Source organism: Hibiscus syriacus, unplaced genomic scaffold (genome assembly GCF_006381635.1).
Source record: "Hibiscus syriacus cultivar Baekdansim isolate YM2019G1 unplaced genomic scaffold, ASM638163v2 tig00000477_pilon, whole genome shotgun sequence".
In the NCBI taxonomy this organism is placed as follows: Eukaryota; Viridiplantae; Streptophyta; class Magnoliopsida; order Malvales; family Malvaceae; genus Hibiscus; species Hibiscus syriacus.
In genome coordinates this window covers 4,561,821-4,633,909 of record NW_024061790.1, presented here as the reverse complement: position 1 = coordinate 4,633,909, position 72,089 = coordinate 4,561,821, and the positions used below count along the sequence as shown (strand labels likewise).

The following is a 72,089-nucleotide window of genomic DNA, read 5'->3' as shown; positions in this document are numbered from 1 at the left end:
TGTAATTATGTTGCATTTATCTCATGCATAGAGCCTAAGAATATTCAAGAAGAATTAGATGATGACAATTGGATAATGGTTATGCAAGAAGAGTTAAATCAATTTGAGAGAAGTAAAGTATAGACATTAGTTAAAAGGCCTAGTAATAAATCTACTATAGGTACTAGATGGGTATTTAGGAATAAGCTTAATGAAAGTGGTAATATAGTGAGCAACAAGGCTAGACTTGTTGCTCAAGGCTATACTCAAGAAGAAGGAACAAATTTTGATGAGACATACGTTCCCGTAGCTAGGATGGAAGCAGTTAGAATGTTATTAGCATTTGCATGTTTCAATGAATTTAAATTATATCAAATGGATTTTAAAAGAGCATTTTTAAATGGTTTTATAAAAGAAGAAGTGTATGTGTAACAACCTCCTGGTTTTAAAGATTCAAAATTTCCAAATCATGTTTTTAAATTGACAAAAGCACTTTATGGTTTAAATTAAGCTCCTAGAGCTTGGTATGAAAGATTGTCAAATTTTTTAATTGTAAAAGGTTTTTCAAAAGGGAAGGTTGACACTACATTATTTTTAAAGAGAAAAGGTAAAAATTTATTAGTAGTTCAAATTTATGTTGATGATATAATATTTGGTTCTACTAATGATGCTCTTTTCCAAGATTTTTCTAAGCTAACGCAGAGTGAATTAGAGATGAGCATGATGGGGGAGCTCTCATATTTCTTGGGACTCCAAATCAAGCAAAGAAATGATGACATCTTTATTAATCAAGCAAAGTATGTCAAGGATATGCTCAAAAAGTTTGGATTGGAAAATGGGAAACCTCATACCACTCAAATGAGCTCATCTACAAAGCTTGACAAAGATGAATGAGGTAAATGTGTAGATGTTAAACTTTATAGGTCTATGATTGGCTGTTTGCTTTATCTAACAGCAAGTAGATCGGACATAATGTTTAGTGTTTGCTTATGTGCTAGATTTCAATCATGTCCTAAAGAATCACATCTAAAAGCCATTAAGAGAATCTTTAGATACCTTGAGGACAATCCTAGTTTAGGACTTTGATATCCTAGAGACTTTAGCTTTAGCTTGCATGCCTTCTCTGATGCGGATTATGGAGGATGCAAAATAGATAGGAAAAGCACCTCCGATACTTTCCAAATCCTAAGAAATATGTTGATTTCATGGTTTTCAAAGAAACAAAATTATGTTACATTATCTATCACTGAAGCGGAATACATTTCAGTCGGTAGTTGTTGTGCACAAGTTTTATGGATGAAACAACTTTTAGATTATGGAATTAAAGTTAGTACCATACCTATCAAGTGTGACAATACTAGTGCTATTTGTCTCACTAAAAATCTCATCCGACACTCTAGAACTAAGCACATTGAAATTAGACATCATTTTATTAGAGATCATGTCACTAAAGGAGATGTAGTTCTAGAATATGTTGATACTTTGCATCAATTAGCGGATATTTTTACAAAACCTTTAGATAAAGAAATATTTTGGACACTTAGGAGAGAATTAGGTTTAACCAACCTACCTTGACTTAGTGTTAAAAATAATTTTAGCACTTTTAAAATAGAATTGAAAAAATGCTTATAAAAATAATATTTTTGATTGCATTCTTTGCTAATAGTTAGGGAGAGTTTATGATTCTTTAGTGAAAATTAATTATATGTTCAAATAAAATTTAAGGATAGATTTGATTGATTGAACATTGTTAATTTTTGATCTATGAGTTGCCAATACCACTAGAGCTTATTAATTTAGCATTCTAATTGTTTAAAAATATTTTTGACATTTTTGTGCTAAGTGCATCGATACACTATGAAAGTTTACCGATGCATTCCTTGAATATGCATCGAAACATTATGACGGTGCACCGATACATTCCTTGAATGTGCATCGATACACTATGCAGTGTATCGATGCACTCGTCGGGTTTTAGGTTTATAATCCCTAAAATTTCATTTTTTTTATCAAAACCCAAACACTCTCGTCGTTCTCTGCAAATCACTCCTAATCTCTCTCTTTGCTTCAAAACAACGAAATCAAGTCGGAATCCATACATTTCTCAATGCTTGATCCTGTTACATTCAATAAATTCATGCAAACAACATCCATTCTAACTCAATCCGAATTTTCAAGGTAATATTTCAAAAACCTCTATTTTATTGATTTTTGAACTTAGGACTAGTTTTGATTAGTTCTAGGTTGAACTAAATATCGGGCATTGATTATATGATGTTTCTAAACTGGATTCTACAACAAATTTTATCAAAAATACATAATTTTTCAAATTCTTTCAAAAATTTCGAAATAAAAAAATTGTTTTGATTTAATTGTTGTTTTTGATTTAATTATGTTGTTTTCGTGAAAACTATATGTATCATAATTTTTAAAACATTGTTTTCAAAATTATAGTTTTCAAGATTTTTTCCATTAGGATTCAGTTTAGAGAATCTTGAATATTGAGTACTCTTATTGAGTTTTGGGATTGATTGTATTGCATACATGTGTTTCAAATTTGCAGGTAACCTTACCCATTCCGACCTTTAATAATGTCTAAATGTGCTAGGTCTTCCTCTAGTCGGTCTTCAAACCAACCTCAAAACTGACCTCCTATTCCTCCACCCAATCCAAATCCAAACGACCCGAATATGACTATTCTAAACTTATGCTTCAATGAGCCTGGTCATAGACAAGATCTCTACCATAGGTATCATAATTTGTTTGAGTCATACAAAATCCGGGAAGAACGTATCCCCTCAATTCAAACCATGGGTGATATGAAATTTGAATATCTTCCTACCCTTCGATCGTGGAAATTTGATAAACTCTTTCACCTCAAACCTATTGTTTATCAACAACTAGTCTGCATTTTCTATTTCAATGCGGTTTGTGTCCAAAACAAAGCTCGTGCCGAAACCATAGGAATTCGATCCTATATTCTAGGTCAATTCGTTTACATTGACTCTGACACAATCGCTACCCATTTTGGACTAGATAATATAGGTTTAGATAATGAAAAAGAGACTGTGGTAACACCTTATAAAGGTAAGGCTAATGTAAGTACCTTAAGAACTCATCACGAGCGATTCCTTCACTTGATCATCTCTTGGTGGTTTAAACCATCCGGAGGTAGGTACTCCTCCCTTAGAGTCTTAGATTTATGGTGGATACATTGTATCCAACATAAAAATAAAATAAATTTGCAATAGATCATTTTTGGTGAATTAGTAGATACCGTAAACATTGTCCCATCCAAAAATGTCGAAACTTTAGTTTACGGTTGTCTCCTTATTAATATGTTTCTCGACCCATTGAGAAAACACCGGGAGCTAGTTCTTCACGAGCTCCTCTGGCACCGACAACGGATGATGATCCAGAGCTTTAAGATCTTATGCGCGATATTGACGAACACGTACCCGAGGATGAGCCGGCACAGTAATAGGATCAAATGACTCCATACTTTCAATCATTTTTGGAGTCATTTGATATGAGGTTTGCATCCATAGAGTCCCATTTAACCGCTATGGGGGCTCAAAAATTGGAAATTCAACGGGAGATGCGCGCAAACAATGAAGCTATGGATGATTAAACCTTACCTTGCTATGGATGATTAAATGCGTTTACACTCGAGATGAGAGCACATTATCTTTCTCCTCCCGATCCTCCTATGGATGATTAAACCTTACCTTGCTTAGTTTTCTTGGATTGAACTTAGGATTTATATTTTCGATTGTTAAAACATTTTGATGTTTTTGAATTTGATATGGATGTTTGGATGTTTGAACTTAAATGCTTATATTTATATATTTGGTTTGGTTGATTTTTTTAATTTGAATTTAATGTTTTATTAGTTTTTGCATCATATACATTTTGAATAAATATGACCTATTACCATTACACATTGTTTATGAATTTTGATTTTTGGAACTAATGGCTAACCTTTCTCTTGATTGTGATCTTAGCAGCTTAAGCTTTAAATTTAAAATCAATTGGCTATATTATTAAAAAATCTTGTTTAAAAACGTTTATAGAGTCTTTTTGATTTAACAAAAAGGGGGAGAATATAGTAAGGGGGGATAATTTTCAAAACTGATTTCAAAAATGATTTTCAAAGAAAATCTTAAAATTTCTTAAATGTTTTGTTATATCAAAAAAGGGGGAGATTGTTGAAAACATTTTGATGTTTCGATATAAAAAATTAAGTGTTATTGAATTTTAAGATTCTATAATCATTTTAAAAGTATATTTAAAAGTATATTCGATTAAATTATTCGAATATCAAAATATTACTCCAAGTTTTTCAAAGATCAAATTCAATCCTTACTAAAGTGTAAAAATGTGCTTTAAACTTAAAATATTTTTGAAACAATCTTTACAAAGTATTTCAAACTAAAATCGAGCCAAAAATCAAGTTTATAAAGGGATGTACCGATGCACTCCTTGATGTATCGATGCATACCCTAATTCGAATGCATTTTGTGTACCGAGCACACCCATGCATCGATGCACTCCTGATTTTATTGAAACATCGAATGCATTTTATGTACCGATGTACAGACCATGTATCAATACACTCCTGACTCTTTTAAAACATCGAATGTAATTAGTGTACCAATGCACCCCAAGTGTACCGATGCACTAGGTCAACCAACGGTCGAAATATTTAAATTTTACACATAGTGTACCGATGCACCCAAGCTCCCACCAGATTTTTAAATGATAATTACTCAATAAAGACTCTATTGACTTCACCAATGATCCACAACGTTCAGAAGTGATTCAAGGTATATTTAAACAAGCTTAGGAGCCATTGATCAACAATAATTAAGAAGAAAAGTGAGAGAATCAAGGAGAAAGCCTTGAACTTATCGTTTGAGCATTTTCAAGCCTATTTTTCATTCAATATTCATTTTAATTTCAAGAACACCCTTTGTACTCAATTGTATTATTTTTTAGTGTTCTTTCTTTGTTCTAGAAATGTGCAAACATCTTGCCTTGTGAGGTTTTTCTGTAAGTTTGCAAAATTTGTATTCTTCTCTTTGGGAGAGAGTGTTCTCAAGAATTTGGGGTATAATTCTTGAGGGAGTTGTAAGGTTATTCTTTGTCCTCAAAAGAAAGAACAAATTAGTGAATTTTTTGGAAAATTATTAGTGTGGATAGCTAAGGTGGTAGATGTAGACTTTGGTTGAGAAAGTCAAACCACTCTAAATTGATGTGCAATTATTTTCAATTTTCTGAAAAAGCTTCCACCAAAATTTTAATTGCCAATTCACCCCCTCTTGGTTATTTAATCGATCGATTAAATCAACAAATAATTTCCTCAAATAATACTTCTTCATTTAAGAACTTGCAAACAAGTCCCTAAAGTTTTGGAACATTTTGAATTCCACCATCTAACCATTAAAATGAATTCTTTTAGAATTCTTCTCAACATTTCCAATTTATTCAAAATGGTCTCTTACCATTTAACTTCAATTCAAATCATCCAAAAATATACTCAAGATTTAAACATTACTCTTCGTCTTCTAATCCATTTCAACTTAAATTCTAAAATTTCCATATTCAGACAACTTGCACTACCTTTAAAGAATCAATATTTTGTATTGATATACACACTGGAATTTAATTTCGTGTCTTCCGTTAAAAACTAGAATCGCATATAAATCTATCCATATAAATAAATCCTTCTAATTATTTTTGTATAATTTATGTCGAATTTTCAAAGTTGACCGACAGAATCTGTTTTGTGCAGAATCTGCTGCCCGATTTTCTGACGTTTCCTCAGTTAAAAATTCATATCTTTTTGTATACACCTTGAAATTGATCCCCGTTTGTTTTAAACAAAACTAGATTGATATAATAACACAAATATATAAAAATAACCTCCAAATCATTTTTATATAATTTCTGGTGAATTTTCAAACTCATTGCCAGATTTAAAATCTAAACTGTTTTCATTAACTTCATCCTTAGGTTCTTCATCAATTCTTACAACAATTTCTTTAAAATCACTTAACTTTTCATAACCCCTAAAACACAAGAAATCTTCATTCCCTTCATAAACTCAAGATGAACTTGAACATAAACCCTAGTGATATTCATGTCAAAACGTAGCGAATTGAACGTAGAACATTTTTCCTAACTACACCGAAGTCTAATTCTCAAGAAAATAGCTTCAAAAATGAAAATAAATTTTTTTTACCTTGAAGAATCTAAGTTTCGGTGGAGAGCATGCTACTGAGATAAAATGTTCAGCTTTCTTGAGTGTTCTAATTATAATTATCTTAACACTTGGCATAAACATAATAAAATGAAATTTTTTATTCAATTTGATAGGAAATTCCATTTTTTCCATTAATGAAACTTAAAAATTACCAATTACCATTGTCATCTTTTCCAGTTAAATATTCCTTGGTCAAATATGAATCAACTTGACTTTGACTTTCGAAATTGACCATGCAATTTTCAAAATTTGCATTTAGTCACTAAAATTCCACTGTTTCAATCAAATCTGAAAAATTGCACAATTCTGAGGCAAATCTCTCTGATCTAAAATATTAAAATAATATTTACAACCATTTACTAACACCCTTAATTTTTTTGTAAAGTTCTGATTCGATCCGAATATTCGATTTCAATACCGAACTTTACTACTTTACAGCTTTTAACACAAATCTCGTACCAAAAATCTGATTCCCTCTAAAATCTCTATTTTAATTCAAACTTTTCATTTACAGGCTAAAATATATAACTTTTAAATATTACAATACCACTCCTTAAACTTTTGAAAGTTTATACTTTAGCTACTAAACTTTCAAAACTTATATTTTAGTCACTAGTTAAAATTTGGGGTATTACAATCCCTCCCCCCTTAAAAAATTTGTCCTCAAATTTTCTTTGCGTATCTACATACCTGAATTAAATAGATGAGGAAACTTTTTCTTCATGTATTCTTCTCGTTCCCTAGTTGCTTCCTCAACTTTATGGTTCCGCCAAAGAACTTTTACTAATGGAATCGTATTATTTCTCAGTTCTTTGACTCCATGTGCTAAAATCTTTACTGGTTCCTCTTCATATGATAAATCCGGTTGAATCTCAATTTCCTCCGGTGTAATCACATGTGAAGGATCTGATTGATACCTTCAAAGCATCGATACATGAAATACATTATAGATCTTATCCATCTCTGGAGGTAACGCCAGCTGATAAGCTACTGGTCCAACTCTCTTTATAATTTCATATGGTCAGATAAATATTGGACTCAATTTTCCTTTACGCCCGAATCTCAGAATCTTTTTCCAAGGTGACACTTTAAGAAATACTTTATCACCTTCTTGATATTCAATCTCTTTTCTTTTTAAATCAGCATAAGATTTCATTCTATCAACAACTATCTTGAGATTATCTTGAATTACTTTTACTTTATCTTCCACCTCCTTAATCAGATATGGACCAATTACATCTCCATATTTTAATTCATACCAATTCAGTGGCGTTCGACATTTCCTTCTATACAATGCTTCAAAAGGAGCCATTTTGATACTTGATAGATAACTGTTGTTATAAGCGAATTATGCTAAAGGTAAGTACCTTTCCCATGATCCTTTGAAATCAATAACAAACGCCCTTAGCATGTCTTCAAGTATCTGAATAGTTCACTCAGACTGACCATCTGTCTGAGGATGATAAGTTGTGCTGAAACTTAATCAAGTTCCCAATGCCTCATTAAAAGACTTCCAAAATCTTGAAGTGAATCTTGGATCTCTGTCTGAAACTATAGAAATGGGTACTCCATGAAGTTGTACTATTTCTCTGATATATAACTCAGCATACTTGTTCATAGAATAATCTTCTCGAACTGGAATAAAGTGTGATGTCTTTGTTAATCTATCCACTATCACCCAGATCAAATCTTTCTTATTGGGTGTCAAAGGTAAACATGTTACAAAATCCATGGTAACTCGTTCCCATTTCCACTAAAGAATGGAGATAAGTTGAAACAACCCTGAAGGCACTTGGTGTTCTTCTTTTACCTGCTGACAAGTTAGACATTTAGAAACAAACTCAGTGATATCTCTTTTCATACCTGTCCACCAATATCGACTCTTTAAATCTTGATACATTTTATTTCCTCTTAGATGCATAGTCAAAGGACTATAATGAGCTTCGATAAGAAGATCTTTCTTCAGTTCTTCATCATCTGGTATGCAAATTTGATTCCGATAATACAAATATCCATCAGACTTAATTTTAAAATCTGTCATTTCTTCTTTCTTTGCTTGCTCCATTCTATCTAGAAACTTTTTATCTTTATTCTAAAGATCATTGATTCGATCTAATAGGGTGGGACTCATTCTTAATACTGCAATTAATGCACCATCTTCTTTTATTGATAGTCGTGCATCTAACACTTTCATAGCATCAAAGGTGTTTTGGCTAAGTGAGTCAGCTACCACATTAGCATTCCCAGGATGATAATCAATAATCACGTCATAGTCTTTGACAAGCTCAATCCATCTCATTTTTCTTAGATTTAATTCTTTGAGTGAGCAGATATTTCAAACTCTTATGATATGTATCAATGTAGCATCGCTCACCATATAAACAGTGACGCCATATCTTCAGAGCAAACACTACAGTTGCTAGCTCCAAATCATGTGTCGGAAAATTCCGTTCATGCACCTTTAACTGCCTTGAAACATAGGCTACCACTTTATCTTCTTATATTAAAACACATCCCAAACCATTATGGGACGCATCACTATAGATTACATAATCATTTCCTGACTCTTTTTGTACTAATACCGGTGCCTTTGTCAAAATCTTTTTAAGCGTCTAAAACTTTCTTGACACTTTTTAGTCCAGAAGAATGGTACATATTTCCGCAGTAGCTTGGTAAGTGGAGATGCAATTATTGAAAAATTCTTCACAAATCTTCGATAATATCCAGCTAATCCCAAGAAATTTTAGACTTCAGAGATATTTTTCGGAGGTTTCCAATCCACTATCGCTTGCACTTTCTTGGGATCAAGTCTAATTCCTTCTGCTGAAATCACGTATCCTAGAAAGGCGAACTATGACAGCCAAAATTCACATTTTAACAATTTAGCATATAATTTTTTATCTCGCAACATATGTAGAACGATACGGAGATGTGCGTCATGCTCCTCCTTAGTCTTAGAATACACCAAAATATCATCAATGAACACAACCACAAATTGATCCAAATACGACTGAAATACTCGATTCATCAAATCCATAAATGTTGTTGGAGCATTGGTTAATCCAAATGGCATCACAACAAACTCATAATGACCACATCGGGTTCTGAAAGCTGTCTTGGGAATATCTTCATCCTTTATCTTTAGTTGATAATACCCTGACCGAAGATCAATCTTCGAAAATACTGAAGCACCCTTAGGCTGATCAAACAGATCATCTATCCTTTGAAGAGGGTATTTATTCTTCACTGTCACCTTATTCAGTTATGATAATCTATACATAATCACATCGAGCCATCTTTATTTTTAACAAAAAGTACCGGTGCTCGCCACGGAGATACATTAGGTCTAATAAAACCTCGATCTAGTAGTTCTTGTAATTGCGCCTTTAATTCTCTTGAGTTCCATTCGAGCCATCCTGTATAGAGCCATTGAAATAGGAGATTTATCCAGGAAAACTTCAATTTTAAACTCCATTTCCCGATTAGGAGGTAATCTAGGTAATTCATCAGGAAATACATATGGAAATTCTCGAACTGTCGAAATATCCTCCAATCAAATTTCAGATGTCCGAGTGTCAATTGCATTTGCTAAGAAAGTTGTGCAACCTTTTTCTATCATTTTCGTGGTCGTCACTGCTGATATCACATTAGGCAAAGATCTCGCTTTTTCTCCAATTACTATTATCTCGTTACCCTCAACATCTTTTATAAATAATCGCTTCATGCGATAATCCACCCAACCATAATGTCGAGATAACCAATCTATGCCCAATATAATCTCAAATTCATCAAACGGTAACTCCAAAAGATTCACCGGGAATACCCTTGAATCTTTATCAGACAATTTCTACTAATCCGTGTAACTCTAGCACTATGACCCAATGGACTTATAGCTATCATATCACTATTGATAGATTCTAACAGAATAATCTTATTTTTAACTAATTCCGAACTAACATAGGAATACGTAGAACCTGGATCAATCAAAATAAATATAGGCTCATCATAAAGATAGAAAGTACCTGCTATGATCTCTGGGTCATCACATTAGTCTTTATGTTATAAATTCTCACTGGAGCACGAACATCGGACTGGGAGGCTGTGTCTGAATATCACCTCCCTCTACCTCTTCCTCGACCACCTCTCTGAGGTATTGCCACTGATCTCTCTATCTGAACAGATCTCTCTCCTGTCATCGGGCAGTCACTGATATAATGACCAGGGTCTCCACAACGAAAATAAACTCCTGATCCTGCTCTATATTCACCATAATGATACTTCCCACATATCAGACATAATGGGTGTTGTCCCTGACACTGAGCTGATCTTCCAGCTCCTGTAGCCATTTTTTATACTTGACGCCCTTTTTCCTTAGCCTCGAATCCTCTACGACTAGATGCACCAACTTCTGATTTACTCTGATACTGATATCCTGAACCTCGACCTCTTTTAGATTGAGATGAGGATGATGCTCCTGATCTTTTAGACTGTCATCTATGCTCTATCAAAAAAATTCTCATTTTGTGCAATTTCTAAATCTTTTGCTTTGTTCACCACTTCTTGAAAAGTGGTTAAGTTCGCAGCCAACAGAAGTTCCCTAAGTCTGGGACAAAGACCTCGAATAAATTTCTGACATATATCTCTCTCGGTGAGAACCATCTCCGAGGCATAACGAGCAAGTTTATTAAACCCACATTCATACTCGTACACAAATTTACCACCCTGAATCAGATTAAAGAAATCTTGCTTCATATGGGTAATAAACTACTCACTGATATATTTCTTCTGAAAGACCTCTAAGAAAAATTACCACGTGATCTGATCTGGAGGAACACGTGTTGTCACATTCATCCACCATATACGAGCCTAGCCTCGTAGCAGTGAAACTACTCCATCCAATCTTTCATCCTCAGAACAATGAAGACTGTCCAACATTATTTTCACATTATTTAGCCACATATCTGCCACTATTGGGCCTTCATTTGCTTCACCTTTATATTTTGCAGCTCCTAAACTTTTTAATTCATTCGGAACTGATATTCTTGGAACTGGAGGGGGAGGTGGAGGCGTAGGAATGTGAGGTGCCGCAGCTAGCTAATATCTTGCCAATATGGCCTCAAGAGTTGCAAGAAAATCCCCTGATCTAAAGATTGCATCCCCTGCTGTGCCTGTGCTCCCTGCTGCTGAGGTTCATGCGCAACCTCATTACTACTTCCACTATCGGTTCCCTCAGGAACCTTCTCCTGTTCGGTAGCTCTTCTAGATCCCTCTGAATTCGACATCTAACCACAAACATATAATATTATGTTAGTAAGGTGCAACATCCAAAATAAATCATCAGACCATACCAGATCAATAATTTCGACATCCTAGTGGCATGTACATATTTCTGATATAATATAGGCTTGGTTTAGGCTAAGAATCGGCTAAACATGTAGCTCTGATACCAATAAATGTAACACCTTTAACCCGTATATGTCTCGATATACGAATCAAATATGTCATAACAACTTAAAAACATTTACTGAACTGAAATTCCCTAAAAATTTATTTCCTTTGAAAACACTCTTATTCTAACTTCTAAAAATACATCTTGAAGTATATCTCAACTATAATTTATTTCTTTGTCTCAGAAAAATAAATTAATTTTCTAAATCAGTAATTTTATTAAACCATGTATGTTCATGAAATCTTTTAAAAAACATAATAACATAATATATTCTTTTCATGCATATATATTGATAAAACTAAACTAAGTAAAATAAACTAAAATAGTTTTAGTTTACTATTACAAATTATTTAACATAACTACGATAAATAGAAATTATTGACATAATTATACATGTCACTATAAGCCAAAAGAAATATCAAAGATGTCTTAATGATACTGATGATATGTATGTCTTTCCAAAATGATGCTCCGATAGCTCCTTACTGATCATACTTATCCTTATTAGAACCTATGCATGAAAATCATCAAGCGCTAAGTATAACTTAGTGAGGCAGTAATTACCTAAGGTGAGAAAAATCTAAAAATATCATAAACATAAATAAAATAATTCAACTTAAAACATTAAACTAGCAAACCAACTTATCAAAGTCGATTTCTTCACTGAGGCCTGAAATTTCGTTTTAAATTATGAACTCATGAAAATTCTAATAAATCATATCTGATAAAATAAGCATATCATGCTTTTTGTCAACTAGAATCATTCACAACTTGCATATTCATTTTCATAGCCCACTTCATATTTATGAGAACATAAGATATGTGAGTAAGGTGCACACTATGCACAACATGGTATGATAACATTGATACACGAATGTACCAAAGTTGATATGATAACATTGATACACGAATGTACCAAAGTTGATATGATAACATTGATACACGAATGTACCAAAGCTGATAATGGATAAATACTCAACTAATGGCATGCCAAGTGTACCAACCGTTCTCACTATTACACACAATAGGATGACGTATCATAATAATTTCATCATAAAAATATCATGCTTGGGTAGTTCATACCCTAAATCATTCATAAAGCTGATATAGAATATTATAAAAAATATTATTTATAAACTTTAAAAATCATGCTGTAAACTGAAATGAGGTTGACTTATCGCAAGCCATCCTTGATCAAAATAATTAAATAAATAACCGCACTCACCTTTGCCTTACTATAGATCTTGTATATAATAATCCTAGTCACGAGCTTTGTCCTTCCTTTCGAATTGTTCAGATTGCTAGATTTAACGTAATCTGACAATACCAAAATTTAACACAAAAATTGTTTGAACTACATATTAGTATCGTATTAATATAAGCTCATTTTAACATTTTGTTGAAAACATTTTGATGTTTTGATATAACAAATTAAGTGTTATTGAATTTTAAGATTTTATAATCATTTTTAAAAGTATATTTGATTAAAATATTGAATATCAAAATATTACTCCAAGTTTTTCAAAGGCAATTTCAATCCTTACTAAAGTGTAAAATTGTGTTTTAAACATAAATTATTATTGAAACAATTTTACAAAGTATTTTGAACCAAAATTGAGTCAAAAATCAATTTTATAAAGGGATGTACCGATGTACTATTTGATGTATCGATGCACACGCTATTTTGAATGCATTTTGTGTACTGATGCATAGCCATGCATCGATGCACTCTTGAATTTATTGAAACATCAAATGCATTTTGTGTACTGATACACAAACCATGCATCGATGCACTCCTGGCTCTTTTGAAACATCTAATGTAATTAGTGTACTGATGCACCCAAAGTGTACCGATGCACTAAGTCTTATAACGGTCGAAATATTTGAATTTTACACATAGTATATCGATACACCTTGATGATGTACCGATGCACCCACGCTCCCAACCAGATTTTTAAATGATAATTACAAAATAACGGCTCTATTGACTTAACCAATGATCCCCAACGTTCAGAAGTGATTCAAGGTATATTTAAACAAGCTTAGAAGCCTTTGATCAACAACAATTAACAAAAGTAGCTAGAGAATCAAAGAGAAATCATCAAACCTCAAGGTTGAGCATTTCAAGCCAAATTTTCGTTCAATATTCATTTTCCTTTCAAGAACACTTATTGTGCTCGATTGTATTCATTTTTTAGTGTTCTTTCTTTGTTCTAGAATTGTGCAAACATATTGTCCTGTGAGGTTTTTCTATAAGTTTGTGAAATTTGTATTATTCTCTTTGGGAGAGAGTGTTCTCAAGAATTTGGGGAATAATTCTTGAGGGATTTGTAAGGTTACTCTTTGTCCTCAAAAGAAAGATAAATTAGTGAATTTGGGAAAATCCTTAGCTTGGATAGCTAAGGTAGTGAACATAGACTTGGTTGAGAAGTTGAACCACTTTAAATTGATGTGCAAACTTTTTCAATTTTCTACAAAAGCTTCAACCAAAATTTTTATTGCCAATTCACCTCCTCTTGGCTATTTCGTCGATCGATTAACTCAATACTTGGTATCAGAGCCTCACTCATTTGAATGTTTAATTGCCTCTTGAGTCGATTCGAGAAGATTTATATTGATATTCAAGTCATCAATGGCCTCCACTTCAAACGTCAAATTTGGTCTTGATTCAATGCCCGTCAACAAACCTCTTTTCTTCAGTGGAGCTAATTATGCTTATTGAAAGAATAGAATGAGATACTTCATTCAAGAAAGTGACATGGGAGCATGGAATATCATAGAAGATAGATACATCATACCTTCCACTCCTTTAAGATCGTGAAGTGAAGAAGAGACAAGAATGTTCCAGCTCAACTCAAAGGCTATCCATATTATATTTTGTGCTCTTGGACCGGATGAATACGTGAGAGTTTCATCTTATACAACCACCAAGGAAATATGGGATAAACTGCAAGTCACTCATGAAGGCACAAACGAGGTAAAAGAATCTAAAATTAGTCTTTTAACTCATAGCTATGAAAATTTCAGGATGAAACCGGATGAAGATATCAAAGCTATGACAGATAGATTTTCCATGATTGTCAATGGTCTCAAGTAATATGGAGAGATCATTCCAAACGAGAAGCTTGTGAGGAAGTTAGTTTACTCTCTTCCGAAAGCCTGGCAATCAAAGAAAACGACAATAATCGAGGCTAAAAATTTAAAGTCTTTAACTCTCGAAGAGTTAATTGGTTCACTCCTCACTCATGAAATGATGCTTCAAGATGAGGTATACCTCAAGAAGATTGACGAGATAAAGAAGAAGAATGAGAAAAAGAAGCATGTGGGAATTGCTCTTAAATCTATAAGAGAAGAGAGTGACTCGGATGAAGATGACGAGGAAATGACATTATTTGCAAAACGGTTCAAAAAATTGATGAAGCCCAACCGAGGAAGAAAATTCAAATGAAATAAAGGTTTCAAAAATAAATCGAAGGAGAAAGACCCTATCATTTGCTATGAGTGCAAAAAGTCGGGTCCTGTCAAATATGATTGCCCACAATTGAAGAAGAATGGACAATCGAAGAAAAAACACAAGGCTCACGTTGCTACATAGAGTGATGATGAAGGTTCTGATGAAGTAGCAAACTTGTGCTTGATGGCCATCGGGGAAAGCTCTCAGGTAACCTCTAGCTCATTTAATTTCGAAGATTATTCTTTTGATGAGCTGTTAGAGGAATACACTGGGTTGGCTTCGAATTATGAGAAATTATTTTTAAAATGCAAAAATGATATTTCAAAATTGAAAAACGAAAATAATCTCATATCCAAGACCAACATTGATCTTGAAAGTAAGGTCAAAGAATTGCAAATCAAATTAGATGAATTTGAAAAGAAAAATATTGATTTGTATAACCTACTTTCAAGAGTGAATGATATTCATCAAAAGAAAATTGATGATCTTAAAACTTCTTTTAATAAAGTTGGAACAAAACGTTTTGAAAATGGAGAAAGTTCAAAATCCAACTTTGTTAGAAAAAGTTTTAAAAACTACAATCATAGAGGTCACCAAAGAACCTCTAATGGGAAAATCATTAGAAGTATATGGGTTCCTAAATAACTCATTACTACTAAAGATAAGAATATCCTACATAAATGGATACCCAAGGGGACTAAAATTTTAGAAACTAATGAATATAGACCCAAAAGAAATTAGGTACCAAAAATCAAAAAATAATCTATGCTTGTAGGAAAAGGAGCATTGCTACAAGGCACAAAATACAAGTTCAAACTCATGGTACCTTGATAGTGGATGCTCAAGACACATGACCGGAGACAAGAGCTGGTTTATTGAGCTCTACGACAAAAATGGAGGAGTGATAACCTTTGGTGACAACTCAAAATGTTACATTGAAGGTATAGGTACTGTAGGTAATACCTCTTCCATACAAATAGAAAAAGTATTATATGTGAATGGGTTAAAGCATAATCTATTGAGTATTAGTGAATTTTGTGATAAAGGATACAATGTCTTATTTGAAACAAATGGTTGTAAAGTCATTGACATTGCATCTAACAAGATTATGCTTATCGGTCATAGAATAGAAAACATTTACGTGGTGCATTTAGATTCCATAAATATAACTAATTTATGCCTAGTTGTCAAGGATGAACATGATAGTTGGTTATGATATAGGAGACTAGGACATACAAGCATGAGTGTTTTACAAAGACTAGTTCAAGGAGATTTAGTAAGAGAGTTGCCAAAGCTAAAATTAGATAAAGATAAAATCTGTGATGTTTGTGCTAAAGGAAAACATCAAAGAGCTTCCATTAAGTCCATTAATGATGTATCAACTAGTAGAGTATTACAATTGATCCATATAGATCTTTTTGGGCCAATTAGGACTATTAGCTTGAGTGGAAAACAATATTGCTTTGTATTGGTAGATGACTATTCTAGATATACTTGGGTTCTATTTTTAAGTACTAAAGATGAAGCATTAGAAAAATTCATCACGTTTTCAAAAGTAATCCAAAACGAAAAAGGTTACTTCATAACTAGTGTTAGGAGTGATCATGGTACTGAATTTGAAAATCTTGGATTTACTGATTTTTGTAATTCTAATGGTATTAACCATAATTTTTCAGCACATAGAACCCCTCAACAAAATGGAGTTGTTGAGAGGAAAAATCAAACTTTAGAAGAAATGGATAGAACCATGCTTTGTGAAAACAATTTGCCAAAATATTTTTAGGCTGAAGCCACAAGTACCGCTTGTTATGTTATAAACCAAGTAATGATTAGGCCAATTTTAAAGAAAACTCCATATGAACTTTTCAAAAATAAAAATCCTAACATTAGTTATTTTCATCCTTTTGGATGTAAACGTTTTGTTTTAAACAACGGTAAAGAAAATCTTGGCAAATTTGATGCTAAAAGTGATGAAAGAATTTTTCTGCGTCATTCCTTAAATTCTAAAGCTTATCGGGTATTTAATAAAAGAACTTTAATGGTAGAAGAGTCTATACATGTTGTTTTCGATGATAATCCCCTTACGAGGAAGGATTATTGTGTTGATGATGACATAGGTATTGTAAATACAAATGACGTTAGACATAACGTTGGAGAACCATCATCAAATGAAGAAATGAAATATGAGGAAACTCACGATGTTCTCGAGAATCCAACCATTGAAGAAAGGGAAGTCTCTTACCCAAGAGAATACAACTATGTCAAGGATGGTGAGATAATAGGTGATCCATCCAAATGGGTAACAACTCGATCTTCTCTTAGAAATATATGTAATTATGTTGCATTTATTTCATGCATTGAGCCTAAGAATATCAAAGAAGCATTAAATGATGAAAATTGGATTATGGCTAAGCAAGAAGAATTAAATCAATTTGAGAGAAGTAAAGTATGAACATTAGTTGAAAGGCCTAGTAATAAATCTATTGTAGGTACTAGATGGGTATTTAGGAATAAGCTTGATGAAAGTGGTAATATAGTGAGGAACAAGGCTAGACTTGTTTCTCAAGGATATACTCAAGAAGGGGGCATAGACTATGATGAAACATATACTCCCGTAGCTAGGATGGGCACAATTAGAATGTTATTAGCATTTGCATGTTTCAATGAATTTAAATTATATCAAATGGATGTTAAAACAGCATTTTTAAATAGTTTTATAAAAGAAAAAGTATATGTGGAACAACCTCCTGGTTTTGAAGATTCAAAATTTCCAGATCATGTTTTTAAATTGACAAAATCTTTACGGTTTAAAACAAGCTCTTAGAGCTTGGTATGAAAGATTGTCAATTTTTTTAATTGAAAAAGGTTTTCCAAAAGGGAAGGTTGACACTACATTGTTTTTAAAGCATAAAGGTAAAGATTTATTAGTAGTTCAAATTTATGTTGATGATATAATATTTGGTTCTACTAATGATGTTCTTTGCCAAGAATTTTCTAAGCCAATGCAGAAAGAATTCGAGATGAGCATGATGGGGGAGCTCTCATTTTTCTTAGGACTCCAAATCAAGCAAAGAAATGATGGCATCTTCATCAATCAAGCAAAATACGTCAAGGATATGCTCAAGAAATTTGGATTGGAAAATGGGAAACCTCATGCCACTCCAATGAGCTCTTCTACAAAGTTTGACAAAGATGAAGGAGGTAAATATGTGGATGTTAAATTATATAGGTCAATGATTGGATCTTTGCTATATCTAACCGCAAGTAGACCAGACATAATGTTTAGTGTTTGCTTATGTGCTAGATTTCAATCATTCCCTAAGGAATCACATCTACTAGCCGTTAAGAGAATCTTTAGATACCTTAAGGACACTCTTAGTTTAGGACTTTGGTATCCTAGAGACTCTAGCTTTAGCTTGCATGCCTTCTATGATATGGATTATGGAGGATGCAAAATAGATAGGAAAAGCACCTCCGGTACTTGTCAATTCCTAGGAAATATGATGATATAATGGTTTTCAAAGAAACAAAATTGTGTTGTGTTATCTACCACTGAAGCGGAATACATTTCAGCCGGTAGTTGTTGTGCACAAGTTTTATGGATGAAACAACAACTTTAGATTATGGAATTGAAGTTAGTACCATACCTATCAAGTGTGACAATACTAGTGCAATTTGTCTCACTAAAAATCCCATCCAATACTCTAGAACTAAGCACGTTAAAATTAGACATCATTTCATTAGAGATCATGTTACAAAAGGAGATATAGTTCTAAAATATATTGATACTTTGCATCAATTAGCGGATATTTTTACAAAACCTTTAGAAAAAGAAAGATTTTGGATACTTAGGAGAGAATTAGGTTTACCTAACCTATCTTCACTTAGTGTTTAAAATAATTTTAGCACTTTTAATTAAAATTGAAAAATACTCATAAAAATAACACTTTTGATTGCATTCTTTGCTATTAGTTAGGGGGAGTCTATGATTCTTAGTGAAAATTAATTATATGTTCAAATAATGTTTAAGGATAGATTTGATTGATTGAACACTGTTAATTTTTGATCTATGAGTTGCCAATACCACTAGAGCTAATTTATTTAGCATTGTAAGTGATTAAAACGGATTTTAACATTTTTGTGCGTTGTGCATCGATACACTAGAAAGTGTACCGATGCATCCCTTGAATAATTATGAATGTGCACCGATGCATTCCTTAAAGGTGCATCGATACACCCGTCGGGTTTTAGGCTTTAAATACCTAAAAAACCTATTTCTGCCAAAACCCTCTCTATCAAAAACACTCATCATTCTATTTTATCTCAACCCCAAATCTCAATTTGTTCAAAAAATTAGATCTATAGTCAAAATCCAATAATTCTTCACCTTCTAAACCTGTTGGATTCATCAAACTCGTGCAAAAATCATCACATTCTCACAAAATTTGAATTTTCAAGGTAATATTTCAAATACCCCTATTTTATTGATTTTTTAACATATGACTAGTTTTGATTAGTTCTAGGTTGAACTAAGTATCGGGCATTGATTGTATAATGTTTAGAAACTAGAGTTTACAACTAATTTTATCAAAAACACACAATTTTTCAAAAAATTTTGGAATTTTCGAAATAAAAAAATTCGAAAATTATTTTTAAAATTTGATGTTTTTTATTTAATTGTGTTGTTTTGAAAACTAAATATTGATTTTCAAACATTGTTTTCAAACATAGTTTTCAAAATTTCCCATTAGGATCCGATTTAGAGAACCTTGAATATTGCGGACTCTTATTGAGTTTTGAGATTGATTATATTGTATACATATGTTTTTAAAATTGCATACATCTATTCTATTTCGATTTCTTGAACCATACCTAATCCTAAACTCCCTAGGTCATCCTCTAGTCGTTCGAGTCAAAACCGACATCTCATTCCTCCTTCACCTCAAAATCCAAATCCAAACGAACCAGAATTGACCATTCTTAATTCTTGCTTCAACCAACCTGGTCGTCGTCGAGAAGAACTCTGTCATAGGTTCGTTAATTCCTTCTAATCCTACAAAATCCGGGAAGAACATATTCCCTCTATTCAAGCAATGGTCGACATGAACTTCAAATATCTTCATATCCTTCATTCCTGGATGTTTGATAAACTGTTTCAAATTTAGCCCATCGTTTATCACCAATTAGTCCGCATTTTCTACTCCAATGCGGTCTGTGTCCAAAATGAGCGTCAAACCGCAATCATGGGAATTTGATCCTATCTATTAGGAGAATTCATTTATATCGACTCGGCACAATAACTAATGTCTTTGGTTTAGATAATGATGTCTAGATAATGAAAAACAGATTATGGCTACACCATATCAATCTAAGGGTAGTGTAAGTACCTTACGAACTCATCACGAGCGATTCCTTCACTTGATCATCTCTTGGTAGTTTAGACCATCCGGAGGTAGGTACTCCTCTCTTAGAGTCATAGATTTATGGTGGATACATTGTATCCAACATAAAAAGAAAATAAATTTGCCACAGATAATTTTCGGTGAATTAGTAGATACCGTAAATGTTGTCCCATCAAAAAATGCAGAAACCTTAGTTTACGGTTGTCTCCTTAGTAATCTGTTTATCAAACTCGGACTTAAGGTTTCACTTGATATTCCCATCCCTCTCTATAACCAAATAAATCTCACTTCCTTAAAGAAATCGAGATGGAAAAAGAAAGGTGATCAATGGGTTCGAATCACTGAGAAAACACCGGGAGCTAGTTCTTCACGAGCTCCACCTCCACCGGTACCGGCAGCGGATGATGATCCAGAGCTTCAAGAGCTATTTCAAGATATCGACGATCACGTACCCGAGGATGAGTTGGCACAGTAATAGGAACAAATGCCTCCATACTTTCGATCGTTTGTGGAGTCATTTGATCTAAGGTTTGCATCCATAGAGTCTCATCTAACTGCTATGGGGGCTCAACAATTGGAATTTCAACGGGAGATGCACGCATGTTTAGATACGCTTACACTCGAGATGCGAGCACATTATCCTCCTCCTCCCGATCCACCCTTGGATGATCAGACCTTGCCTTTCTTTGTTTTCATGGATTGAACTTTGAATTGTTAAAACATATTGAATGTTTTTGGATTTATGTTTTGGATGTTATGGATATTGGATATTTAAACTTGAATGCTTATATATTTTGTTTGGTTGAATTTTTAATTTGAAATTATTGTTTATTAATTTTTGCATCATTTACATCATTTAAAATATGACCAATTTACCATTACACGTTATTTATGAATATTGTTTTATGAAACTAATGGCTAACCTTTCTCTTGATTGTGATCTTAGCAGCTTAAGCTTTAAATTTAAATCAATTGGCTAATTTTTCAAAACCTTGTCTAAAAACGTTTTATAGAGTCTTTTTTATTTAACAAAAAGGGAGAGAATAGATTAAGGGGGAGTAATTTTCAAAATTGATTTCAAAAATTATTTTCAAAGAAAATATTAAAATTTCTTAAATGTTTTGTTATATCAAAAAGGGGGAGATTGTTGAAAACATTTTGATGTTTCGATATAACAAATTAAGTGTTATTTAATTTTAAGATTTTATAATCATTTTTAAAAGTATATTCGATTAAAATATTTGGATATCAAAATATTACTCCAAGTTTTTTAAAGGTCAGTTTCAATCATTACTAAAGTGTACAATTGTGTTTTAAACTTAAATTATTATTGAAACAATTTTACAAAGTATTTCGAACCAAAATTGAGCCAAAAATCAATTTTATAAAGGGATGTACCGATGCCCTATTTGATGTATCGACGCACACCCTATATCGAATGCAGTTTATGTACCGATGCACAGCCATGAAACGATGCACTCTTGTATTTATTGAAACATCGAATGCATTTTGTGTACCGATGCACAAACCATGCATCGATGCACTCCTGGCTCTTTTGAAACATCGAATGTAATTAGTGTACCGATGCATTAAGTCTTATAACGGTCGAAATATTTGAATTTTACAGACAGTGTACCAATGCACCCACGCTCCCAACCAGATTTTTAAATGATAATTACAAAATAACGGCTCTATTGACTTCACCAATGATCCCTAATGTTCAGAAGTGATTCAAGGTGTATTTAAACAAGCTTAGGAGCCTTTGATCAACAACAATTAACAAGAGAAGCTAGAGAATCAACTAGAAAGCATCAAACCTCAAGTTTGAGTATTTCAAGCCAAATTTTCATTCAATATTCATTTTGCTTTCAAGATCGCTTATTGTGCTCGATTGTATTCATTTTTAGTGTTCTTTCTTTGTTCTATAATTGTGCAAACATATTGCCTTGTGAGGTTTTTCTATAAGTTTGCAAAATTTGTATTGTTCTCTTTGGGAGAGAGTGTTCTCAAGAATTTGGGGTATAATTTTTGAGGGATTTGTAAGGTTACTCTTTGTCCTCAAAAGAAAGACAAATTAGTGAATTTGTGGAAAATTCTTAGTGTGGATAGCTAAGGTAGTGGACGTAGACTTAGTTGAGAAGTCGAACCACTCTAAATCGCTGTGCAATCTTTTTCAAATTTCTGTAAAAGCTTCCACCAAAATTTTTATTGCCAATTCACCCCCTCTTGGCTATTTCGCCAATCGATTAACTCAACAAATTTGAAAATCTATAAAATAAAATCGATAACTAAATCGATATCAACCAAACTCATAACTCCATTATAACTTCAAACTTATCGAAACACTTATGCAATTCCATAAATAATTATTTCCAACATTATTGTTCAACTTTACCAATTATAAAATCAAACCACATGTTTTAAATTCTTTCTAGAATTCAACTCAACTTTTCTTTTAATTCATAATGGTCCTTTACCATAATGATAATTGTACATTAATTACTAAAATTCCAGCACTTGAATAAAATACTCAAATCAATTCTTCAATAATCAAAACATTATAAATTTCAACCCAAACTTTCCTAAACTTTCGATTTTCAACACTTAACTTTATAAATTTGTAATTCAACCTCAACTCAATATTTAATTCAAAATTCAGCATACTAATAAATTTTCCACCATTCGATAATTTCCTCAAATAATACTTCTTCATTTAAGAACTTGCAAACAAGTTCCCAAAGTTTTGGAACCTTTCGAATTCCACCATCTAACCATTAAAATGAATTCTTTTAGAATTCTTCTCAACATTTCCAATTTATTCAAAATGGTCTCTTGCCATTTAACTTCAATTCCAAGTATCCAAAAATATACTTAATATTTAAACATTACTCTTCGTCTTCTAATCTATTTCAACTTAAATTCTAAAATTTTCATATCCAGACAACTTGCACTACCTTTAAAGAATCAATATTTTGTATTTATATACACACTAGAATTTATTTACGTTTCTTCCTTTGAAAACTAGACTAAAATATGAATATGTACATATAAAGAAATCCTTCTAATTCATTATGTACAATTTATGGTGAATTTTAAAGGTTGACCGAAAAAATATGTTTTGTGCAGAATCTGCTGCCCGTTTTTCTGACATTTCCTCGGTTAAAAATTCATATATTTTTGTATACGCCTTGAAATTGATCCCCGTTTATTTTAAACAAAGCTAGATTGATATAATAACACAAATATATAAAAACAACCTCCAAATAACTTTTATATAATATCTGGTGAATTTTCAAACTCACTGTCATATTCAAAATCTAAATAGTTTTCATTAACTTCATCCTTAAGTTCTTCATCAATTCTTACAACCAATTCTTTAAAATCACTTAACTCTTCATAACCAATAAAACACAAGAAATCAACATCCCCTTCATCAACTCAAGATGAACTTGAACATAAACCCTAGTGATATTCATGTCAAAAAGTAGCGAATTGAATGTGGAACATTTTTCCTAACTACACCGAAGTCTAATTCTCAAGAAAGTTGCTTCAAAAATGAAAATAATTTTTTTAGCTTGAAGAATCTAAGTTTTAGTGGAGAGCTTGCTGTTGAGATAAAATGTTCAGTTTTCTTGAGTGTTCTAATTATAATTATCTTAACACTTGGCATAAACATAACAAAATGGAATTTTTTATTCAAATTGATAGGAAATTCCATTTTTGCCATTAATGAAACTTAAAAATTACCAATTTCCATTGTCATCTTTTCCAGTAAAATATTCCTTGGTCAAAGATTAATCAACTTGACTTTGACTTTCGAAATTGACCATGCAATTTTCAAAATTTACATTTTAGTCACTAAAATTCCACTGTTTCAATCAAATCTGAAACATTGCATAGTTTTGAGCCAAATCTCTCTAATATAAAATATTAAAATAATATTTACAACCATTTCCTAACACCCTTAAAATTTTCGTAAAGTTCCGATTCGATTCGAATATTCGATTTCAATACCGAACTTTACTACTTTATAGCTTTTAACACAAATCCCGTACCAAAAATCTGATTCCCACTAAAATCTTTGTTTTAATCCAAATTTTTCATTTACAGGCTAAAATATATAACTTTTAAATATTACAATTCCAGTTCTTAAACTTTTCAAAGTTTATACTTTAGCCACTAAACTTTCAAAACTTACATTTTAGTCATTGGTTAAAATTTTGGGTATTACAATAATAATGTGGATCGTACCCGGATCAGGTCACCACAAGGTCGATTCTAATAATAGCAATAAATAAATAAATATAACAGTGATTAAAATGTAAGAAAATAAAAGTTAATGATTAATTCTAAATAAAACAAGCATAAATAAGTGATTAAATTAAAATGAAACAAAACAAAGGGTCAAAATCATAACAAATAAAACAAAATAATACATTGTGACTAATATGTAAAAACACACATAACTGAGGGGGATTATTTTGTGATTTTTACTTAAATTAAATGACTAGAATGCAAAAAGACTATAAACAGATGAAGACCTAAGAGTAATTTAACCCTGGATTTGTGACTAAAATGCAAATAAGTGCCTAAATTATGGGGATCTAAATGTAATTAACCCTTAATTTTAGTGACAAAAACATAAAGTACACTAGAATTGGGGACATGACGTGTGATTTACCCAAAAGATTAAAACAAACCCCCTCCTTATTCTTTCCAGTAGCATGTGAAAACCAAAAAAAAAAAAACTCTCCCCCTTTCTTTCATTTTCCTTTCCAAGCACCAAACTTCCCCCATCTTCCAAACTCGACCGATTCTTCCCTCCAACCACCACTCGCAATGGTCGAGATCCAAACCCAAACTCAAAACCCGACCAAGTCCCTCCAAAATCTCCTAAACCGAGACTTAAAACCCGATTTAGGGCACCAAAATTACCTAAAATACAACCCCAAATAGCCTAGCTTACTTCTAATGCTTTACCTTCCAACACTCTGGCGGCCTCCATATCCGACGAGAGGATCAAAACGAAAAGTTAAGAGCATAACTTCCGCTACTCCTATTTTGTTTTGCTTTGGAACTACATGCATGTACAAAAAACCGAAAAAGGAAAGATGAGAAGAAGGTTCAAACGAACCTTTGCAAAAATAGGGAAGAAATTCTCTATCACTTTTTATTTTTCCAAAAGAAATCACCCCTTTACAATGTATTTTTGTTTCGGGTTTCATACCAACCCATTTTACATGTAAAATAATAAAAATATTTGATGATATATTTGTTTGTGATTGTTGATGAGGCTTTGGTGAGGAAGCTATTGGCATGGTAGGGGATGGGCTACTGGCTGGTTGTCGGTGAGCTCGGGCATGGTACAGTAGAGGCAACAGCCGGGGCATTGAATTTTCAGATATTAAGGGATTTTATCTCTTTTTCTTCTTTTTTTTTATATTTTAAATTAATTTTTTGGGATAAAATTGGTGATTACAGCTGCCCCTCTTCGCTCATTGTTGTGAAACAAGAATGGATCGAAGACATAAAGCTCCAATTTTATCCAACTTGGCCACCTGAAATCTCTAAGCTCCCAGTTTTTTTTATTATGAACTCTTCACTCCTTTTTAAAGGCACTTGTTGAGGTTGAACAAGCTCTTCTTTATGAACTTCTTCTCATTCTTCAAACGAGTTCTTCTAATTATAAACCCTTCCATTTGAAATGAAGATCCACTTCCTTCTGTGATGGATTCAATCAAAATGTTGATGATGATCTATCTCCTTCTGTGATATAGTAGAGCAAAAAATTGAACAAGTTCTTCTCATTATGAACTTCTTCTTTCTCTTCGGATGAGTTCTTCTCATTATGAACCCTTCCATTAGAAATGATTATCCTACCTCCTTTTGTGATAGAATCGAGCAAAATGGTGAACATGTTCTTCTCATTATGAACTTATTCTCCTTCTTTGGATGAATTCTTCTTATTATGAACCCTTCCATTGGAAATGATGATCCACCTCCTTCTGTGATGGATTCAATCAAAATGTCAATGCCGATCTATCTCCTTCTACGACAGAGTCAAGCAAAATGATGAACAAGTTCTTCTCATTACGAACTTTTTCTTCGTCTTCGGATAAGTTCTTCTCATTACGAACTCTTCCATTGGAAATATTGATCCACATCCTTCTATGATGGATTTAAATTTGTAAAAAGAGTTATCATATGTTAATGACAATTGTGTTTGAAGTACCTGAAGGTATTAACCCGAAGGTTCTCGAATCTTTGTTGAAATACACTTTTTCAATAATTGAAAAGTGGACTAATTCTTTGCTGAAATCTTCTTCTTCAACAAGGAATGGTGAAATCTTTTGTAACTTTGGAATTCTTGTCAAATATTTAACATCTGGAAGAAAATGAATAAAAAATTTGTTTCAAGAGAAGCTATCTCATGTGAGATAAAATTTTGTTTCGAGTGAACAATTTTAAATTTTGTGATTCAAGTAAAAACCGACTCAAGTAAGACGAAATTGTTTTTAAGAAATACAATCTCAAGTGAGATAAATCTTTTTTGAGTTAAGCAATTCCAAAATTTATGCTTTAAGGGAAACTGTCTCAAGTAAGACAAAATTAATTTTAAGAAAAACAATCTCAAGTGAGATAAATTTTGTCGTATCTAATGAGAAGTTTTGAAAATCAATTTCTCATTTTTCATAAATCAAATAAAAATATCATGCCTAAAGGTCTTACAGATTTCTTGAAAATAATTTATTAAGTAAGAACCTTTGGAAATCTCTTTATTACTTTTTCAAAAACTTCAATCATGGAAAGATTAAATGAGAAAATTTGAAAATCATTTTTCTCATTTTCCAAAAATCATATGTAAACATCTCTATGGTTGGGTAACATGCCCCACTTCCAAGTAATGATTTTTCTGTGGACTGGCTCCTCTACTCTTGAGACTCTGCCGTTCCAAACACTATTTCCTCTATTTGAGGTTTGAATTATGATTTTCTCGAGGTCTTGACGTCAAATATCTTATTCTTTCTTTAAAAGATCTGTAAAAAACATGCATTTATTTATGAAGATATGAATGCAATTAAATGTGTCTAAATGCAATTCATTTTATTATGTAGATAATGTTCTCATGGATGCAAAAATGTTGTTTGATTTTCCTTTTGACTTCAAAGTGGCGAACTTGGTCTTCCTTCTCTTAATCAATCTTGGCTAGAGCCTACTCCAACATTAGCATGGTGATTTTTCAGTTCAAGCAATTAGCTTGTTTTGCCATGTCCTCTCTCTCCTCTTGCTTTTGTTTCTTCATGAAAATCTCACAAAAAAATGCTCTCTCTTTATTTCTTTTTGTGGTTAGATACATGATTCGACGTCTTTTTTTCTAACTTAATTATTCTATCAGAGATTTTTCTTCAAGACTCTTCTACCCACTGAAGCATGAATGGTTTGCTTTCCAAAGTAAGCTATTCTTATCTCCATATTTTGCCCCTAATACTTCGAGCAGTGAGGTTTATTCTCAATACATTCTTAATCTGAATCTTGTTATCCCGATATGATTTGGGTCTTTGGTCATGCCCCAATGTGGGTACTTATGAAGTTCTTGAACGTCATTATCAAAACTTCTTATTCTAAAACTTGCTCAAACAAGTGATTAATACATCTAATACAGGAATGCCCTGAACATTTTTTATTGCTTGATATGCCATGAGATCTCAAAATAATTGATGTCTATTCTTATTAAGGTGGTCACCTATTTCCTGATCATTTATTGATGATGTCACAAATAAGTGTGAAAAGTTTTATTCTTGATTTTTCTGATCTTTCAAACTTTATTGTTCCAAGGATTGGAGAGTGTCTCCCTTGCCTTGCATTTTTATTTGAGGCAGCATAAGTCTCACCAGCTTAAATGATCTCTATCATTCTTGAGAAATCATCTTGTTTATTTGCCCCAGATGAAAATATCTTGGAAAAATGTCTTTGATGGGATTGAATAATTGTCCTCATGAATTCATCTCATACATTATTTTACAAATGAACATAAGTGTCAAGGTTTTGGGAAACTTTAGATTCTATGTACTTTAAAAGATTAGTTCAAAGTAATACCAAGAAATCTTTAGTTTTCTTTTGAACTATGTTAATCTACTTATAAGATACTTGTAAATGAACAAAATTAGGGCTTGAAATGAGAAAATTGGAATTTTATAAAGTCATGGCAATCATGCAAAGGATAAAAATCAAGAAATAAAGTCAAATACCTCAAGCATCACAAGCATGAATGTTCCCGAACCAATCAACTTGATATAATTTGGAGCACTGAGGTAAGCTTCTATCTGGAAGAATGAAAATGGTGCCAAAATGTCTGTAGATGTGAAGCTCCTTTCCAAATATCAGGCTCATCTAAACCAATAAACTAAATATGGCCCCGAAGAATAGAGGTGAGCTTGTGTCTAAAGAACTTAAAAAATTGTCAAAATGTTTGCAGACGCGAAATTAATCCCAAAGTACCAGAATGTTGAGAGGGTTTTATTTTTCATATGCCTAATATTAACACATTTGAGTTGCTCTTTCAGGTTTTCAACTCAAATCATTCCTTTGGTTTCAAGACGATCTTTATGGATTCTCGTCTTGAACTCTCCTTTCAGTTTTCTTTTTTCTTTTTCTTTTTGTTTTCTTTTTTTTCCCTTTTTCTTCTTTTTTCTTCTTTTTCTTCTTTTTTCTTTTTCTTTCTTTATTCGTTCTTTTTTCTCTCTCTTTTCTACCTTTCTTTCTTTTTTCTTTTTATTCTTTTTCCTTATTATTTTTTATCTTTCTCCTTTCTTCGAGTATTTTACTTTTTAAACTGAATTTGACTTTATTTGATCACTTAATTCAACAACACTCCTCCGAAAATGAACCCATTGATAACATTTGGTCGTTTCTCCATTAAGCATCCATTTCCCAAGGAAATCTTTATGAATTGGCAAGATCTTTTCAATCACTAGATCATTATCTCATACTTCTATTGGATGAACTTTCCTATCATGAGCTCTCATAATTTCTTCTGACACCTCTATTCATGGCAGATAACTTTCAACCTCTTTTTCCAACGACGTTCAACTGATCACATCATGCTTCAACTTTGTCTCGGTTCTACTTTTGTCGAAACTTGAAGTAACAAAATCTCAACTGTGATGAGTATGACTATTTTTATTCCATAACCAAACGAAAATGATGTTGCACCTCATCAGGGTACATACTGAAGTTGAACATGTATACACGATGAAGGACAAATTCATGTGGCAATTCTCACTATCTTCATAGTTGAAAAAGTTCTAATCGAGGAACTTTTACATACTTTAAGCACTGAAATATTTTTTCCATGACTGCTCTTATCTTCAAAGCGCAAGCCTCAAGTTCTGCTACATTGTTAGTGCAAAAGAGTTCTTGTCTTTTTGTGAAAGGGTAACAAACATTAACAATGCCCCAATTTCTCTTCTCAAAGCATTGAATGTCCCATTAAAGTTTTCAGGATTCGTTCCTGATTTAATTTCTTCTTCAGTAGAGATGCACAATAAATCATCATCTAAAAAATTAAAGCCTAGGGACTCATAATCATCTGATGTCTGTCTTGCAAGAGATCTACTATGGCACTTCTTTTTATCGCTTTATGGTTTACACGTGTGATGTCAAATTCAAATAACAACATCTGTCATCGAGCCAATCTGAGCATTCGAGTAGCCCACACCAAAGCGTAATATAACTTTTGGATTGGTGGGTATCGGGTTTCACAATTAGTAAACTTCTTGCTCATATAATAAATAGCTTTTTCTTTTCTCTCGGACTTGTCATTTCGCCCCAATGCACACCCCACAGAATTTTTAAAGACTGATATATAGAGGATTAATAGTCTATAAGGGATTTGTGCACTATTACATTTGTATTCAATTCTGGCATGTTTTGATAAGATCAAGAAAAGATGCCTTTGGAATTTTGAAGCAACTCTATCAGCTTTTGTCTCATTTCATGTCACAAAATAATGACAATATCTATCTCTCTTCTTTCTTCATTCATTCAAAATCTCGATTTCTTCACGGTGAGATAAAAGATCTATTCATCCTCCTTTTTCACCGGCCTCAATAGTTTGTTAGAAACATCACATTCTACCTCATTTTTGCACTCATAGATTTTTACTAAACACAGACCACTTGAAATTTATATCATAATTAAAGTTCAGAAACATTCATGTTTTTAATGATTATAACACATGCAAAGAAAATTTGGAACAAATATATATATTTAGAAGAGTAATAGACATTAATATGGAATGAATGAAAAAATAAAAAATGAAATAAAAGAATGTAAAGAATGATAAAGAATATGAAAATGTATAAAATGATTTCCACTTGAGAAATGAAGGAAAACATCTTTAATTGAAAAAAAAAAGTAGAATTAACATAGAAGCCCTTCACAAAAGATTCATTAATGCTCGCGACAAAAGTGTAAAGGTCAATTTCAAATGTTACTTTAAATTTCATCTAAAAACTACAAGGAGATCCTCTGTATTCCACTTGTTCAGTTCTTCTTCAAGAAAATATGGTCAGATTTTAGTACGAATTTTCCAACCTCAGCATCTTCAAACATCATGGTGTTGTACAGCTCTTAATCCTTCAACTTTTCTTTTGCATTAGTTGCTTCCACCAAATGTGGTTCAACATTAACTTTTCCAAACTGGAAAGTGTTCTTCTTATGCCCCAAAAGACTGACTATTTCTCTTCTTCTTGCTTGTTTAGCTCTTTCTTCCCTGGTTTGAAATTGGGCCCAAATTTTGATCCAAAACAATTTTCTTTGAGGATGATAGTCTTGGTTAGGTTTTGAACAACAGTTGCTGCAGTGATTGCTGGAGTATTTGGTAGGCTCTTTGAAATGTCTAATACCCCACTTGTTATCAGGAAATCTGATATAGGCGTATAAGATGCTTTGAGGCTTGCATCTGACAAATTCGTTCCCAATCCTATGGGACAATCTCATATTACATCTATTGAAACCTTCTTGCTTGGATTTCCCTTCTCTTTCTCGTGCGTCATGTGGTCTTCACAGGACTTGACTACATTAATCTCTGTTGAGAAAGAAATTTTTGGGCATTGAATTCTGACTTTGCTTCTCTGCCTTGGATTTCTTAATTTTTCGCTCGAGAGGATCTTAAAATTTTCCTTCAAGTTACTAGAAACCTTAGCTAAATGTTATGGGGTTTCAGTCTAGTTTATCCAAGAAATCTCCTTATAGGACCATTTCTCATTCGGAGGCCATTGTGGAAGAATCTGATAGCGCTTGGCTTTCTTAATTGGTATTTGGGTTTCCTCTACCCCTCTCTTCTTTGAGTGAGATCCATCTCTCATAAGGAGACCTTTACCTTTCACTACTTCTTCATTTGCTATTAATTCAATTATGCCTCCTAAGACCACATCTGATTTCTAGAGCTGGCTCGAGTTACATTGCTCTTTATCAAGTTATTGATCATTTATCATTGTCATTTCAACCCCACTACTCTCATTCATAGTCTTTACAGCGGGACCATCTAGTGGCTTCTCTCCATGAATCAAAACAATCATCATATACATCAATTTAGGCATCTGTTCTCTTGACTCGTCTTCAAATTTCCTAGCTTGATTAATCATTTCTTGTTGACTTTTGATAAGTTGATCTTGGAGTTTCTCAATTTTACCAATACGTGCTAAAATCTTATTCATGGCTCTTATCCCTCTCTAGGAAGACCAAGTTGGCTCCAATTTTCTTTTTAGAATTTCTGCCATGGAATACTCTACGAATTACTCCTAAATTTTCATGATTGAATACATGTAGAAAATATTTGAATCAAACAAAATGTGAATGCAAATGCAAACGTAAATATGCAAATGTGTGAATGCAAAATGAAAATGAAAATGCAAATGCAAATGCAAATGTAAATGCAAAATGTAAAAAAGAAAAATAAAAAAATGCAAATACAAACGTAAATATGCAAAGGTGCGAATGCAAAATGAAAATGCAAATTCCACGAAGGTGTTGATGCCAAAGTAATTCTCATAAAACAACTTCCAAAAAATACACAATGTCTCAATACACTGAGGCAAATGGAAACTACAAATCAAATCATATTGCTCGATTTTATACATTTTGATCAAATTTGCAAGGAAACATGTTTCTTTTATTTTCTGGCCTGATAGACAATTCCAATGCTTTGACTTTTTTTTCCAGGAATGCATTTGTTGAGCAAACATTTATGACTAGTATCATCTGTTATCTCATGTTGGCTTTCGCTGTTGTTTGACAACTTCAAATATATTACTTCTTTTCGGCTAGTTGTATCAATGACTTGATCAATTGCATTGTTTGAGCTTCATGTATTCTTGCTTAATTTATGTCTTCAGCTGCTTCCTGGAGCACCCTTCTGGACTGTTGATGCGTTTTTACAGTTCTATTATACCCATTCGAGTAACATTATCGTATTGAAAACTTTCTAATGTAATTATTAACTCGGGAATTAATACCTTCTATGACATGACATGTATGAAACATGTGTTAATTTCAAGGTAATTATCTTAGAACAACTTTCAAAGAACTCACAATATCCCAATATGTTAAAGCAAATAAAAAATATCTACCCATTCGTGCGTCATTGTTGTTTTAAAAGACTTCTAATTTGATAATTACCCGGGAATTAACACCAGGTTTATGAACAAAATAAAGAAACAGGACAAGGAAAAGATGTTAGCAAAAAATAATAATCAAAAAGAGGAAATTTGTATTAGTGAAATATGAAAAGATTAAATTAAACTGGTAAATGAACCACATAGTGGAAATAAAAACCCTAACCGCATGTGTTCTAGTTCACATGCATTTATTCAAAAATAATCTATCGAATAAATTAAAAGGTGAAGGTTAGAGTTCATTTCTCCTTTGTGTATACCTATTTGGGTACCTACGGACATAGTTTCGACATTATCTTAGATCAGGTGGGTTTCAACAGTTTATTATATGTAGAGTTTCGGTTCTAGGAGTAAAGGTACTCGAATTGTCCTTATCAGTGCCCCTTGGGCGAGTTAGACCCTTAATCCTCACCCATTATAGGCTTAAGCGGATCGAATTCAATTTGAGAGGGCTTATTTCCCTATGCCTGACACAGAGAATAAATCCTCACGAAGACATAGGGCATATGAACCATGGAAGCTATATGCTAGGTCTGACACGGAGAATAAATTCTCACGAAGACGTCGCTTTCACTCCCACTTAAAAGGGAAATATCTAGAGTATAGAGCTTATGTTTATGCAACACACGTGTTGTGTGTGAGAATAAATTCTCAAACCTTTGACAAACAACCACACAAAAATCGAACTAAAGTGAATCCAAAATTTTAATATCTGAAAATCGATCAAATACAAACATTATTATACAAGGATATAAAATAAAATAAAAATGAAAAATGAAAGAAATCAAAAGAGTCGTGAATTAAATAAAATTGAATTCTCAATTTCCAACTATAGAGATAATATATAATCGATTTAGGGCTTGATCAACTAAGTTCCTATCGGAGTCATCAAGCTGTCGTAACCGTCCCTTGAGCTCGGAACGAGTCTCGACTTATTTTTGAAAAAATCGATTTTGTGAAGAAATGTTTTGGAGTCGCCATCGACCTCTTGGGTTAGGTAGATCAAATACCCAAAAATTGTCTTTTAAAAGAGTATTTAAGAAAACATCATTTTAAAAGATAAACATGTCTACGTGTAACCAGAAATTTATTTTTTAAATAAAAACGGGTTCGGGGTCAATTACGTGTGGGGAAGGATAAGCACCACCACAACGCCCAAAGTTGGTACCCCATCGATTATATATTGTCTCTAATAGTAGAAATCTAAAAAAACAAATATAAATTTAAAAAATGACTGTCCCTTTTTCCCATATATATGGGGTAAGGGGGAGGTAATAGAGTAGGCTACCCCCAACACCAGGTTTAGAGCAGCTTTCGTAAGAGACCTCCAAATTATGAAATGCCCTCCGTGGGACTCGATCCCACGACCTCAAGGTTAAGAACCTTGTGCTCTACCAAATATAAATTTAAGTTATGATCATATTATTCCAAATTCAACCTTACGATTTTTATTTAACAGAAAACTCTAAGGAAAAATAGAAAATATTTCAATATTTCCAATCGAAGAGAAAATAATCCCTAAAATACTTTAGGATGAATATTTCTCTTTCTAATTGAAATAAAAAGAATATAATAATTTCTTCCAAGAATTCAAGATTAAATAATTTGATTCGACCAAAATAAGAAATTAAGCTAATTAATCTAAATTATATATTTAATTAGAAAAGATAAGGGATGTTCAATAATTTAAAAGGGTCGGGAACAAATCCCTAATAAAAAGTAGACGAATTGTCTCGAAAATTTTAAATAAGGGAACATTTCATTTTCCTTTTATTCTTGATTTAATTTATGCATACTTGATTTTTTAAGTTATTCTAGTAGAGTATTTATTTATTTAATTTAAAAATATTGGAATAGAACATCTAGTTACTTTAAGATGATCTTTTCTTAATATTTTAAAATAAATAAATATTACCTTTAATCCAATTATGAAATTGGTCGAGTTATGCTTATGAGGCTTTTATGTATATTCGAAGCATCTAGATCTAAATGCACAAACAATTTTACATGGAAAAGGAGAAAAAATAAATCTTAATAAATTAAGGGAAATGTTGTAATCCCTTTAATGTGAAATTAATCAAAATAGGCATAGAAATACATTTAACAATTTTAAAATCTAAATATGCTAAGCAAGGTGAATAAATATTTAAACAAATTAATTAATAATGCTCAATGATAAAAATTTCAATTTTAGTGGAAAAAAATATAAACATGAGAAAAGCAATGAACAAAATAAATATCACACATTACGGGTGCTTATATGAAATAGAATCATAAATAGAATTATAAATAGCATAAGGACCAAAATGCAATATAGAAAAATAAGACATTTGATACGATAAAAATATGAAACATGCATATATGTATCTTCATGTCACTAAAATAAAATAGACAGAAACTAAAGTTCAATAACTAAAGGATTGAAATTAAATTACTAAAAAATAAGGGACATAAATAAAAGATTAGAAAATTAAAACTACTAAATAATGTGAGTCGTACCCAGGAGCGGGTTATCGCAAGGTCATACTATGATTCGAACATAAAATAAATAAATAAAAAGTTAGTGATTAGTGGTTAGTGAATAGCGATTAGTGGTCAGATTTTAATAGAGTCCGGACCATAATAATGTGGATCATACCTCGGATCGGGTCACCACAAGGTTGATTCGAATAATAGAAATAAATAAATAAATATAACAATGGTTAAAATGCAAGAAAATAAAAGTTACTGATTAATTCGAAATAAAGCAAGCATAAATAAGTGATTAGATTAAAATAAAACAAAAAAGGACAAAATCATAACAAATAAAACAAAATAATACATAGTGATTAATATGTAAAAACACACATAACTTAGGGGGATTATTTCATGATTATTCCTGAAATTAAATTACTAGAATGCAAAAGGACTCTAAACAGATGAGGACCTAAGAGTAATTTAACCATGGTATAGTGACTAAAATGCAAATAGGCGCCTAAAATATGGGGATCTAAACGTATTTAATTCTTAATTTTGGTGACAAAAACATGAAGTACATTGGAATCGAGGGACCTGACGCGTGATTTACCCAAAAGGTTAAAACAAACCCCCTTATTATTCTTTCTGATACCACGTGAAAACAAAAAAAAACTCTCCCCCTTTCTTTCATTTTCCTCTACAAGCACCAAACTTCCCTCCATCTTCCAAATTCGATCGATTCCTCCCTCCAACCACCACTCGCGGTGGTCGAAATTCAAACCCAAACTCCAAACCCCGATCAAGTCCCTCTAAAATCTCCTAAATCAAGACTTAAAACCTGATTTGGAGCCCCAAAATACAACTTCAAATGACCTAGCATACTTCCAACACTTCACCTTCTAACACTCTAACGGCCTCCATCTCCGACGAGAGGATCAAAACGACAGGGTAAGAGCCTCACTTCCCCTACTCCTGTTTCGTTTTGCTTTGGAACTACATGCATGTACAAAAAAATGAAAAAAAAGAAGGTTTGAACGAACTTTTGCAAAAATAGGGAATAAATTCTCTGTGCTTTTTTATTTTTCCAAAAGAAATTCCCCCTCCCTTTACAATGTGATTTTGTTTTAGGTTTTATACCAACCCATTTTACATGTAAAATAGTAAAAATATTTGTTGATGTATTTATTTGTGTTTGTTGATGAGACTTTGATGAGGAAGCTTCTGACATGGTAGGGGATGGGCTACTGGCTAGCGGTTGGTGAGCTAGGGCATGGTGCAGCAGGGGCAACAACCGGTGTATTGAATGCCCCAGATATTAAGGGATTTTATCCGTTTTTCTTCTTCTTTTTTATTTTAAATTAATTTTTTTTGGATAAAATTGGTGATTACACCTATAAAATGTATTTAATTATATAGGTGGAGATAATATATCATATATGCTAATATTTTTAAAGCAACGTATAATACATTATTATATGTAATATTGTCTTACAATATAATAGTAAAGACTAATGTGGAAAAAATAATAACATTAAATCTTAGGGTAAAGTACACGAATAATCTCTCAACTATAGGATATTGATTTGTTAAGTCCTTCAACTATTTAAAGATACAAAATAGTCCTCTGGTTTTAAGGTTTTGTTTTGTCAAGTCTTCCAACTATTAAAAGTTACAAAATAATCACTCGACTATTCATATATTCCAAACTTGTTCTTTTCCGATAAAAATTGACGGTCGTCTAGGCTATACATTAATCTACTCACTAGGATATAATAAAATCTAATACTATAATTGTTTAAGTTATATTTTGTGAATTGAATTTCTATTTATATTATATCATCGAGTAAGTGTTTGAAACATTATACTGTTGAGCCACTAGTGTTTGAAAGCAACAGTAGTGTCAATACACAACATTAAAATATGATTTTATCATATCTCAATCGATAGGTTAACATCTAGATCAGAAAGACGTCAATTTTTTAACCAAAAAAGCGAGTTTTGAACAAATGAATATAAGGTGACCATTTTGTAACTTTTAATAGTCAATAGACACAACAAAACAGAGTCTTATAGTTAAGAGACCATTCTATAACTTTTAATAGTTAAACGTCTCAAATAAAATAATGTCCTATAATCGATGGACTATTTTTAAATTTTACCCAAATCTTAATATGAACAAAAAAAAAGTTCAAAAGTGAGAAATGGGTATAATCTAGGGTTTAAAACAGTGAAATAAAACTTTACTAATAATTATTTTCAGTACATTTGAAACAGTTTGGGATCTCGTATACTAAATGAAGCACATTGCTTTTCATTTAAGTTCTTCTGAGAATGATGAACTCGGCGTTTCTCCCCCTCCTTATCAGGATTTTATTCCTACGTTGCTCTTCGAATCTCCAATGCAACGAGTTGGTCAAATTCTTCAAATGAAGCCATCTTCTAAAGGTGATATCTTCTTGTTCCGTTTTTCATGAGGGTTGTCAACACTCATTTTTTTGTCCCTCTATTATTATTATTTTTATTATTATTTAGATCCAAATTACAGTTACAACCCAATTGGGCCCTAAACTACATCAAATCCGAAGTCCAAAAACAGCCCAAAAATCAGAGAGGGTTGGATTTTTCGGGTTTTAACCAAAAAGAAAAAGAAAGTCCTTTTTTTAATTTAGTTTCAAATAACCGGAAAAAAAGAACGGAAAAAACAAAGAAAAGAGAGAGAAGCTTACCTCGGTTTAAGGATTCCACCTATGATAGGGGAGTTGGCCGACCACCAAAGGTAGTTTTTTCTCTTATTTTGAGCTTATGGTTTGGGATAATTTTAGGGTTTGAGGGTTCATTTTAAGAAAAAAGGAGTTGGGGCTGGTTTTTGTTTGGTTTTCGGGAGATTTGGCCCCTCGTCGGGGCGGCGTAGGGTGGTGGCCTCGGTGGTTCGTGGCCACCGTTTGGTTTTCACGCAAAAGCAAGAAAGAAAAAAAGAAATAGAGAGAAGACGGGGAGACCGACCGCATAAAACAAAAGGGGGATGAATTAGGTTAGTCAAAACCTTTATTATTATTATTATTATATATATATATATTTGCAAGGTTTATTTTATAAGTTTTTTTTTGTTAAATATTTTTGAATTTTTACTCTTATATATATGTAGCAATTTTTGTTATGTATTTATATTTTATGATTATATTATTTGCATATATGAATGTTTAATATGTTAATTATTTTCATATTTTGATTATTTATTATGTGCATGGCTATATATATATATATATATATATATATAAACAAATAAAAGTGGTGATTTTGTACCGATACTAAATTATCAACCAACTAAAAAGCATATATACATATATATATATATGTATATATGCTTTTTAGTTGGTTGATAATTTAGTATCGGTACAAAATCACCACTGTTGTTTGTTTGCATATAAATTAGTCATTTTTTATTTGATATGTATGATACCCTCGTTAGCATCATTTGACTTAATCAAAATAAATTAACTAAGTGTAATATTCGATCATTTTAATATTGCCGGAAAGTGATTATCTTAACGTATAAAAAAGTTACTTCCAATAATTTAAAATGAAAGTCTATCACATTTAGTTTCACGAATTAAATCGATTTTATTTTTAAAATTCGGGGATTGAGAAATAGACCATTTTCTTTTAATTAAATTCATCGAGAAAAGATTGTTTGTCGAATCTAAGGTCTCATTTCGAGATATTTAAATAATTGAACATACTTATTCTTATTAATTATTGGTAAAATAAATAATTAATTAAAATTGCTTGATATATACTTTTAATTCGCTTTATTTTTGCATGTGTTTTCCCGAATTGTTTTTTTGAAGTAATAACATTCGAATCGAAATTGAGAATAGTAATATCTTTTCATTTCGGTAGGAGTAATAAATGATTGTTTTAAGGTATGAGATGTCGTTTATTCTCGATCGGAAATAATTAGATATTATTATTTTCTCTCTTAAAATTTTTTTGGGTGTTGTTATTTTGAATTAATATAGAACTTTAGAATGAAATTTTAATATTTCTTTATTTCGATTGGAGTAAGAATCGATTGCTTCAAGGTATGAGAGATCGATTCTTCTCGATAGGAAATAATTAAATATTATTATGTTTCATCTAAAAATTCAAAAAATGTTATTTTTAGGAGATCTTAAATCAAATTAGACTCGAACTTGTAAATTTCATTGCAAAGACAATTAATGAATCGACTAGGTACCGATTTAGAGTGTTGTGGGGGTGCTAATCTTTTCTCACACGTAACCGACTCCCAAACTCAAATTTTGGTAACGCATACTACAAGTTTGTTGTTTTAATTAAAATTAATATTTTATTAAAATGACAACTATGTTTTTTGGGTATACAATCACACCCTAATCAAATATTGTAGATATTTTTCGAACCACGTTTTATCATTAACTGATCATCAAGAATTATTTCGAAACGAGACCCCTTTTTTCCTTTCAGAAAAAAACCGCTTCGACAATCCTGAGAACATCTACCAATGCACGAGCCGAAGCATAGAGGGCGGTGAGCGGATGCACGATCAAATGAAACCCCATCTCCTTGAGCTCCTCAGGCGTGTGCAAGGGTGTCACACCACCTTCAATCATGTTACAAACTCTGAACCCTTTGGAATGGCGTCCGATCTCCTTAAGCTCGTCATCGTTCCTCGGTGCCTCCACAAAACAAGCATCCGCTCCTGCCTGCACATCAATCTCATGATCAAAACTTTAGCTCTAGAGGAGAACTATATGCCATGCCACATCATAGCACCAAATTCAGAACTGTTTGATCCATTTTGGATCCAACATATATGGCATCAGAAAGATTTGGTCACAAGTGGCAGATGGAAAAAAAATGATAAAGCAGAGTAGATCGAATGCACTTACAACAGATTAGGTGAAAAATAAATCCAACGCACGGGGAATGCAAGAGGAATACCTCCATGTAAAGGTTAGCTCTCGAGATGGCATCGGAAAGGCCGGTTTTTGCAGATGTAGCGCGTGATTCTGTTCTAGCCACTAGGAAAAAGTCTGAATCTCCAACGGCTTCTCTTGCGGATGCGATTTTTGCAGCATGCTCCTCTGCGGGTATAACCTAAGAGGACGACGAGTCGAGAAAAGGGGGACCGATAGGGGGAAACGGCATTAGAAATGATCGAAAAACACTTCTTGTCAGTACCAACATCTAATCATCAAGTCCTAATACAAATAAACCAGAATACAAGAAAAGTGCCTGTTTACCACTCATATGACCTGGATGAATTCAGAGGCAGAGAAAGAATCAGTACACTAAGTAACATGAGAAGATATAAAAACATAATGAATGATTTCGAAAACATGGAGGTACATAGTTAATTGTTCGTACCACACTTCTATGGCCATGCTTGATCCTGGAAGGAAAGTAAAACCAAATTTATTAGTGGAAGTAGCAAACATAATCAATAAAATCGAAATGCATTTCCTTTCACATAGGGAAACAAGCATCCAAGATGGTGAAATACATAAAAATTGAGCCTTTTACTTGCAGAACTGAAGCATTAGTGATGTTTAATAATCTGGGTTATTTTGTTGTACCTCAAGAAAGCAACCAGCAGCACCTGCTGCAATCAAATCCTTGACAGTCCTTTGAACATTGAGAGCATTGCCACCACCAGTATCTGAAAACAAGCACAATGAACAAGATCACTGAAATCAATGCATTCGATAAATTATCCTCATCTTGAATCAATGCATTCGATAAAGTAACATGTAGTAATGAAATGAGTAATGAGTACACCAGTTAAGCTCCATATATGAAACAGATACAGTAAGTAGAATAGAAATGAAATAGTGTAAATACCAGCATCTGCAATAATGGGTATCATCGGGGCCGCCGCACAAACCGTTCTCGCCGTCGCCGCCATCTCCGGTGGCCTTTGAAAACATCAAAAACCAAACAAAATCATCACATTGTTTAATTTTTTACAACCCAAAAGATAAAAAATAGGAGTTGGGAGGTCTGACTTTAGCAAGCCAATGTCAGGTTTTCCAAGGAGAGAAGCAGAAAGAGCATATCCAGAGATGAAGCCAACGCTGAAACCGGACTGCTGGACTATGGCTGCCGATAGAGCGTCGTAGCAGCCTGGCATTAACACGATGCCTTGGTCCTCAATCAGACGGTGAATCCGCGTCTGCATCCTGACCGTTGGTTTTGGAGACAAGATAGACGTCGACCTTGACCGTATTGTGGAAGGTTTGAAGTGAAGTGTTGAAGCGAAGTAGCTTTGGCCGCCATTATCGTCGTCATCGTCGACATTTTCGAAGCTGGAAGTGGGTAAGTTGCCTTGAGCTTTGGTCGGGGAGTTTATTTCTTTCACGTAGTCGTTTTCTTTTGGATTAATTACCCCATTCATATATTATATCCGATTCTTAATTTTATACATAATGTTTAAAAATTTTCGATTTAATATATGATGTTTTTTTACCGTTAATGAATTCACCCACTTCCGTCACTTCAATGACGTGGAACCCTACGACAACGACAAATGACACTTTAAAAATATATTTTTTTATTTTTTAGGTAAATTATATCATTCATCACTCAACTATCTTCTCACTCTTATTTTAGTCACTAAAGTTTAAATTTTTTAATTTAATTATTAAACTATAGAATTACTCTGATTCCAACCTGTAATTTTGATCTACTCTGATTCCTCAGAACAAGCCTTTCGTCGTCAGCGGCGAACAATTTTCGAATACCACAACAATTCCCAGGGCACGAACCTAACATCTCCACAAGCATTGCAAGCAAACCCAAGTTTTCTCCTGGGAAAATATCAAGAATCTTAGCTAATTCACCCATTTCGAACATGCTTTTGATCACATTGACACCACCAATGCACTTTCTCTCGATAAAAACCTGGGGCAAAGTCGCATTCTTCACTTTCAAGATGTTCTGCAACTCTTTCTTATAAGCCATTGAATCGTGAAATTTGGGAATCCATTGAATCGTGAAATTTGAGAATCGGAGCCGGTCGATTGAGTGTTGATTCTTGATGAACAAATGAACCTTGGGATGATTGGAATCAGCTTTGGATGAGGCGTGCATCGTAAAGAATCGCTCCTTTTGGTGATGGATTTAAACGACTTATGAGTAGTCATGGATTGAATGAGAACAAGTGAGAAAGTTGTAGATTTTGGTGATGATTTAAACAATCCTTGAAGAAAATAGAAATGGGCTAGCTTGGCTGCTGTAAACAGCTATGGATTCCATGTTTTGCAAATTTTCTTACGACTATGGGTGCTTTGCTGGGAATTTTGGGTTGATTCTTTGAAATAATTGGTTTCCATTGTTCCTGTTTTGGAGAAAGATAATGCGGTTAAGAATGCAAAGCCAGGTCAAACTTTGAAGGAGATGGAAAGTCCGAGGGATGAAAATGAGGCGTTGAAAATGGAGGAGGATGAAATGAAGGGGTTGACGAAGAGAGGAAATAGAGGGAGAGGAAAGTGAGATTACCAATTGATAATGGCAAGCTTCCAGTTTAACTGTTGCTTAAGAAATCCATATATTCCAAGCTGCTCAAGTTATCAATCCATGGAGGAAACTCACTGGTAAAAACTGTTTTTGGGGAGAGAAAACATAGGGAAAAAAAGGGTAAATTGAAGTTTTATCATTGAACTATTTTGTATTTATAAAAAGACCCATGATTAGTGACCAAAATAAAAGATAATAGATAGTTGAATGATGAATGATGAATGATGAAATTTACTTTAAAAAACTAAAAATAAAACATTTTTTAAGTGCCACGTGTCATTTTATTAGTGGTTGTAGGGTTTCACGTCACTTTCTGTGACGGAAGTGGGTGAATCCGTTAACGGTAAAAAATATCATGTATTAAATCGAGAATTTTAAATATTATGTATGAAACTGAGAATCGGGTATAGTTCTCGTATAAATGAGATAATTAACCCTTTTTTTTTAAACGAGGGTAAATGGATAACTTGATAATGGATCCCAATCTTTTCTATTTTTTTTTGGGATGAATCACGTTTCTTTTTTTTTTATGAATTATGAATATAGTATTTAAGTTATCAGTTTTGATCCGTTTACCACTTAAACTTTTATTTTTTTAAATCATACCTAATGCTTAATTTTTATTTCATTTTGGTACCCATCGTTAAAAACTTAACGCGTTTAATACATAAACTATTAATTTTGGTCTGTTTTAGTACCTAAACTTCTATTTTTTTTCAACACTTAAGTTTTGGTACTAAAAATGAAACAAAAATTAAATTTTAGGTATGATTTTAAAAAATCAAAAGTTTAAGAACTAAAACAGTTCAAAATTAATGGTTTATGTATTAAATGTATAGTTTATCTTTTAACAAATCCTGCTAAAAAAGAAAAAATGAAAAACAAAATGTTATCCGATAGCTTTTAATCAACTAATTTAAAGAATATTAATATATTATTATTATTTTTAATTTTTAAATCCTAAAAAAAAGTACTCAAAATCAATTAATTACATAAATCACATTCATTTCTTAACGCATGGTGTCATGTATGGTGAAGATAGTATTGTTAATTGTATTTATTTTTAGAAATAGAAGCAGATAATTTTATTGTAGAAAAAATATTTAAAATTATAATGAAAAAATTATAATTAAAATTATAAATAAATATATAATTAAGATATTTTTTTATAATCATAAATACAAGAAACTAATTATTTGGGATCATATAAGGACCATATAAAGAAAAAGCGAAAAATTTATATAAAAACTTGAATAAAAAGTAGATACGAATAGATTTGACTGCATCGACAAACGAATCACATCAGTAATTCAAACTACTAAAATATCATCGACAAATACAAATCAAAGCATAACATTGTTCAAAAATTATTTATGAACTCATGTTGTGTATCCCAGTCTAATATGTGAGTATGAAGTAAGGAATAAGATCAAGTTAATAAATGAGTGTCATCTTCATTAGTCGCGACGACGTCAAATTTAACCTTAAGAAAAATAAACGATAAGAAGAACTAACAAAAAATAAAAAGATAAAGAAAATTCTACAAAAAGATAAAGAAAAACGTACTATTTGCACCCTAGATGCCACAAATACATACTTATATGCCACATGTATGATCTCATACCTAACTACCGCATCATATTAAAAGTGAATCAAAAGTTCGGTTAAAGTATAACCGACGTCGTCAAAATGTGTCAAGTATGTAATACTCCAAAAATTTAGACAATGACCAAAATAAAAATTTTGAAAGTTCGTTGGTCAAAGTATCAAACTTGGGAAAAGTTTGATGAATTAAGAGATAAATTTCCTAAAAAGAATTTTATTCTATAAATAGATGGTTTACTCTTGAGAGTGGAGTTTATAGAAATCATATTTTTGGATTTGGAATTTTAGTAAAAAAAACTAGAAAGGGTTAAAGTCGATAAGGAATCGGTAATTCGGATCAAAGTCGATAAGGAATCGGTAATTCGGATCGAGTTGGAATTTTACGAAAATTTAAAGGATGTTATAAAATGGTTGGAAATATTATTTTAATATTTTGAATCAGAGAAATTTGGTTTGGAATTGTGCAATTTTTCAGATTTAACCGAAACAGTGGAATTTAGTGACTAAAACGCAAAATTTGAAAATTCAAGGTGAATTTCAAAAATAAAAGTCAAAATAATTCATGTTTGACTTTGTTATATGATAATGATCAGATGGCTTGGTTTTATGGTGAATATGGAGATTCATTAAGGGCAAAAATGGAAATTCTTATGGAATGGAATAAAAAAATTCCATTATGATATTATATTAAGCATGTGCTAGATATAATTAACATTAGAATAAGAATAATGAGGGAACATTTCAGCTTCTTCTTCATCCAAGACCGACAGCCCCAAGCTTGCAAGGTAGGTATTCTTGTTTTGAATTTTGAAACAATCTTGTTGAGAATTAGACTTCGGTGTGATTAGAAAAAATGTTCTACGTTCAATTCTCTACATTTTGACATGAATATTACTAGGGTTTCATGTTCAAGTTCATCTTGAGTTGATGAAGGGGGTTTTGATTCTTGTGTTTGATGGGTTTTGAAAAGTTAAGTGATTTTAAAGAATTGATTGTAAGAATTGATGAAAAACCTAAGAATGAAGTTAAAGAAAATAGTTTGGATTTTGAATCTGGTGGTAGGTTCGAAAATTCACTATAAATTATATAAAAATAATTTCGAGGTTATTTTTATATATTTGTGTCCATATATTGATCGAGTTTTGATTAAAACAAACGGGGATCAATTTCAAGGTTTATACAAAAAGATATGAATTTTTAACCAATGAAAGGTCAGAAAAATCGGACAGCGGATTCTGTAAAACAGATTCCGTTGATCAACTTTGAAAATTCACCACAAATTTTTTAGAATGAATTAGAAGGAGTTCTTTATATGTATAGATTCGTATTCGAGTCTTGGTTTCAAAGGAATTAACGGAATTAAATTACAGTGTGTATATCAGTACAGAATATTGATTCTTTAAAGGTAGTGCAAGTTGTAAAAATATGGAAATTTTAGAAAGTTTGGTGATTGTAATACAAATTTAAAATTGTTGGGAGTGTTATTGTAATTATTCCTTTGTGTACTTAGTTAATAATAATTTCAATACTGGATTTTTTGTATTGAAATCCTAAGTGATAAAATGGTGAAGGACCATTTTGGGTAAATTGGAAAAATTGGTTCCAATGTTAAAAGGAATTATTAAGAGTTGAGTATTTTGATAGATAATGAGTATCAAAAATATTATGGAGTTATTGTGGGATATGTTTATGTTAGTAAAATACTAACATATGTATCGTTATGAAATTGTGAATTATATAGATTATGATTGATTTGCGATTGAAGCAAGTCAAGTGGGTTTATTGTGAACAATAGTGAGGCACAAATTTGAAAAATTATAAAGTGTCATGGTGAGTGCAATACATGCATGAAATTATACATGGATGTTTTATACATCAATAGGAAGACTTGCGATAAGTCGACCTTGTTTATATCAGCATGATAATATGTCATTTTTTTATAAACTTCGATATGACATTGATATGTCATATTGTGAGATTATAATGCATTGATCATGAAATGTGATATTTTATCATAAATGTTATTTTGGGTATGAACTGCCCCATTGTTAAATTATGATAATATGCTTTGTCATGGATGGATCAAATAAAATTAACTATATGCCCAAGTATGTTATTGAGGATCAGTGGTATTAATGGTATGCCATAGAGTCTAGCAGCTACAATATTAGGTAGTACTAGAGTGTCTAGAGAAGACACATAGTGCAGGCCTCAAAGTGTCTAGCGAAGACACGGTACAAGCACTACGGTGCAATATTAGGTGAGCAAAGCTCGACCTCAGCACTTCGGTGCAATATTTGACTCCTATATCGGGTTCCTCATACAGTATTACTATGGGATATAAGTTATGGTTTATTGGTTAATAAATGGTAAGTATGCAAATAAGCTTACGAGCTTATGAACAATGGCAAGTATATTGATAAAATAAGCTTACGAGCTTATGGAATTTAAATGGTAATTATTTTGGTAAAATAAGCTTACGAGCTTATGGGATGAATGGTAAGAGATTTTATATTATTTTGATCATGGTAAAATATTGGATATGTTAGTAAAATGATTTTATGGAAATTTGATTTTTGACATTGAAAAGCATGCATAAATTGTATTGCACTGTTAAATGTTTTAATTGTCTCACTAAGTATATACTTAACGTGTGATGATTTTCACGCGTAGGTAAAAAGCAAAGAATAAAAATAAAGAGTCCAGAACGACATCAAGCATCGAGAGGTATATTTCAATATCAGTAAGACATCCTATGGTAGAATTTGATTTAGATAGTGGCATGTAATTTAAAATGTTCAATTTATTTTGTTGAATAAATTGTGGAAATTTTTATAGTGATGAAAGGTTAATTTTTATAAGATTTATATGTAATTTTCGGAAGTTACTGTAGTAGTGCATCGATGCACAATATAATTTGAAATGTGGTGCCCTGTTCACGTCACTGTAGCAGTGCATCGGTAAAGTCACTGTTCACGGGTACTGCTCATCACTGTTCACAGTACTGTTCATCACTATTCATAAAAAAAATCTTTTGAAATAAATTTGCTATAACAAAATATAAATTATATGATATGATATTTTTATAATATCAATTACCACTTTAAGTTAATAAATTTTATATCGCACAAATTGAGAAATGGTTTTAGAAAATTGGATGACATATATAATCTGTATAGGTATAATTATACAGGTTATGGGTGTTACATTTATTGGTATCAGAGCTACAGGTTTAGCCGATTCTAGGACTAAACCGAGCTTGTTTTGAGTTAAAAAGTGTATACATGCCACTAAGATGTCAAATTACTGATAGTTGTATATATTCTGTGATGATGCTTATTAGAGGTAAAGTTACTCTTTAACAATGTATGATAATTCTGACTATGTTCAGATGTTGGAAATTAAAGACAAAGTTAAGGAAGTCGAAAATGTTGAAAAGAATGTTGAGATTGAAATCGAAAAAAGGGACTCGATATGATTTATGTAAAACACCTTAGAATGGTGGATGTTATAAAGGAATTTCCTCCAGTTTGTGGAAGAAATGCTCCAGTTTTTAACGAAGTTTTTGAATTGGAAGAATTGATTAAAAAGTTTGAACGACTTACAAGAAAAGTCGAATCGGATGAGGATTCAGAGGAGATTTTTGAATCTAGTGATGATTCTGAGGTTTCTCCAGGTAAGCTTAAATAAGTGAGAAATATTTAAGCTAAGCATTAAAATTTTTTAAATCATTTTTTATTTGAGTAAGAGGAAATAAGTAAGCGGTAAATATGATTTTCGCGAAAAGTTTACAGAAAGTTGAGTTATTAGTGAATCAAATGGTTATGAGTTGGATTGAGAATGGATATCAAGTCCATAAAAATCGATAGAGTTACCTTGTGAAGGTAAATATGCGAAAATGGATTGTCTAACATTTCATGTTACAATGAATTATTGTTTAGAGTGAGATGTATTCTCAAGAACTTGAAAAGTGTCAGGTTCGTAGTGAGAGGAAAGATAGTAAATTCGGTTGATAGTGTGATTTTAGCATTAACTGCTATGAAGTTATTGCTACAAATTTATCAAGTTTTCTTATTGAATGATGTGAACATTGAGATTTTTATTTGAGATGGAAAATGTTTTAACTGTTCGAAAACATTTTTTTTGGATCTGGAAAAGTTATACAGATTTCCTTAAGAATGAAATCAGGAATTCTAAAGTAGAGATATTCAATTCTACTTGATATCAAGTGATATTATAACGGAAGACCCATAGGTCACGGTCATGATACAAGTGTTAGTCGGATAAATAGTAAATGTTCGATAAAGATTCAGGAGCATGAATCTTACGGGATTATCATTAACGAGTTTAAGATCATTTTGATCATGAGTTGGTTGTCTCTGCAATAAGGTTGGGTTAATGGTCGCAAGAAGCAATTAATTTAGAAAAATACGGAGAAATTAAAAATTTTAATGATTGATAAAAAAGTGAAATCATCACTAAAGTGATATCATCAATGGTTATGATTAAGATGATGTAAAAAGGATGCATAACTTTTCTAGCTAAGGTGATAGATACTCAAGTATCTGAAGTAAGATCATATGATATTTCCATAACTCAGGAATTTCCATGTATTTTTAGATTTATTAATTTGGTTACCTCTAGATTGAGAGGTGGAATACAATATTAATGGTTATCAAGGCATTAATCTTGTATTTATGGGTTCATATCGAATGGTTGTGATTGAGTTGAGAGAATGAATAATCAGTTGCAAGAGCTGCTAAATTGAGGATTCTTTAGATTGAGTATTTCAAATTGAGGTGAATCGGTGTTGTAAATATATATATATACGATTATGCATAAATTATCGATAGTTAAACAGAGTAACTATCAAGAACAAATATCCTATTTTGAGGATTTATGACTTGTTTGATCAGCTTAAAAAGGAGCAACAATTTTCTCTAAAATTGATATTTGAATGGGATATCACCAGTTAAAGATTAAAGAGGAATATGTTTCAAAGATAGTTTTCAGGAAGCGGTATAGACACTACGAGTTTGTAGTAATGTCGTTTGGTTTGAAAAATGTTTTAGCAACATTTATGGATTTTGATGAATCGAGTATTTCAACCTTACTTAAATCAGTTTAAGGTGGTCTGTATTGATGATATTCGGGTATACTCGAATACAAAGATAGAGCATGATGTCATATTAGTATTGTGCTCGAGATAATTAAGGGTAAAAAGTTATATGCCAAAATGTCAAAGCATGAGTTTTGGCTATCAGAAGTTGCTTTTCTTGGTTATGTTGTCTCGACAGATGGTATAAAAAAATATTGGAGTGGAAACCTCCAAAGAATGTTCTTAAGTCCGAAGTTTTTGGGACTTGTTTGTTATTATCGAAGGTTTGTGAAAAACTTTTCGATGGTTGCTTCTCCTTGGACTGAGAAATGTCAAGAGAGTTGCAAAGCTCTAAAGAATATTTTAACGGAAGCACCAGTGTTGGTACAACCGGAATCGGACAAAGAGTGTGTGGTGTATAGTGATACATCTCATAATGGTTTGGGTTGTGTACTTATGCAAGAAGGAAATGTGGTAGCCTATGTTTATCGACAATTAAAGATGCATGAGAGGAATTATCCTACTCATGATCTTGAGTTTGCAGCGTTTGATTTCCTCTAAAGATTTGGTGTCATTATTTGTATGGTGAGAGATGACACATATACAAGGATCATAAGAGTTTGAAATAATTGTTGACTTAAAAATAGCTCAATTTGAGACAACGAAGATGGATAGAATTTTTAAAGGACTATGATTTGATCATTGATTATCATTCAGGTAAGACAAAGGTTGTAGCAAATGCACTTAGTCGGAAAAATTTTGGAGTTTTGCGAGCTTTGGATGTGCACTATTGTTGAAAGAAAATGGCGCACTATTGGATGAATTAAAAGTAAAACCGATGTTTTTATATCGGATAATAGAGCTACAAAGGAAATATGGTAGATGCTTGGAAAAGATTTCACTAATGGAAAAGAAAGTGAGACTATAGACTTTGAAGTCAAGTCTGATGAATGTATATTTTATTGAGGAAGAATGTGTATTCCTAATAATGATGAGTTGAAGAGATATGCTTTCTCAAGCACATTATTGTCTACTGACTATGCATACAAGTGGGAAAAAAATGTATCAAGATGTAGAGAGTCATTTTGGTGGTCAGGTATGAAAAGAAACATTAATGAGTTTGTTGCTACATGTTTGACATGTCAACAAGTAAAAGCTGAGCATAAAGTGCTTTCGTAATTGTTACAATTGATTTCTATTCCAGAGTGGAAATAGTAAATAATCACTATGGATTTTGTTACTGGACTACCTTTACATCAAATAAAAGGATTTCATTTGGGTAATAGTGACTGGTTAACTAAATCAACACATTTCATTTTGATGCAAATGGATTATGCATTGGATAAATATACATAGTTGTATATCAATGAGATAGTTTGATTACAAGGAGTATCAGTATTCATTATATCTAATAAGGATCCAAAGTTCACTTAAAGATTTTGAGAAATCTTTGCATAAAGTTTTGGGTACTTGATTGAATTTCAGTACAATCTTTCATCCATATACGGATAGTAAGTCAAAAAGTATTATTCATATATTAGAAGATATGTGGAGTGCATGTGTAATTGATTCCAAGGAATCAGGGGGAAAAGAAAAGTATTTGATTTTAGTAGAATTTTCTACAATGACAGTTATTAATTGAGTAACAAGATGGCTCCATATGAAGCTTTATATGGGAGAAAATGTCGAACACCATTGAATGGTTCAAGTTAAAAGATTGAAATCTTGTTGGCCCAGATTTATTGAAAGATGTTGAGCATGAAGTAAAGGTAAATCAAGATAATCTCAAGACGATATTTGATCGACAAAAGTCTTATGCAGACTTGAAGCGAAAAGAGATTGAAATTCATGAAAGTAAAAGTTTTTCTTAAGGTATCACCTTGGAAAAAGATTTTTGCGCCCAAAATGCAAAAAAAATAAAATAAAATAAAATAAAATAAAATCGGAATTCAAGAAGTTGGCAGAAGAGGTTTTCGCATAAGACGAGAGTATGTCTTACTAGTTCGTATAATCTTAAATTAGGGTTATTAAATTTCAATGGAAAGTGCAATCCTTATAAAGGGGAGTTACGATTTTCATAAAAAGTTTTAAAATTCGAGGACGAATTTTCTTAAGGAGGGGAGAATTGTAATATCCCGAAAATTTAGATAATGACCAAAATGAAAATTTTGAAAGTTCGTTGGTCAAAGTATAAAACTTGGGAAACATTTGAGGAATTAAGGGATAAATTTCCTAAAAAGAATTTTATTCCATAAATAGATGGTTTACTCTTGAGAGTGGAGTTTTATAGAAATCATATTTTTGGATTTGGAATTTTAGTAAAAAAAACTAGAAAGGGTTAAAGTCGATAAGGAATTGGTAATTCGGATCGAGTTGGAATTTTACAAAAATTTAAAGGATGTTATAAAATGGTTGGAAATATTATTTTAATATTTTGGATAGGAGAAATTTGGTTTGAAATTGTGCAATTTTTCAGATTTAACCGAAACAGTGGAATTTAGTGACTAAAATGCAAAGTTTGAAAATTCAAGGTGAATTTCGGAAATAAAAGTCAAAATAATTCATGTTTGACTTTTTTATATGATAATGATCAGATGGCTTGGTTTTATGGTGAATATGGAGATTCATTAAGGGCAAAAATGGAAATTCATATGGAATGGAATAAAAAATTCCATTATGATATTATATTAAGCATGCGCTAGATATAATTAACATTAGAATAAGAATAATGAGGGAACATTTCAGCTTCTTCTTCATCCAAGACCGACAGCCCCAAGCTTGCAAGGTGGGTATTCTTGTTTTAAATTTTAAAGCAATCTTGTTGAGAATTAGACTTCGGTGTGATTAGGAAAAATGTTCTACTTTCAATTCTCTACATTTTGACATGAATATTACTAGGATTTCATGTTCAAGTTCATCTTGAGTTGATGAAGGGGGTTTTGATTCTTGTGTTTGATGGATTTTGAAGATTTAAGTGATTTTAAAGAATTGATTGTAAGAATTGATGAAGAACCTAAGAATGAAGTTAAAGAAAACATTTTGGATTTTGAATCTGGCGGTAGGTTCGAAAATTCACTAGAAATTATATAAAAATAATTTTGAGGTTATTTTTATATATTTGTGTTCATATATAATTTGAAATATAATTCGAAATATGGTGCATCGGTGCACTATTCACGTCACTGTAGCAGTGCATCAGTACAGGCACTGTTCACGGGTATTGTTATAACAAAATCGGGTGACATCTATAAATTATAATAAATTATAATTTGTTATAACAAAATATAAATTATATGATATGATATTTTTATAATATCAATTACCACTTTAAGTAAATAAATTTTAAATCACACAAATTGAGAAATGGTTTTAGAAAATCGGGTGACATCTATAATCTGTATAGATATAATTATACGGGTTATGGGTGTTACAAAGTCAGCTTCCTTAACTGTATTATATTGTTGTAACTCAACTAACAAATATCAACTAGGGATGACAACTCAACCCGAACTCGACGGGCTCCGACCCGACTTGATCAGGTCGGATTTTTTTTAAAAAAAATCGGGTTCGGGTCGGGTCGGGTTTCTTTATGCACTGTTAGGGTCGGGTTCGAGTTTAGGGTGGAAAAAATCCGACCCGACCCGACCCAAAAATATATATAATTTTATCCTATATATTTGGGGATAATTACATTAATACCCCTCTAAATATAATTTTTTTTCAATTAAGTCATTGTTTTTATTGAATAAAAATATTTTTTTATTATTTCGGGTCGATCGGGTCGGGTCGGGTGAAACCTTAATTTTATCAGGTCGGGTCGGGTTGAGTCACGGGTGGAGGACCCTTTCTTCTCGTGTCGGATCCGGTGGCCCAAAAACCAACCCGACCCGACCCATTGCCATCCCTAATATCAACGGTTGAATGATTGATTTGATATAAAAAATCCTTAGTAATTATTTAATTCTTTTTAAAATTTTAGTGTAGAAAAAAAATTCACTTAAATATAAGTGATCATTTATGTAGTTTATCCTTAATTCAATTAACATAATTATTATCGTTACATTAAAAAATAATATAGATTATAGTTCGTTTAAATATAATTATCTATTGGCTTAATTATAAAATAAGTGTTTAAACTATACGTTTTTCACGAATAGCTGCCTACAATATTTTTTTAATGGTCCTGGTGCCTAACGATACAAACTTTATCACTTTAGGTGCCTAGGCCATAACTGCAGTTAGTTTTCTCCCAACGATACAAATGTGTCACATTTTCATAGTTAAAAAAAATAAAATATTATTATATTTATAAAAAAAACTCTAATTTCTATTATATTACAAAAAAACCACGAATTCATAAAAATCATAAATCCTGACCCTAACTCGTCACCACCACCCTTTTCGACCATGACCACCACCACCGACTTAGTCCCTACCATCGTCCTAGTCATACGTCGTTGTAGTTGTCGTTGATTAGCTGTCAGAATCGCGTGGGATCACGATTTTTCATCCTAGGGTTCGCATGGTACAAAACGTCGATTGGTCGTCGATCGACCATGATTTCATAGGGGTTTTGATCGCCGAGGGTGTAACACCCGAAATCCGTATATTTATACCTATACAGATTACAGATGTCAACCGTATTTCGAAAACCATTATCCAATTAATAACAGCGATTTAAAATTTATTTTCTTAAAATGATAATTGATATTATAATAATATCATATCATGTAATTTATATTTTGTTATAGAAAATTTAATTCAAAAGATTTTTATGAACAGTACCCGTGAACAGTGATGAACAGTATCCCGTGAACAGTGTATCGATGCGCTACAGTACGTGAACAGTGCATCGATGCATCAAAACATTGAATTAGTATTATGCATCGATACGCTACAGTAACTACTACAATGCATCGATATGCTACAGTAACTATAGTGTATCGATGCATAATATTAATTCGATGTTTTGATGCATCGATGCACTGTTCACGTTACTGTAGCACATCGATACACTGTCACTGTTCATAAAAAAATCTTTTGAATTAAATTTGCTATAAAAAATTATAAATTACATGATATGATATTTATTATAATATCAATTACCATTTTAAGAAAATAAATTTTAAATTGCTGTTATTAATTGGATAATGGTTTTCGAAATATGGTTGACATCCGTAATCTGTATAGGTATAAATATACGGATTTCGGGTGTTACATTTATAAATATTAAAATAATATTTCCAAACATTTTATAACATCCTTCCAATTTTTATAAAATTTCAATTCGATCTGAATTTCCAATTCTTTACCGAGCTTTAACCTTTTCTAATTTTCCTTTACTAAAACTCCAAATCCAAAAATATTATTTCCATAAAACTCCACTCTGAAGAGTAAACCATCTATTTATGGAATAAAATTATTTTTAGGAAATTTATTACTTAATTTCCTCAAACTTTTTCCCAACTTTTTACTTTGACAATCAAACTTTCAAAATATTCATTTTGATCATTATTTGAATTTTTGGGGTATTACAATTCTCCCCTCCTTAAGAAAATTCGACCTTGAATTTTAAAACTTCCTATGAAAACCCTAACTCCCCCTTTTATAAGGATTGCACTTTTCATTATAAATTCGTAACCCTAATTTAGGGTTGTATGAATTGGTAAAACATACTTTCGCCTTATACAAAAACCTCTTCTGCCAACTTCTTGAATTCCGATTTTCCTCTTTACTTTGGGAATTTTGTAAAGATCATGCAAATCATTAGATTTTGAACCTGTAAAATCCAAAACTTCAACATGATTTCCAAAATATCTATACATTTTCATATTATCCTCTCTTTCTCAAGTAATGTCCTCGACATTATGATTTTGCTAAATCATTATGACTAGAGAAATCATCTTGTTAAGTAGTTCCTTAATTTCTCAAGCTAAGATCCATATTGATTCTTCTTCATAAATCAAATCTGGTCGGATCTTAATTTCCTTTGATGCAATGTCATATGAAAGATCCAATCGATATTTTCTAAGCATCGACACATGAAAAACGTTGTGTACTTTGTCCAACTCTAGATCTCAATTACCTCCATAATTAATCTTAACTGATAAGCCATCAGTCTAACTCTTTTTTAATATCTCATAAAGTCCAGTGAATCTTTGACTTAGTTTTCCTTTGCATTTTGGACGTAAAATCTTTTCCAAGATGATACCTTAAAAAAAACTTTATCACCTTCATGGAATTCAATCTCCTTTCACTTCAAGCCTGCATAAGACTTTTGCCGATCAAATGAAATCTTGAGATTTTCTTGAATTATCTTTACTTTATCCTCAACCTCTTTCATTAAATCTGGGCCAACAAGATTTTGATCTTTTAACTCGAACCAATTTAATGGTGTTCGATATTTTCTCTTATATAAAGCTTCATATTGAGCCATCTTATTACTCAATTTATAACTGTCATTGTAGAAAAATTCTATTAAAACAAATACTTTTCTTTTCCCATGATTCCTTAGAATCAATCAAACATGCACTCAGCATATCATCCAATATCTGAATAGTACTTTCTGACTTATCATCTGTCTGTGAATGAAAGATCGTACTGAAATTAAATCAAGTACCTAAAACTTTATGCAAATATTTCCAAAATCTTGAAGTGAACTTTGGATCCCTGTCTGATATAATGGATACTGATACTCCTTGTAATCAAACTATCTTCTTGATATTCAACTATGTATATTTATCCAATGCATAGTCCATTCACATCGAAATGAAATGTGCCGATTTAAATAACCGGTCACTATTACCCAAATGAAATCCTTTTTATTTGATGTTAAAGGTAACCATGTAACAAAATCCATAGTGAGTTTTTTCCACTTCCACTCTGGAATGAAAAAAATCAGCTGCAACAATTACAAAAGCACTTTATGTTCAGCTTTTACTTGTTGACATGTCAAACATGAAGCAACAAACTTAGTAATGTTTCTTTTAACTTCATCCCTAGGTTCTTAATCAATTTTCTAAAATTTACGAATTGATCTCCAACTTTTCAAAAGTTATGAAATGGTCCTCAATTTTTCTAAGGCTTGTAGAATACTTCCTTCATCATCTCCAACCCATATATAATTTTTCTCACTTAAACCATTAATGGTCGAAATTTAAAGAACAAGTTCTAGAAAGATTAAATATGTTCTAATCATCTTTCATGCTTGAATATGAATCAACTACTTCACAAACATTAAGATCCATCATAAATTTCATGATCCCTTATATGAACACAAACCCTTAGATTTGGGATCTTTGAACACCAACAAGATTATCATACAATATTGGTACCAAAAGATAGCGTTTTTCGCATATAACAATTTCCATTTTACAACTTACTCAAAATCCTAAGTAAATTGCTTGAAATTTGAGTTGAAGTTTTCTCTCACCTTTGAAGAACACCCACGTCATGTTGGAGAAGAAGATGAGCTGAAAATCTCCACCATCCTTCGTATTCTAATGTTAAATGAATCTAACGCATGGCTTAATATAATAAAATGGAATTTGTTATTCAATTCAATAGGAAATTCCATTTTTGCCATTAATGAATCTTCATATTCACCATAAAACCATGACAACTCATCTTTATCATCTTTCAAAGTCAAAGATGAATTATTTTGACTTTGACTCATGAAATTTTTGAAATTTCCCATGAATTTTCAAAAATTTCGTTTTAGACACTAAATTCCATTGTTTCGGTCAAATCTGAAAAATTGCACATTTCCTAACCAAATTTATCCGATCTAAAATATTAAAATAATATTTCCAAACATTTTATAACATCCTTCCAATTTTTATAAAATTCCAATTCGATCTGAATTTCCAATTCTTTACCGAGCTTTAACCCTTTCTAATTTTCCTTTACTAAAATTTCAAATCCAAAAATATAAATTACATGATATGATATTATTATAATATCAATTACCATTTTAAGAAAATAAATTTTAAATCGCTGTTATTAATTGGATAATGGTTTTCGAAATACGGTTGACATCCTTAATCTGTATAGGTATAAATATATGGATTTCGGGTGTTACATTTATAAATATTAAAATAATATTTCCAAACATTTTATAACATCCTTCCAATTTTTATAAAATTCCAATTCGATCTGAATTTTCAATTCTTTACCGAGCTTTAACCCTTTCTAATTTTCCATTACTAAAATTCCAAATCAAAAAATATAATTTCCATAAAACTTCACTCTCAAGAGTAAACCATCTATTTACGGAATAAAATTCTTTTTAGGAAATTTATCACTTAATTTCCTCAAACTTTTTCCCAACTTTCTACTTTGACCATCAAACTTTCAAAATATTCATTTTGATCATTATCTGAAATTTTGAGGTATTACAGAGGGTAGTTGAAGTCGGGTGGAGCTTCGTCGACAGCAAAGGCGACGAGCATCATGGATTTAGAGGTTAAAATGAAGATTTTCAAAGTTTTGAGGCTATTTCGGAATTTTGGTGTGTGCTTTTTCTAAAAATATATAATTTTAATTTTTTTAATTTTAAATAATTTTTTTAAAATTATCAGAATTTGACATGTGTCACTTAACGAAGATAGTTAATGACGTTTACGGTCCGGACACCTACAGTGGTAACATTTGTAATGTTAAACACAGGGATCATTAGAAATAATATAGATACATATTCATGAAAAACATTATAATCTCAACATTTATTTTATAATTAAACCCTATCTATTCATTAAGAGTTGAGAGATGATTAATACTTTTTTTAAATGATTGTATCTGCAAGCCCACATGGCTAAAAAGGGAATTGTTCTAGATCGAGTTAGAACATGGGCAACTAGCTGAGCCTCAAATTGGAGTTAAGGTGTTTCGTTGAGCTCAATTTTTTATATTTAACTCAAAACTTCAAAATATAATTTCATTTTCGTTTAAAAAATAATATATAAATTGATATTTACATTTGAATTTTTTACAATATGATACATGTATTTATTTAATATCTAAATTTAATAATTTTTAATTTAAAAATCGGTGAGAAAGCTTGGGAGATTAAATTTAAAAATGTTAAGATAAATACAGAAAAAAGTGAATATGATTAGGGTTCGGAGGACGGGAGGTGTAATGAAGCACATCCACAATTATCCTGTAAAAGAATATATATATATATATATATATATTAAAAGGGTAATTTAGTACACAAATCTAAGTGATCTTGGTGGTAAAAGAATTATTGTTATTCTTTTAGGTCTTAGGTTCTAGCATTAGAAATGTTAGAGATATAAGCCTTCCATGTCAAAAAAATTGAAAGTTATATTTGAATATATATTATTTTATACTTACCTAAATTAATAAAAAAGTGCAATGTAAAATGTCATAAAAAAGATAAATATTATTATTACCTCACATTTAATCCATGCACATGCACCATTAAATTAGAAAAGATTACTACTGTTTAGGGTTTTAACTTGATCAAGTGGTAAAATATAATATTTTAATGATTTTGTTTAAAATTATTATTATTATCTGGTATTTTTTTTCTAAAATGATAAATAAAAATCAATCATTGTATATAATAGACATGAAATCTTATCTAAACAATACTCGTTAGCAAAACTAATTAATAATCCATCTAGATTTGTAAGCGTGGAATTAGGATAATCATTTCATTTGACAAATTAAGAGTTTTTGCAACACTTTCAAAGCCCATTTCCCACTATTTCTTATCTTATGATTGCTCAACACTTGTCTTTGATTCTTTTCACATTGCATTTTGTCAAACTTCAAACCAAATTATTTTATCCTTCGGGTTCCAAGATTTTAGCTTAATTAATTTGGATAGACTCGTATCGTATACATTATTTTGGTGAGTGAGTCTCTCGACAGATATTTTCTACATATACAAGGATTCGTACTCGAGACATTTCTTAAACGATATCAAACTGTTTACCACTTAAATCAATCTACGTTGATACTTCAACCAAATTTTAACATTATTATTTAAATCAGAGAAACAAACTCAAACTTAAAATATGTGATGGGACCATTTAATGGTCTCAGTAATAAAAAATATTATTTTTCAGAGATTTTAGGTTTTAGTATCTACGTCTGTAAAGTGTATGTATGATATCAATTAGTTAAGAAATTTCTGAACATATATTATATTACAATTATCCTAAATTACTCAAAGAAAATACATATTGGTGATTATGGATGTACTAAAGATCACAAAACGACACTTCAAAGATTTTTTTAAAAAAACTAGTTCAAGTAATATCATGCCATCTAAAATAACATTTAAGTTTTATATAACGGGTTTAAATTTTTATAATTCAAATGATATCAGTGCTTAAAATAATTATTATTATATTTAGAAATTATATGTTCGAACGTAAGAATTATAAGAATATTGAGCAATAATACCCTATATTTGAAAAAGTATCCTAACATTAAAAAAAAGGAATTATTTTATGTAAAACTTCAAATAAAAATATTTTTCCCCAAAAACAACATAATATAAAGGAGAGAGAAAAAAGAAAGCCACCAAAGTTGGTTAAAGAGGTTGACTGAGATCTCTTTCGTACAACGTGTTTTAGCCACAAAGTAAGAAAAAACAGATGTAAACCAACTTTCTCAACTCCTTTTTTATCCTAACCCGCGTTTCCGTAGCTTACGCGCTAAAACAAGTCCTTATTATTATTATTTTAAGATGAAAAATAAACATGAATTAAATAATTTCGGTAATTAAAAAATAATGTATATATATCTGTTAATATGTTTTTGTTAATTTTAGGTACATTTTTTGGGAAGTTCTACCGTACGACGATCTTAATATACGGTTAAAAAAAGATATTATCGATTTTGTTTTTTTAACAAAATCGATAAAAAATTACCATATATATTATCAAATTCGGTAAAGCACCTAATAATAATAAAACTGATTAAAATAATAATATTTTTGATAATTTTTATTAATTTTTTTAAAAAAATAATAAAAAATTGATAATATTTTTTAATCATATATTAAGCGTGATTTTTCTACATTCAGCAGTGATGATGATTACGAAAGTTGTGTACCACTCCCCCATGACCATCCAGCTCAGTTGGTAGAGCACAAGGTTCTTAACTTTGAGGTCGTGAGATCGAGTCTCATGGAGGGTATTTCATAATTTGGAGGTCTCCTACGGAAGCTGCTCATAACCTAGTATTGGGGGCAGCCTACTATCTTACCTCCCCCTTACCCCATTACATATGGGAACAATGGACATTCATTTTTTGTTCGTAAAAGAAACCAACAAAATAGTTAAAAACCTAACTTCATTGAAAATGTCAAAATGATGTAAATTTACCATTTATAATTTTAAATAAAATATTATTTAAAAATGAAACCAAAAGTTCAATTTAATAATTTAATTTAAGCTTTGACCTCAAGAAAATTACATTTACTCTCATTTGAATTAATAACTTAATTTAAGCCTTTTTAATCCCTTGTCAAATAAGAATACAATTTCATTCTCCTAAAAATTAGTAATCCCATTTAAATATTTTCAAACATAAAACTTATAATTACTGATGGATACCTTAATTAAAATAAAATTTAGGATAAAGTACACAAATGGTCCCTCGACTATAGAGTATTACTTTGTTGAGTCTTCAGACTATTAAAAGTTACAAAATAGTCATTGACTATTCATATGTTCCAAACTCGTCTTCTTTTATTAAAAAAATAACGACAGTCTGAGTTAGACGTTAACTCCCTGACTGAGATATGATAAAATTTAATCTCAGAATCTCAAACGACTATCATAACTCTGTTAGCATGTTAAGATCTAACTTAGACGACGATTAATTTTTTTTTACAAAAAAGACGAGTTTAGGACATATGAATACTCGAGTGATTATTTTGTAACTTTTAGTAGTCGAAAGACTCAATAGAGTAAGACCCTATAACCAGATGATCATTTTTTTAATTTTTAATAATCGAGGGACTTAACAAATCAACATCCTATAACTAGGGGACCATTTGTGTACTTTATCCTAAAATTTATTGGACTATGAGGATTGGATGATTAGAAAATAAATCGAAAATGAGCCTACGATGACATCGTTCAGTCAAACAAGTTGGTATAAACTTGCAGACCAAGATGAGAAAGAAAATGTGTTGTAATGAAACGAACAAAGTTTCTGTCTTTAGAAATTGAAAAAAAAAAAGGTGCGGTGCGGTGCGCTTCTCACCACTTTCCTTTTTTCTCTTGATTCCAAGAATATATTGGATTCTATTTTCAATGTATTGACATATTTGATTATCTGTTATAGAAATGGTAATTTACCTAAAATCGTCGAATTCTGATTTGATCAAATTCAATAATGTTAGAGGTTTTTTCTTTTTAAATATTGAGTTCAAGTTGAGTGAGATCGTATCGGATTATATAAAGGAGTGAGATCAGATCGGATTAAAGTTGAGGGTAAAAACCTCCGACTTAACTCGAAGATAATAATATAATTTCTTCAAATAAATTTATGAATAATTGTTATAATATCTCATCTATGTTTTTTTTAATTCAATCCTTATTTTATATGAGTCAAATCATATTTATAATCTAAAAATTTAAGTTAGATAAAAATCAAATGAATTATATATATATATATATTGAATCAGATGAAATACATATATTTCTCAGATTGGGGTTGGGGTGAAGTTGAGTCAAATCTGGTCGATTAAAAATCTGATCCAACCCCACTATTGTCGTCCCTGGTAGCAATGTTTTGAAAATCAAACCGGCCGGTTCACCGCTTTCTGGTCCGATTCATTCTACACCGGTTAAACCGTTACTAGTGAACCTGAAGGAACCGCTGAACCGGCTGTGAACCGTTCGAACAGGATCAAACCGTGAACCGGTTGAAAATCGGTTCTGTTTTTTTTTTCTAAAAAAATTAAATCAAACGACGTCGTTTGTTAAACGAGCCGAGTCGAACTCGAGTATTGCTGAGCTCGACTCGAATTCGAAAACTTTAAAAGTAAGCTCAACTCGACTAAAAAACTCACGAGCTAAAAATTATCAAGTTCAATTGAAATATAATATTAAAATTTGAACTCAAAAAGGCTCGAACTCAAAAAAAATTTAGAAACTCGATTGAAGCCTGAAATTCGAACTCGATTGAAGCGAAAGAATAGTTCGCTCTGTGCTCACCAAAAGGCTCCATGATTTTGAATGTCAAATTACCTATATTATTTATAGAAGTCAGTTGGGATGCTCTTCTATGTTTCTTAGCAATATGAGATTGTTTTGTTTTCATATTTTCTCTTTAGACTTTTGTGATGATTTACTATGTTTCTTAGCAATGTTGTTTTTTTATAAAAAAAATTAAACCAAACGACATCGTTTGTTATGATTTTTTTAGCTCCAAATTTATTTTTTGATTATAATTATATAATTATAATTATTATTTAATATGTTTTACCTTAAATATTATGTTGTAGTTGATTTGAATCATTTTGTTTCACTTGATTTTATGGTTTTTAACTTATATATGTTATAACTTGCTTTGAATATGGCTTATGATATAAAAAACTATTTTTTATTAAATGTTTTTTATATTTTTATTTAATTTTTTAAATAATTAATTAATTATGACATCGTCCGATTCTTTCGACCAATCTAACCGATTCAACCAGTTAAATCAATGAACCAATAATACGATCAGTTCGTTGGCCGGTCCGATTCTGAGAACCATGCAGGCTCATATGGCAGCTTAAACCCTTTGAAACCTACCCCATCTTTTCATTATTTTATTTTATTTTCATTTCAATATTTTAGTTTTTTTTAAATGTAATTAATTTTAAAGAATAAAGGGGTATATTTGCTTGGGATTGGTATTTAATTAGTTGGATACTACAGGGTCAACCCCTTTGTTTCCATCTCCACTGAAGCCACAGTTCTATAAGACTCATCTTTATCTGGAATTTGACTGCAGAAACAATGATCTTTGGTTTCGTTTCTTCTTCTTGAGGTCTTTTCTCATGTATCAGGTAAAGGAAAAAACCTTTTTTTTTTTTTTTATCGATGATTGATGTCTTGTTCTTCCTTTTTCAACTTCTAGATTAGGTTTTTATGCCTTCAAATGACACATCAAGAACTTGTTTTGGAATTTTTCATGTACGTTTTGATCCTCCTAATCTCAGAATTTTTGTTTTTGCTGTCTCCTCAATCCCCTGTTTGCCCGTTGTTTCCCCTCAGAATTTCTCAAAACCTTGGAATTTTTATGTCACTAACTATTTGGTAGACTTGTTTACCGATTTCGATTTCGGTTATGGTTGTCGTCGAAATTGAGTGTTCTCTGTCTGTGGATTGTTTCAGATGTTTCTGGTATTGGGGGAAAATCCCCAAATAAGTTACATTTTTGGGCTTTTTTTCACCATTTACCCGTGTGATCGTCCCGATCGAGCTTCGATTTCTGGATGTCCCGAACTGAACAACGAAGGGATATCGAGTTCCATGTTTTCTTAAATCCAAACCTGTTTTTGTGCTCTTATGTCTCACCTTTGCTGCGGATGATTAGTCTTGTGATGCAGATTATCTCGTGTTACTCATTGCTATTCAACTTCATAATCCCTTTTACCTTGAAGGGCATTCTTTGGTGTGCATGTCTTACATCAGTGTTTAATTTGCGATTTTTTCCGCAGGAATCGTTTTATAATTCGACTGTGCAGAGAGTCTAAACCATGTCTTTAATAAGGTCTGCAGAACCACCTGCTGCATCATGTAGAAATACAAAGCTCTATTCAGTACAGAATAGCGGTGACAGTACCAACATGGCTTTTCGAATGTCTGGTCCTGATAAGCATAAGCTTGTTTATGCTACGGATTCTTACAGCAGCGAGAGCTACGAGAAGTACTTCCTTGAATCTCCTATGGATGAGCTTATACACTCATCTAGTTCTGGGATCTCTGGAAGTTCGATTCCTTCTTACCAGATAAGAGGTTGTTCACTTTTGTCCATAACTGGTCTAAACTCTAACCATAACAGTGCAATCTTCTGTTTTGTTAATTCAATGTCCTAATATCATCCAACCCGGTTTTTAATCAGATTACATGGAAATCCAAAGCCCAGATACGCTGGACTCTGACCCGGATAGGATGAAACTGAAGCTTCAAGAACTGGAGAGAGCTCTGCTAGCTGATAATGATGTTGATGGCAATTTTGACATGTTTGGCACTGGTCCAAGCATGGAAGTAGACTGTGAATGGTCCAACCCTATCAGGATGGATTCTCTTCATGACTCACCAAAGGAGTCATCGTCTTCGGGTTCTTTTCTTGGTAGCATTAGCAGCAACAAAGAGGTATCAAATGTTTCATCCCGATCTCCTAAGCAAATGTTGATTGAATGTGCTGCTTTGGTCTCAGAAGGCAACATTGAACAAGCTTCAGCCATAATAAATGAGCTTCGCCAGATGGTCTCGATTCAAGGGGATCCGCCCCAGAGAATCGCGGCCTACATGGTCGAAGGTCTTGCAGCTCGCATGGCATCATCCGGGAAATATCTTTATAAAGCTTTAAGATGCAAAGAGCCCCCTTCTTCTGATAGGCTTGCAGCCATGCAAATCCTCTTTGAAGTGTGCCCTTGTTTCAAGTTTGGATTTATAGCAGCAAACGGTGCAATTATCGAGGCATTTAAAGATGAAAAAATAGTGCATATAATAGATTTCGATATAAGTCAAGGTAATCAATATATCACTCTGATTCAAACTATCGCCAAGCAGCCCGGCAACCCGCCTCATTTGAGATTAACTGGAGTTGATGACCCTGAGTCAGTTCAACGTCTTAATGGAGGTCTCGGAATTGTCGGACTAAGACTGGAGAAGCTAGCAGAAGTACTAGGCGTGCCATTTGAGTTTCGAGCTGTTCCCTCAAGGACTGCACTTGTTACCCCATCTATGTTGGATTACAGGCCGGGCGAAGCACTTATAGTGAACTTTGCATTTCAACTCCACCACATGCCTGATGAGAGTGTTTCAACGATCAATCAACGAGATCAACTTCTTCGGATGGTTAAGAGTATGAATCCAAAACTCGTTACTGTTGTCGAGCAGGATGTAAACACAAACACAACGCCTTTCTTTCCAAGGTTTATCGAAGCCTATAGTTACTACTCTGCTGTTTTCGATTCCCTGGATGCTACACTTCCCAGGGAGAGCCAGGATCGGATGAATGTTGAAAGGCAGTGCCTGGCACGAGACATAGTCAACATTGTTGCATGCGAAGGAGATGAAAGGATAGAACGATACGAAGTTGCTGGAAAGTGGAGGGCAAGGATGAAGATGGCTGGCTTCAAACCGTGTCCAATGAGTTCGAATGTAATCGATATGATCCGGAAGCTTATCAAGGAGTACTGTGACAGGTACAAGCTGAAGGAGGACTTGGGTGCACTTCATTTCGGTTGGGAAGAAAAAAGCTTGATTGTTGCTTCAGCATGGAGTTAGTTCTGAATGTTCATTGTAAACTATAAAGTTGGTCCAGAAAAATACTTCCTAATCCTCTTTGGGTTGATGTAAAATTTCAGAGTAGGGTTTGCTAATTATCTAACATTTTTCTTCTATAATATTACATTTCCATTTGCTTTACATTCTTCAGCAGAAAAGTGTTAATTCACTTCCATGTGCGCATTTAATTTCATCTGAATTCGGTTCACTGAATAACTCGAGCAACTTAAGTTCGAGGTTGATTAATGATCTGAGCCAGTTTTGAGTTCCTTTTAGTCGAGTCCGAGTAATTAACGAACCCGGATATCTCGTTTATGCCCCTAAAAAGATAAATAAGGAGAAACCAAGAAAGAGAAGTGTACCAAACTCTTGATAAACATCAGAACTACAGAATTTTCATCATAGTTTACAAGATTTTCCCAATACAACATCAAAAGAATGATTGTCATTTGTTAAAATTGTAATAGCCTGTAAAACTTAAATGAGCATTCTTCATTGCTCCCAGAAAATTGCAAGTCAAATTAGTGTATAATGGTATTCTTTTGATATCTAATGCTTCATACCGACAAAACATAAAGCTACCTCAGCTTGGGCTTGCAGCTCTTCCAATACTCTAGTAAGTTTCTCACGTGGAACCTTTGTTTCACTTTGCTCAGTCAGCATTTTCCTCAACCTTCATCCATGCACATGAAAAGAACCGGGGCAAAATTTAAGATTACGACTGAAAAGTCAATGGAAAAAATAAATACAGTAAACGAGTGTCGGGTTAAGCAAAATTTACCTATGAACAATGGCTATGTCCCCATGGCCGGTGCATATTATAAACATAGCGTTAGTGGGTAATGCAGTGTGGAGACTACGAACCCTAGCATCAATGCGAGTTAAAATTTCCTTGAGCTCAGTTGAAATATTGTATTTCACTCCTTTTTGTTCGGCAGGTTTCTTATCACATGTAAGCAATGATATCATCTCTGCAAGCTTCCCATTCAACTTTACTTCGTCCTCGGCTTGTTTTCTGAAATAGGAGTTCAGTTCGGAAAACTGTGTCCAGACAAAGTGCACACGATCGTTCTTGACCTAGCAGAATGCATAATTTAAAAATTTGATAAGCCAGCTGGTATAGATGAAGGTATACCAGAAAAGCAACATAAAAGCCTTACCTCTTTTCTAGCCTTTAAAAGAGCCTCATCATCAGAGCAGACCGGGATTGCATGGGATGACTCAGAAGCATATCGCTTGACTATGGAAATGTCATCAATGAAAGAGGAGGTCTTGCCACACTCACCCAAAAGAGTAAGGAGCTTTCTGCTCATAAAGGATGGTGGCGAACCAAAATCAGGTCCTAATACAAGAAGCAAAGACATTGTAAGAAATTACATACAAGTTTATACATCAACAAACAAAAATAACTGTATGATAAACCTTCAGCTACAAGCTATATTTGAGTTCTTGATGTAAAAGGATGTAAACTGTGCACATTGCTTAGACTCCAGTTAAATATCAAATTCTATCATTTGACGTTGAAATGTGCGAATGCATAGAAAATAATTGCTTGCCATTTCTAATCTTTAACAGAGCCAAATCCATATCAGTTTTGCATCTTCGATGCTATCATGGCCGGTCCCAGACTGCTGTATTTCCCTAGAAAGAAATCTCTTGGCAAGAACTCGAAGAGCGCTTTTATAAGATCCACCACGAGGGTGTTTGTACAATACAGAGGTGTCAATTATCAAATCATGAGAAATCTTCAAAGCTAATAAGTCATTCTCCAAGGAATTCCCGACTAAGACGGTATCTTTGTGAACCAACTTTAGGAAATCTTCCTGGAGATAGGAAGCAACTATCAATAATTTATATATGAAATCTCTCTTTATGGAACATTGATATAACAATATTGCAGTAAAAATATTGATTAGTGATGGTTAACGAAGGGAATGAACCTGAACATCCTGAAGAGTCGTAGTAACTCCACTCAACATCTCGTATGTAATTCCACTAAACCTGCTTAAGCAATAATGAAAATTATGAATTGGCCTAAAGAGAGGAGATAATAACTTGGGTATGTGTATATGGAGAGGGAGGAAGATCTCCGAGTTGGATGACCAAAGATATCAAATCTGTTATCTGTCAATCCAAATTCAGACAAAAAATTTGAAACGTGGGAAAATTTTACACACAAGATAACCCACATAGTCTCGACCAACGTTTTTCTATAACAACCACATGGCACTAAGCGATCATATACAAAAGAAAGATAATTTTCATGCATATGGAAAGTAAAACATGTAAAATAAATGCCTCGTCGGGATCCAACTAAAGCTTCTCATCAAGTTTGCAGTTAAAGAACAAAATCTATTAAGACCTAACTTTAACGGTTCAATTAACATTTACCTTGTGTTGTAATCAGTGATAGGATTTGATGGTTTAACCAGTTTATCCAGTACAACCTGTCAACAAAACAATCATTGCAGCTTTAGCCACTTTATCTAGCAAATGTTGTGACATTTACATGTTGCGGCAATAAAAAGATGGGTTGCTTTTTTTTCAGTCTTTTTTTACAGGAACGAGTGACATGTTCTGGAAAAAAGCCGATAAAAAGAGATATGATGGATGTGCTGTATTTGATACAAAAAATGCCAATCATAGGTCACAAGAAAAATTATCTAAAAGAAATCAACATAAATTAAATCAACAAACACAACATGCACGTAATAAGACTTATACAAGGAAATAGTTGACAACAAAATGTTATGTGAAATTAGAAAAATGAAAAAAGAGAGAGAAGAATACACATGCCTATCCTTTGACAACAAAATGTTATGTGAAATTAGAAAAATGAAAAAAGAGAGAGAAGAAACTCTGTACAACATGCCTATCCTTTAATATCAACCAAGGTCACTCTAGTAAGCTCGAAACCGTCACTTGTTATACACTACATGAACATAAGACTTATGAGAAATAAATGAAGTCCATCATGATGAGCACATAAGATCAACTACATAAATACAAGTAAAATCAATAGCCATATCCAAGGGTAAGAAGCATAGTCATTCAAGAGTATATGAAAAATTATTTTCAACTTGAGCAAATAATAACATAAATTCACACCAGAGATGAAACATTTGTAAATGCAAAAAATAACATAAATTTACACCAGAGACGAACATTTGTAAATGCAAACAATAACATAAATTCACACCAGAGACGAACATTTGTAAATGCAAACAATAGAGACAGGTGGGTACAAAGATGAACATTTGTAAGTTTAGTATTAGATAAGTTATACAAGACTATCAATTAAGTAGACTACTTCCAAACCACAGGTGGGTACAAAGACCAATTAGCCTTCCAAAGCAATTCTAGGAAAAGCTCTCAAGCACTTGTAGGATTTTATCTAACTGCTTCCGAAGAAAGCAACATTATCATGTCACTGTATATTCTCTAACTACCTAACAGTTTACACGATTTTATCTCATTCCACAAATAAGAAGCAAAAAGTCATTATGATTAAGTCATAAACTGACAGGATTTACCATTTCACAGTCAAATGCCAATATTTCGTAAGGAGAAGATCCATCAGAAGCAGGAAGAGTAGAAAGAAAACCTGTATGGAACAAATCCAATAATGAACCTCAGACATTTGAACGATGAAGAAGCAAGATCAACATGCAAAGAAAAGTATAGGTAAAAATCACAGAAGAGCATTTTTTTGAACCTTGTTGATCACAACAAAATCCATTGTCTTTCAAGAGTTCTGCAGAGTCCATTGAAGAGATGGTTGTTTCTGCAAAAAGATGTCATTTTGTTAACAACACGTTATCCGTTATCGCATTGGTAGAGATCCTCAAATTAGTTAAGATGTTGTAAGCTTAACATTGCAATGTTGTGGTGCTGAAAGCAACAAAAGGATTGCCAAACAGCAACATAAACTATGCAACATAATAGGAACCGTTTCATCTACTAAATATAACTTTTTGATTGTAGACATTATAAAGAAAAACTTTAATCATGGTAGTGATTGATTAATATGATTCCGAATATACAGTTTGAAAAGCACAGCGATACCAGAAAGAATTATCTAGTGTATAATTAAAATGTTTGTTTATGAATTTACTCTCCCAATATTCTTTTTAAATGATTAATGAGTACAATCTTTCCAAATAAGAGGATTGCAGCCCAACTCAGAGTGAATAGTAAAGAACTGGGAACACCACTATCAACAAGTGTGGAACAGCTGAAATACCTTTGTTCTGTCTCATGAAAATTAGTTAAGACCGCCAGATGAGTAAACGGCACATGTTTATGGTCCACAAAGCTTTGCTTTTTCAGTCACACAAGTTGGACTGGCAATCCTCTAATGAAAACCAACTAACCCTGTAGAGCACCTAATTCCAACATACAAGTAAGAAACTCTGCAAGCAAAGAAGTGGACAGCGCAAAGATAGATTTTGCACCTTGTTCAGCAGGCTGGCTCACGTCCTTCACTGACTCAATCACATTTCTCTTCTCTTGACCTTGCATGTCAAGAGTGCGTCTATCGTCTGCATCCCATCCGATACACAGCTATGATAAAAACAGATTCTCATAAACACACCGCATTGCAAATCACGCTGAGCATATTTCTGACAGACAAGAAAAGCAGAAACAAAATCATTACAAGCCTAAGAGCTAAAAGAGGCAGAGGATTGCCACAACTTTGTTTCAAACCAGAAAGTCTCATGGATTGTGCCAAGTACAAAGCTGCATCCAGGCCAGGGACATAAAGCATAGCAACTTTAGGAATCAGTGGCTTATTCTGCAAACAATATAAAATAAGGCGTTCTTATAAAACCCAGACAATGAAACACTTTGTTCCACACATTAATAAGGAAACCAAGTACAAAGTTTAATACATAAACCTATATACTATTTACCTTAATAAAAACCCAGGAAGGCATGAATCCATCGGCAAGAACCCAGGTAACAAGTCCTTGAACATCCTGGTACCAAAAACAAAAATACCCAAACTTCAACTATGTTTCTCACAGTATAAATAATTGGGTTTTTTTTTCTTCATAAAATCGGTTTCCAGAAACTTACTTGCAAATTCAAAGTATTGTCAGCTTGTGGCGTCTTGAAAACAAGTTCTGCTTTTGCCTGCAAAAGGAAGGCTTCAAGTTTCATTCCATTCCCATATTATAGAATTAAAAAAATTAACAAGATTCAATACAGAAAATTTGAAAGCAAGTGTAAAAGAGAGTACTTGAGGTCCATAAATATCAAAACAATCAGAGCTCTCCTTTTCCTCCTCTGGGATTGCCCCTTCACTTGTTTCCTTCACAGACGTCATTTTCTTTTTCAAAAAGAAACCTTCTTCCTTTCTTACTGTTTTCTGTTTCCAGGGAACCCAAACAAGAAGAATAGGAAGTTTGGCAGAGAAGGGATTTGGAAAAGTACAGTGGTGGAAAAAGTGTAAACCCTTATATTGGTTCGTGGTTTTGGGCTGAACCGGGTTTTTCTTAAAGTCCGAAACAGTGCGTTTTGACCTCCTTTAGAAACAAAACGGATTAAATATAAAATAAATGTCCAAATTATATAGTTATAGGGATGGCAACGGGCCGGGTATTGGTCCTCCCCCGTCTCTGTTTAAAAAACCGGTATCCGTCCCCGTTTAAAAAATCGCGGGAATTTA

General features: G+C 32.3%; 1 protein-coding gene, 1 long non-coding RNA gene and 2 pseudogenes across 2 annotated transcripts in view; 1 reads left to right on the top strand and 3 right to left on the bottom strand.

The window, feature by feature from the left end:
- The window catches only part of LOC120206632, a 15,533-nt gene extending 5,243 nt beyond the window's left edge, over window positions 1-10,290 (bottom strand). The window contains exon 1 of the long non-coding RNA XR_005524132.1: window positions 10,267-10,290. This is a non-coding gene — a long non-coding RNA (uncharacterized LOC120206632). The remainder of the gene's footprint in view (window positions 1-10,266) is intronic.
- Window positions 10,291-40,164: 29,874 nt separating this feature from the next.
- LOC120206164 lies at window positions 40,165-42,049 on the bottom strand (annotated as a pseudogene).
- Window positions 42,050-63,825: 21,776 nt separating this feature from the next.
- LOC120207072 (scarecrow-like protein 1) lies at window positions 63,826-66,566 on the top strand. The gene is made up of 3 exons (XM_039206586.1): window positions 63,826-63,966; window positions 64,621-64,918; window positions 65,025-66,566. Exons 2-3 carry the CDS (start codon window positions 64,660-64,662, stop codon window positions 66,416-66,418), a joined length of 1,653 nt encoding a protein of 550 aa, XP_039062517.1. The 5' UTR covers window positions 63,826-63,966; window positions 64,621-64,659; the 3' UTR covers window positions 66,419-66,566.
- A 209-nt stretch (window positions 66,567-66,775) lies between these two features.
- LOC120207062 lies at window positions 66,776-71,835 on the bottom strand (annotated as a pseudogene).
- Window positions 71,836-72,089: the final 254 nt, after the last annotated feature.

Excerpts from the sequence above, each read along its gene's own strand:
- LOC120207072 (XM_039206586.1), top strand. The coding sequence starts at position 64,660 with ATGTCTTTAATAAGGTCTGCAGAACCACCTGCTGCATCATGTAGAAAT. Across the intron at positions 64,919-65,024 it reads TCCTTCTTACCAGATAAGAG|ATTACATGGAAATCCAAAGC; the intron begins GTTGTTCACTTT and ends GTTTTTAATCAG.